We start from the raw sequence: 71,392 nt of genomic DNA on the forward strand, positions 1-71,392 counted from the left end.
TGTGGTATCTTGATTTTTGAACCATTTGGTTGAATTGCGTGTGTACTTATTACTGCTTGTGAAGACTATATTTTTTCTGTTTTGTTAAAACCAAACATTGCTTCTTGAACTTATATCACCACATCTTACACATATTGTCGTTTAGATAGAGATGAATATGTCCTAGTGAGCTTTTGCTTGATGAGTCCTGGCTGTTTACTTTTGCTTATTTTTCTTTGTAACATCCTCCAAGATTTTAAATTAGTTGTGAAGTTGGGTAGACATGTTTAGTGTTTTTCTTCCCAATAATTTTAGATACAGTTAGTTCCCTTTATGTGATGCTCAAAACATATAAGCATAGGTGTGGTGCAGTGAGAATGAAATTATAGAGAATAAATCAATTATTCTTTGCCCTGTGATTAGCTTGTACCTTTAGGTGTGATTCTTTGGTGTTTGGTTTTATAAAGTTTTTTGATTATGATTAATGAACCATTTTTTAATTTTTTTTTTTGAAACAGCCATTCATACTTTAACAAGAAGCACTGAAGCAGAACAAAAATGTCAACAAGCAGAACAACTGAAGAAGAAACTAGAAGGACAACGATCCAACCTCAGCCTCAGGTATATTATTTCTGAACTCTTATGTGTATGTGTTTTGTGTAATTGAATACTTGTGTAATTGTGTTGAGTGTTCTTTGTTGATTTTGGGTTTAACTGTTTAAGGGCTTTGGTTTTAAGGGTTGTGGACCTGTGGTCTGTGGACTGTTAGGGGTACCTAATATACCATTTACATCAAATTCAAAAAATATTAGTTTAATTGCTTAATTGCTTAATTGTTTAAGGGCTTTGCTTAACTGTTTAAGGGCTTTGCTTAATTGCTTTGCCTTTCATTATGAAAAAAAATATTAGTTTACTAATGATTAGGGATACAAAACTTTTTACATCAAATTCATAAAAAAGAGATTTGTTAGGGGTACCTAATATACCATTTATAAATTATTTACAAACTTCTTGGAAATTTACCATATTAATTTCATAATCTAGATGGATGCACCAGCACCTGCACCTGCACCTACATCATCAGTAGCTGCTTCTTGTTATCCATCTCCTCCTGTTGATAATTCAATAGATATTGAAGAAAGCATTGATGTTGATGATGATTCTGATGAGTTGGGGACGGATGCCCAAGATATTAGAAGTGCTGGTGGTGGTGGACGACCACCACTCCCTAGGAACAAAAGAAGAAGAAATGTTAGGAAAACATCTGTAGTATGGAATCATTTTACTAGGGATCCAAATTGTCCTCAAGATAAACCTGTGGCACATTGTAATTATTGTGGGCTTGAGTATAAATGTCATGGAAAGAACAATGGCACCTCTAACATGTTGTACCATGTCAAAGCATGCCAACAGTACAAGAACATACTAGCTAATCAAGATATATCTCAATCTAAGTTCACTTTTGAGTGTGTGCAAAATCAGGGTGATAGTGGTAGTTGTAAGAATCTAATGATTACGAAGTACTCTGAAAAAATCATTAGGGAGACTCTTTGTGAGATGATTATTGTGGATGAAATGCCATTTTCAACTGTGGATAGGATGGGGTTTAAGAAATTGTGCAAGGTTCTTGAGCCTCGATTTAAGCTTCCTTCTCGCTATACATTGATGAAGGACTGTGTCAAGTTGTATATGCAGACTAAGGACACAATGAAGATCAAGTTTTCGAAAACTGGTCAAAGGGTTTGTTTGACCACTGACACATGGACTTCGGTTCAAAATATGAATTACATGTGCATCACTGGACACTTCATTGATCCTAGTTGGAAATATCAAAAAAGAATATTGGCATTTCGCCAAGTGTCAGATCACAAGGGGCTAACGATTGCAAGGGAATTGGAGCAATGCTTGGAGGAATGGGGTATTAGAGGGATATTGACAATATCACTTGACAATGCAAGTGCTAATGAGACTGCAGTTGATTGTTTCAAAAAGCGAACTATGGCCAATAAAGATGTTATTTGTCGCAATCAATTTATTCATGTAAGGTGTTGTGCACATATTATCAATCTAATTGTGCATGAGGGATTGAAGGATGTAGATGATTCAATCGTAAGGGTTCGGAATATGGTGAAATATATAAAGGGGTCCCCTCAAAGATTGGCCATCTTTAAGTCTTGTGCGGAAAGGAAAACAAGTGGGTATCATGCTTCATTGACTCTTGATGTTCCCACTCGATGGAATTCTACTTATATGATGTTGGATGTGGCGGAGAAATATGAAATGGCATTTGAACTAATGTTAGATGAAGATTTGAATTTTGCAAACTACTTGTGTGAGGATGGTGGAGGGAGAAAGGGGTTGGGGCCTCCGCTTGAAGATGATTGGAAAAATATTAGAAACTTTTCTAAATTTCTGCAAGTGTTTTATGAGGTGACAGTTGAGATATCGGGTTCATTATACTCGACTTCTAACATTTATTTCAACATACTCCAAAAAGTTTATAATTGTTTGATGGAGTATTGTGATAGTGATGATTATTTGTTGAGCTCCATGGCGATCAAGATGAAAATAAAATATGACAAGTATTGGGGAGACTTTGAAAAAATTAACCCCCTGTTGTTTGTTGCTTCTGTGCTTGATCCACGTTACAAGATGGTCATTTTAGAATTTTGGTTCACGAGTAATGTAGGTGAAGAAAAAGCAAAGAAGATTACCACCAAATTGAAGAATGCCTTGGAGCAGTTGTATGATCACTATGATAAAAATGTTGGAGTAGGAGGAAGTAGAGACGGGTTGTCAAATGAAGAGCAGAGTTGTGGAAGTTCAGCCTCAATGCCACTGGATGCAGCCCGTGCGGCCCATGCGAGTAGAAATAGGAAAGATGCTTTAAAAGACTTCCATTCATTTCGGGCGTCCAAAAATTTGTTGTTGTGTCAAACAGAGATAGAACGATATTTTGCAGAAGATGTTGAGCCACCTTGTGATACTTTTGATGCTTTGATGTGGTGGAAGATAAATTCAGGAAAGTTTCCGGTTCTATCTGAGGTAGCACGAGATGTCTTGGCAATTCCGATTACCACTGTTGCTTCTAAGTCAGCATTTAGCACTGGAGGTCGCGTCATTGATCCTTTTCGGAGTTCTTTAGCTCCGAAAATAGTGGAGGCTCTTATATGCACTCAAAATTGGTTGAGATCTTCTTGGGTCAGTGAGCATGATGAGTTACATCAAACTACTCTTGAAGATGAAGATAGCTACAAGCTTGACTTAGGTAATGTTAATCATATTTGTTCATTGTTCCAATTATTTGATTCAATTGATTTTTTACTAATTCTTTTAAAATTTCATTGTTTAGAAATTATGTCTGACTCCATCACATTTGACAATTGACAATGATTAAGGCTTGAGGGAAGTACTTTATTGCGTTGAAACTTGAAAGTAAGTGGTAGGGTTTTTCATCAATTCATCTTAATAATCTTATTATTTTCTAATTTTCCTTACTTGACATATGCTCATTTACTTGTTTGTGGTCTTTTACTCTTTTTTATTGATCAATTTATAACTTGTGTTTTTTGATTTTATCATTGAAAATTTGAAGCCTTGAAGGAAGCAAATTGAAGGTCGTCCCACGTACGAAAGAATCAATTCTGGCCGATATAAAATGGGAAGTCTTGGCTAAAGGGCATTTCAATAGCCTTGATGTAATGTGTTTTGTGTTGCTGTTTTTAAGTTGTTGAGTATTTGAGTTGCTGTTTGCAGTAGGTGTTGAGTGTTCTAGTGCTTTGTTTTTCTGCAGAGACTTGGGCTCTTGGTTGTGTGTTGGTTTTTGGCCTGTTTGGCTTTGTTTTTGGCTCCTTTTTATAGGTTGCAGTTTGTTTGTTGGTGACTTGGTGTTTAGGCTTGTAACTTGTTTCAGTGTTTGTGGCCTAAGGACTGGACTGACTGGTTGGTGTGTTTGATTCACAGATTCAGTTGTGGACTTGTGGTTATGTTTCATTTAGGTGTAGTTTTTGGCTCCTTTTTATAGGTTGCAGTTTGTTTGTTGGTGACTTGGTGTTTAGGCTTGTAACTTGTTTGTGGCCTAAGGACTGGACTGACTGGTTGGTGTGTTTGATTCACAGATTCAGTTGTGGACTTGTGGTTATGTTTCATTTAGGTGTAGCCGTGTAGTTTCTTTTATTATTTTTTATATTTTTCTTTTATTATTTGTTATTTGCTAATTGGTAGTTGCTACTGAGTACTGGCCTACTGCAGTACTGCCAGCAATCACAGGCTTCACAGCATGGTCTCAAGGATTTTTTACATAGCAATTATGATGGGTCTTTGCTGCAGTATATTTCTTTCCCTCTTAGTGCTTTCGTGAGCATCAAGGTTGGGCAATTCAGGCTTGAACAATGTTTTCCTTTCCTAAAATTATCCACAAATATTTTGCACATGATATTTTGCACATGATATCATTTTGCCAAATGATATGGATACATCAAGGAACACTATTTTGTTATTGGTATCCTACAGGAACACTATTTTTATTTTTTTATTTTTTTATTTTTTTTTATTGTTATTGGTATCCTACAGGCTACAATCAATTGAAATTTTTTTATTTTCATACACTATTTTGCACATGGCAGCAATGCTGGAAGCCTGGAACCTACTGATTTTTTTATTTTTTTTATTTTTTTTATTGTTATTGGTATCCTACAGGCTACAATCAATTGAAATTAACATCAAATTTGCTATTGTGATAGAGATCTAATTATCTCATTTAAAAAATTAAATATTTAAATGTATGAAAATTCGATTAAAGATTGTAAATAATAAATATGTAAAAAAGAGAATAATCAAATATTATTCTTTATAATTGATTTATTTGATTTGAATGGGCCAATGACTTGTGGTGGTGTTGGGCCTGTTGGCAAAATGCAAATGTTGAAAAATAAGACCAATTGTTATTGAAAGTATTTAATTTTACCAATTTAAAAAATTAGGCCCAAATTATGAAGGCCCAAGTCGCCCTGGCCCGCCCAATCTGGCAATCCATTTGAAGAGTGTTATTGTTAACCGAATTAACCGACCATTTACTGACCGCTTTAACCGAACCGCCTTTCGACCGCCTACCGACCGCCTTAACCGCCTATGCCGACTTAACCGAAGTTTTCGAAATTTTTTTTAGTCGGTTAGATGTCGGTGAATTAACCGACTTAACCGACCCGGTCGGTTAACCGAACCGACTTAACCGACTTAACCGCCTACCGAACCGCTGCCCACCCCTAGTGGAGTCAACACCCAACGCATTACTGGTTGCGCACTTGTTTTTTATTTTTTATTTTTTATTTTAGATTATCCCGATTAACATTTCAGATAGGAAAATATTTAAAATCAGCCCATATGATTTTTTTGGGTTAAATACTATACTTAAATAGTATCTCCATCCATTTGCTATCAAGAAAACTAACAAAATTTCATGTCAAACTAATCAAATCTTGACATGTGTCATGTATCATATTAAAAATAATAATAAAACTTAAATGTAAAAATCAATAAAAAATAAAAATAAAAATTCAAATGGGTGGCTCGAGCAACCCCATGGTCCATCTTGGAGGTGGCCAAGCCACCCTCGTTGGTCTTGGGAATAGTTTCAATCATCCCTAGCCACTTTCCAATGGGCCAAATCCCTACCTTTTTTTTTAATATTTTTTTTTAAAAAAATAGTTATTTTTTATTTTATTTTTAAATTTAAGTTTTTAAATTTTAAATTGTTTTAATAAGGTATATGACACGTGTCAATTTTGATTGGTTTGACGTGAAATTTTATTAGTTTTCTTAATGGCAAATTGATAGAGGTACTACTTAGATATATATGCCCACAAGCGAGGTACCCAAGAACGGAGCCAAAAGCTTTTATGAGCAGGGGCCAGTTGCCAAAAAATAAAATTTGGTAGAGGCCGGTATGCTAAATTTTTATTTTTTACCTTTTTTTTATTTTTTTTCCAACCTTTTAAATTTTTTTAAAGATATTGGGAGGGGGCATGGCCCTGCTAGCCCCCTCCCTAAAGGTACCATATGTGATCGAAAGTGAAATCAATGGGAAAAAATAAAGTTGTTAAAATCCAGAATGCAAAAAAGTATTTAACTTTTTCCTTTTTTTTCTGTTTTGGTTTTTTTAGATTTAGGTTTTTTTTTTTTCAAATTTATAAAGATATTTTTGTCTTATTAAAATTTTTATAAGTTATTTTTATCTTTTTACTTGACACTGAGGCCTGAGAGATATTGTCAATTTTTATTATTTTTTTTTAAGTAATAGATAGTCTAACAAACTATTGGCAATGAAATAATAGTTTAAGTGAAGCGTATATAATTTTTCTTAAAAAATAATAAAAATATAGTTGCCAAGTATAAGAAAAAGCGAAAATCCAACTCCATGACACACACGTGCTCAGAGAAGAAGAGTAACAGAAGATTGATTATTCAGACACATGTTTCATGAAATTTGTGTACCTCTAAGAAATGTCAAAACGTGTAATCATCACCAAGCAGACAGCTGATAGCCGATTCTCCATCATCATCCAATAAAAGAAAGAAAACAGCTATGTGGCGTTGCTGCGGATATCAGTTGAACTTCCAATCACAGCAAGCCACGGAAATATTTAAACCGTCCAACGGTCCAAGCACCACCCAAAGGGGTCCCACAAAGGGTACACACGTTCTCACAGTAAAACGAGCAACACAGAATTCGGAATCGGGCCTCGCCAGCCAGCAGAATCTTGGATTGCATCGCATCTTGAGCAGCTCATCATCCTCCTCAGTAGCTCCGTTCATAAATGTCGCCGCTTCGGTAGGCCAACCAACAACGACTCACAATGCGCTTCGCTGCGTTACAACCAAAGTTTTCCTTTCCATCAACTAAAGCAGTTGTGTTTGTATAAATAAAACCCCTCTCACTTTGATCTCAGAATTCCTAATTCCTTTTGAATTTCGCGATGGCTCATCCTCCTATCAAATTGAAGCAATCTGCGTCGAGCTCAGCGGCGCAGACTCTAACGTCGTCGTCGTCCGCCCAGGATGCCCGACTCCTCGTCCGCGAAACGCTGCGTATCAGCGCCAATCTCGCTGATTCGGCGGCTCAGCCGCTTTCTTCTTCTTCTCCTTTGTCTGCTGCTTTGGTTGATTCGTCGGAGTTCGTGAATTCCAGCTTGAGGTTGATCTGCTCCGAGGAAATCGACGGCCGGAGATGGAGCTACGTGGCGGAGAAGGACGCCTCCGGAAGGTTCAAGAAGGGCTCTTCCATTCGCGCCCTTAGTTCCCACAATCCTCATACTCCTCCCATTGAGGTCCAATTTTATAAATTTTCTTTTTTTAATATGTTCATTTGTATATTTTTTGCTCAATTTGGTATTCGTATATTTCTATATTTTTCAATCTTTTGCTGTTTATGGCACTTAGAGTTGACCTCTGCCTACAAACTTTACATAATCAATCTAAAACCTACAAACTTTCATTGTTGAGAACAGCCTGACCAATTATTTGAATTTATTAATACTCATTGACTACTTAATTTGCAACTTTGATTAAACATAAATTCGCATGCCTTTTACTGATGCAAAGTGAATGAAGCGACGCTTGGAATAACGCTACACTTATTATCTGCATCCAAGCAAAAAATTTGTTCTGTAATGTTGAATAATGGCGTTGAATTGGAAGTTGAGGATTTGGTGATTATATTATTGAATTGTTGGTGCAGGAGGTGATGTCATTTGTGAGATCTTATGTACTTCCGGAAGGTTTCCCCGATAGCGTTACTTCTTCATACGTCCCGTATATGACATGGAGAGCTTTGAAGGTAGTTATCTTACTTTTTTCTCTGAACCACTGCTAAGAAGGTGGGTTTTAAGGGAAATGGGTACACTGTCAATGAATGAAAGGAGTGAATTGGGATTGAATACTTTTGGCACTTTAAAACGCTGTATTTAATTATTACCTTATTTGTTGTAGCACTTCTTCGGTGGAGCAATGGGTGTTTTCACGACTCAAACACTTTTGAGTTCAGTTGGAGTCTCTAAGAACAGAGTGGCTCCAGGAGCTGTCGCTATTAACTGGATTCTCAAGGTGAGGATGCCTCTTATATGTTTCATGGTATATGTATTGCAAATTGAATTATAGTTGCAAGTTTTTTCAGTATACTAGTTTCTTAAGGTGGTATACATGACTAGTACTGAAGTTCACTTGAGAATGAAGTGGTTCAAACTATCTTAAATGGCATGTTACCATTTCACGTATTCCTGCCATGACATCTGATTTGTGCTCTGTTTACCAAGAGTTCCATTCATTGAAGTGACACATGAATCCGAGACATTGGAAAATCTGTGTTGTTTCCATTTTAGATATGGTCATCTGAACTTCACATCTCACCCTCCCATTGAACTATTTAACTAGTTCTAGGAACATGTATCTAGTGGGTGGTTTGCCCATGTATAATGAAGACCTGTTCCTGCATGGGTGTTAAAGTGTTCTTTTATTGAAGGTATGGAAAGGAGAATAAGAAGGCCAGTGAGGAGAGATATGATCCTAAGGATTTGGAGGATATACATGGCTCCAAATACAGCTAATGCCAGTAAAGCCTCTTGGTGGCCAACTCCAAACATTTCAAATCAAGCCTTTGTTTAGTTGAGTAGCCAACCTCACACTAACGCCATGCCTGTGTTATTTGTCATATGGCAAGGAATTGAAACGCTACCTCTCCAATTGAACAAAATTATTATATTAGAATGTCTTTAAGAGAACAATCGGGACGTGTTTTGTTTTAAATGATTAGACACGGTTCTCTTAACGTGACATTTTATATCGACATCTGGAATATTGGGTGTTTATTTAATTTCTGAGGTATAGGGTAATGTTTGCAGACACTATATTTCTGAATAGAGAGAACAAAGAAGTTGAATGGGTGCCTCAATGGATTTCTAGGAATGAGGAACTGCTGCTTCGTATGGTTTTCAGTTAGGTTCTTAAAAGGTGATCTCATCTCTATTGTGCTTTGCACACTGAGCTGTAGGTCTCCACCTAAATGGTGTGTAATGCTTAGGGATGGTTACTGACCCGAAGGGGCCGGAATTTCACTATTTCTGAATTCCGACCCCGAGCCAAATTTCGTCATTACCGGTAGTGTCATTTCGGGTCACTTGGGTCGGGTATTTCGTTGGAAATTCTGAGAACTTGAAATATTCAAATCTTGACTAAAAAATGAATATTATTAAAGAAAAAAAATTGATTTGCATAAAAGCAAATGAACGTAACAAAATTTACTAATAAACAGCCACAAGAAAATTGAAGGAGCCACCAGATACTGATACGGAATGAGCACCACCATCTCCTTGAATATACCCAATACGAAAATAAAAGAAGAAAAGAAAAGGAGCAGATCTAACATAAGGAGGCTCTAACACAACCAACAATTCATACAGAGGGAGAAAACCAAGCCCTCACTGCCGGATTGGCGCATAACATAGCAGAGAAAACCCATAAATAGAGAGGAAAGCTTATCTCGATGAACAGCTGTGGATCGACAGTGGTTGGGCTATTCAACAATGGCAGAGAGAGCGCAAAGGGAACGGCTGGGGGAGTGAGCGGGAAAAGAGGGTTTCTGATTTCTCAGGAAAAAAAAACGTATACATATCACCCCTATTTTGTATGCCTACAGGTTTCTGTTAAATTGTATGCCTACAGGTTTCTCTAATTTTGACTATGTTTATTTTTCCTTAGTTTCTGTGCCCTACTACCAGTATAGAGAACCGTAAGAAAAGGAAAAACAGAAATTATATGGCTGTGGGCAGTATTGCTCACTAGTTTCTCATTTGAGTGCTATCCTGTTACCATTCTTAAAAATAATTTACGTATCAACTTGGGGATTATGCACCTCTGCACTTTAATAAGATTGATTCATTTATTTAAATCCTTATGCTCAAGATTATGAGTGATTTACTCTATTGCTGACATCCAATTGGAGCTTAGTGGATTTTTCTTGGCAGTACCAGAAAGGGTTCTCTTTTGACTGCAATTTAGTTCCTTCTTTTGTTTTAGTTTATTGCTTTTCATGCCTTCTCATTGAGTTTGAATGTGGTCTTAATTTTTTTTTTAGAAAAAGGTGAGCTGATTTGCTGATTTTCACAACGTTACATTTATGTTATGTAGGATGGTGCTGGTCGTGTTGGAAAAATGATTTTTGCCCGCCAAGGAAAGAAGTTTGATTATGACTTAAAACAGGTAAAATTAATTGCTGTTCTGCTCAGTTTTTATGGTTGCATTTCAACTAGACATCTCCCAGCTTTAGTACCGTCTGTCTGAAAATTATTATGTGTTGCAGCTACGGTTTGCAGGTGATCTTCTTATGGAGGTGGGTGCTGCTGTGGAGTTGGCAACTTCAGCTGTGCCACATCTTTTTCTTCCTTTGGCTTGTGCTGCTAATGTAGCAAAGGTGTGATAGTTTTTCCATAACACAATCTATCATGTTCATGTCAGTTTTGCATATCTTATTCTTTATTCTTTGCTTCTAGAATGTTGCTGCTGTAACATCAACATCAACTCGTACACCAATTTACAAAGCCTTTGCTAAAGGAGAGAATATCGGGGATGTCACTGCTAAAGGAGAATGTGTTGGGAATATTGCAGATCTGGTACGCTTATGAAACTTGCCTTTCTATTTTTGCAGAGTGATATCTGTAGGAAAGGGACTGTCAGACCGCTCTATCTAATAAAATCAATTGTGATATGGGTTGCCGAAACACTGTCTTGACGCTAGTATATCTAACATAAATACTTGCTGAAATGGGTCTGAGCTTGTAACGGTTGCTCTGTCACTCTCTCTACAGATTTATTTTTCCCTCTACATGGTCTCTTTCTGGTTTGGTGAAGCATTTATTGTTGGAGGCTATAGCCCTTTTATCAATTCACGCGTGTCAAAAGATCGGAAAAGGAGTTAGAAATATTAAATCATTAGCTAGAACAAAACAAAAATTGTGTAGGACAAACAATTGTAATTGGATTGCCTTTTAGCAAAAAGGAGCTTATATCTGTTGGGTCTATTTAAAGTTTTCCTTTTTCTTGTGGGGGAAGATGGGGGGAGGGAGCTCCTGTTTCTATTGATGGGCTCAAGCTGGGGCAAATCGAGTCTGAAGTCCAGTTTAGTCCTTGGCATATATCTACATAGAGCCAGGTTCAAGTTACCTATGGTGAACTCAATAGTTAGCGGATATATGCCCTTAACACATGCTAAATTTTGTGTCAATTGGATGTTATTCATTATCCAATTCTTAATATTGATCTAATTTGTATATTTCAAAATGTAAAAAAATTATAATTTTGAACAATCTATAGATAAGACAGTCCTGATCTTTGATCATCTTGGTATATAGCAAGCCTGGAGGATATGTGGGGAACATGTAATCCATGATTGGTTTGTCAGACTACTAATCTAATAACAACTTATTAAGTTGCTAACATTTATAGAAGTTATACCAAATATAACTTGAATCTTACCGATTCTGTCTCAGATTATGGTGGACATATGGACTGAATAAAGCCCATATCTGACTCTATTCCCGTTGTATGAAAAAAATCGTATCAATAATACTCTTTTCATCTCAATTTAAATGTCTTACTTTCCTTTTTACGATGCTTCAAAATACTGGTCTATTTTCTAACCTGCTATCGTTTTCTGTTGTGATTGATGTAACTGAACCTTTTGTCTTTTGAAGCTAGGAACTGGGCTGAGCATAATGATCTCAAGAAGAAACCCCTCCTTGGTTACTACATTTGCCTTCCTTTCATGTGGATATGTCCTCAGCTCTTACCGAGAGGTTAGATTGTGTGTAAAGATTACATATTTTTGTTAGCATTCTACCATGTCCCTTTTGTTTGCAGAGGTTGATATAGTCATGCTAATTTCATTTATGTTTTCCTTCAGGTTAAATCTGTAGTGTTGCACACATTGAACCGGGCAAGATTCACTGTGGCAGTAGATTCCTTCCTTAAGACAGGTCCTTACTCACCATAAGTGGTCTACTGTAGATGCGCAATGTTTCCTCCCCTTTAGTTTTGAATGCATCTGATGTTCATTTCATGTTATTCTCAATGGATCACGTCAGTTCCCTACATAAGCACAAGACGTATGTTTTATGATGCATAATGGCTGAATCATACTTTCTTTCCATTTGCAGGACGAGTCCCCTCATTGCAGGAGGGGAACATGAACGAGAACATATTCAGTTTTCCATGGTTGAAAGAGAAGCCTGTTGTTCTTGGTATGTGTAAGAAATTGTTATTGCAAGATTTTACACCTGGTTATGGCCCTCTTTTTCCTGGTGGTTCAATCTGAGTTTGTTCAACTGTTTGGCAGGATCGAGATTTAGGGATGCATTCCAAGACCCAGGTGCATATCTTGCCATAGAGCCTCTCTTTGAGGTATGCCACTTTTTGTGAAGAAACAAATTTTAAGCAAATCCCACTCATGGATTCAGTAATATCTTTTTCTTGATTACTTTCTGTATCTCGAGTGTATTCATTATGTCCTTCTTGATCGGTGACAGAAAGAGAGATATATTGTGACATATAATCCTTCAAAGGGTAAAATATATGCACTGCTCAAAGATCAGGCAAAGTCAGACGACATTCTGAAAGCTGCCTTCCATGTGAGATACATGACTTCTCTGTTTGTACTTGTTGCACCAATCATTATCATTTTTTCTTCATATATTTAATGCTTAAGATGTAATTCACCTTCTATAACAGGCTCATGTGCTTCTGCATTTTATGCAATCATCAAATGAGAGTCGATCTTCTGCTCGGAAGCAGAGGGAGTATGACTATCCGGATATTGTGTCCACAGCTACTGATCTCGAGGCTCGTATTGCCGAGTCATGTAAGATGGTCTCAACCTCATATGGGATTTTCAAGAGCAAAGCTGCAGAGCAGGTAGGTGGAGATAAACTTATCTTATTTTTTCCTGAGAGGGTTCCATATTGTTAGTTTAAGCTGTCTGTGCATCTTGTTGGCTCACACCTGAGGAGCTTTTGAAGTGTTTAGCTTATCAGTTTGATGACATCTTCAAAAGTGAGAAATTTATTGCTCGTACCCTGAAAGTAATGCTGACTGGCAAAAAAACTCTTGTGCATTTTTTTGAAAACTGAAAAGCATTAGGGAGTTTAACTGGCCTGCTTCTAAACATATATATCAAACTAAACATGCTAATGTGTAATGAAATATGGAGGGGGACTTACCGAAAAGAACAAAGGGGTTTGATCTCCCGACATCGTGACATATACACTGGAAGGGCTTGGGCTCCTGATCAAAGTGCTCAGGAGGTTCCATGATGCCCTGATGAAGTTTAACTACCAAATTGGTTGCCCTCATTTTAGTTCACTGCTGCTATTTACTTGTTGATCCGAAATGTTTGTTTTGCGCTTGGTTGATCATAGTGCAAGTGGTTTAGGTCGAGAGTAAATTGCAGAGGCTATGATGAAATAATTTGGTTTAAATTACATTTTGAAACAACATATAGGTGGGCTTTTTTTCTTTTTCTTTTTCTATTTTTTTTTTTCTGTAAAAGTACTTTTCAAGAATATTTCATACATTGTCATACTTATATGTGGTACAGTACTGTGTGAACTTGCCTTATATATCTCATATGGAATGATAAAATAAAATAAAAAAACAAAATCAAAAATCAAAGCAAATTATAGCACGTAGGATTGCACACAATATTGCATGGAAAGTGGTTCCAGTGGATATCAATCCTATACAGCATAATTCTAACAAGATGCAATTGTATACAAAATTCCAAATGGACGAAAATGGCCTGAGGCAACGCCAATCTACCCTTTTATGTTGATACTGAAAATGGCTTTAACAAAATGAATGTCTTCAGTGCCTCTTACAGGCTATTGGATGCTATTCCAGTAATTATCTTCCAAGTTGTCCAAAAGCACCTGAAGGAACTTTGAACTGGATTTACGAGGTTGTCTGAGGTGTGGAAAGGATTTTGCCTTTCAACTTTTGAAAAAAAGGCCAGCTCTGAATTCTTTCTTACATTTGAAAGGCATGGTGGGCAAAAATCTTGACGAACAGAACTAAGCACTAGTAAAAAAGAAGTCAACTGCATAAGGCTTATGGCTATATGGACTTATGTTTAATCCTGAATGAGTTGTATCTATAATGATGGTTCACAGATTATTGGATGTGATTAACTGATTATTGGATGTGCTACATACCTCATTCTAAAAAACGTTTTTTTTTTCTTCGCTAGGGGTGGAAGATGTCAGAATCACTTCTTAATCCTGGCCGAGCTCGGCTCCATGGGAGTGATAAATTGCGATGAAATGCTCACATTTCTGCATTGGTACGCAAAGCTGGGCTTTGACTCTAGTAAGGTGCTTGGCAAATGCTTCTACTGCCTCAGACACACACAAAAGTTGATCAGCAGACGAAGAGAGCCCATATGACAAAGAGGGCTGGTGGCACTATACCTATGGGGGACCATGGAAACCATGGACTCTCATTAAGGTGCAAAAGTATGATGCTGCGTGCGCCCTCTGCTTGATGAAACATAAACATACCCAAAGATGGCATGGTGCAGTATTGAGTTATAAAGGGATGTTTTGTTAGCTTGGAGTTGCATAGTAGTTGCACATAGATACGTATAGTTTTTCTGTTTCTCCTTTTGGTCGGGGGTTCCTTTTTGCTTTGGGGTGTGGAGGTTTTTTGTTTTCATTTTTATAGTCTTCTTAGTGTCGCCATGTTATGTTTACGCTGAATACCTTGGATTCTTTCTTTAAATCAATAAAACTTTACTTGAGAATAGGGTGAAGGCTTGGTTTGGAGCATAGAGATTCCAAAGAAATGAAGAATCACAGAGACAGGTACACACTGTTCTTTTTTCGCCTAATGTAAATGTAAAAAAATAGGAAAGAAATTGAAACTCGTATCAGCATGCTCGAGTCATGTATTCAGTGGCTCTGTGGCAAAGGCACCAGCCTCTTGGCATAGGGCATCACTTTATTGACTTCCGTCACATCTACTATGAGTTGTCCTTCCTGACTTCGGTCACGTCTACTGAGTTGTCTTGTAAAGTGGTTGTATGTACCGAAACCATAAAGTAAAGCTTTAAATTATATATACCCACTATGTTCGGAACAATGCGTGCACCACTATGCTGCACTGATTTTAAGAACAGAAAGCATCAATTCGTTTGTAGTAGTTGTTCATCTCTGCGAAGTAAGATGCATACCTCTTCAAATTTTGAATTTTTTTTATATTAATGTGCCAATCGCTCCATCTTTTTGGCTGTCTTATTGTTAGCTATATCTTTCTGTTTTTCACGTGCTTTCTATATTGTTTTATGTGAATTGTCAAATCATGTAAATTGCATGATTAGTATTTAGGTTCACATCTATCGTCATTCTTTCCCATGGATTGAGATCCCCCTATAATTCTTATGGTATTACAGGGCCTGCAATGAGAGGCCGAGGTCTTATTCATTCCCTAAAAGTTAAAACCTCCATAGACCATAGTCTACAAGCGAACCCAAAACACCACAACCACCAACTCTCTCAACCAACAATAATCTTAGGGCAGAAAATACATACAAAATTTCCACATTCATAAGAAAACTTTTCAGAGATAAAAACAACTCAATTTTTGTTGTGGTCTCTTTAGTAGCTGTCACGAATCTACTTCAAATTGGACATAAAATGTCTTATCATTGAAAGCTAACCAAGGAGAGCTCTGGGTGATTTCCTAAACCCACTATGACCAACATCCTCTTTCTTAGTGGAGCCGCTCCCCCTCCTCTGATTTGGGGAGAATGGTAATGATGGTGAAAATGGACTGGTTGGGTGATTCAATGGTTAGTGGTCAACCGTGAGTGCGAGTGACAGTTGAGAACGAGGGGAACCAAAAAAAAAAGGGGAAAGAAGAGCAGTGAAAGAAAAGAAAAAATGGAATCTAAATTTGGGGGTTTGGACTGCACTGAATTTTTTTTAGAAGGCCATCATAAAAATAAAAATAAAAATAAAATAAAATAAAATTTTAAAAAAATCCGATTTTTTTTTTTTTTGAAGTTATTTTTTTTTCAACAACTTTTAGGGGAGGACGAAACGGATAGAGATCCCAAATAGCTAGTAATTTGAGCAGCAAATGTAAGAGAATTTTTATTGGACTCACATGTCCGAACAGGTCTCGAACTGCCCACTCTCTAGCAATTTGTTGTCCGAATTGTTAGTTCCAGTTATTTGTTGTACGAATTGCTAAGATCTAAATTCGGACTAAACGGGATAAAATCCGTTGGTATTTTTTTTTCTAGATTTTTTTTACGTTTATTTTAGGATTTTTAGTGGATTGATGACGGGGGTATAAAACCTTGGAGCTTTCAGTGTAGATAAATGGTTGATATATAACGAATTGTAGACCAACATGCAATACTCCACCTATAGGCCATAGCCAATGACAAGAAGCTAGCGAAGCTGGCCTTTGGAGAGATGTAGGCGGGTGGCATAAATAAAGCCATCCTCTATTGTTTAACTCTGAACAGGCTCTTTTGATAACGATAAGTTAGACACATGGGGAAAGGTTCAAGGTCTGTTCTTGGACTCTAAAGCCAAATTAGGACTCATTTTCTTTGCCCAAATCTTTGAAGCTTGTGGTGTATATATTTTTGGGTTCATATTTAGGATAGGCCACTTCGACAAATCTTCTGGAGAGGGATGCTTTCGTAGGAATAGGTTTGCTCCATTTTATACACATCTCTATCTCTATGACCTACAACTTCTTTTCCAGATTTTCTCTAGCCAAATCTTTAGCAATTTTGTTGTTTGAATTGCTAGTAATTAAGATAGAAAATACGAGAAAGTTCTTGTGGAAATCACCTACCTGAGTGAATCTTGGATAACTCACTCCTCTATTCGGTTGTGAATCCTATAAGAACTCTCTTATATTTACTGTTACAGAAAATTATTGAGAATTCGAATCCAATAGAATCGTTGCAAGGCAATAAGCCCCGGCCTCCACGCCTGTGCGAATTGTAAGGATCCCGATGCATAACGGCACGGTAAAATTAACAAGAATGACAATATATAGGAAATTATAAATAAAAGTGTGTAAATTAAATCATATTATCCATGGTCTTGTGTATAGGTTTCCTGTTGATGATAAGATGGAAGAGGGCGTATATGTCATTTCAATGCATGGCAGCAACGGCACATTAAATATTAGGTCAAGCATATTAAATATGGGTCGGAAGATGATGATTCCAATTAAATAGGCCTCTGAAATGTGGTGGTGAATTGTCACTCTTGAGTCTTACTATCCAAAGTCAGACAAACCTTCTTTTGGGGGGAAGCAATGCAAAAAGGGTGAGAAAACAAAACTTCAGCATAACAAATGGGGGGTTGGTTTTGGGGTCCCCCTCTCCTCTGCAGCTTTTAGAGGGGGTGGGGGAGGGGATTAGCAGATGGGCGCTGGAAATGTCATTGCCAATAGTTAAGATGGTCACGGGACTAGTCATTTTCATGGCAATGAAACAATTTTGACAACCTAAAGGTGGAGAGCATCTCCTCATTCTCATTGTAACATTCAAGGGAAATGCATGACTAAAATGTTGAGCGTTTAACTAGCCGTTGTTAAAGTTTATGGGCTCGATCAATTCACTCTTAAAAGACGCCTTGGAAAATGATGGGACATCATAACTTATAAAGAGGCTAGGTGAATGTAAACTAACCATTGTATAACACTTAATTAAGACGCCCCCTCACGTGTGGCACTATTGGCCAAACACGTTAACAGAACGGAAGCAAAGCCCAACGGGGGAAGGGATCGGAGAAATCCCAACAATTAAAAAGAACTAGCTCTGATATCAAGTTAAAGTTCATGAACTCAATTCACTCTCAAAAGACGCCTTGAGAGATAAGGGGACACCATGACTTATAAAGATCGAGACCAAGTAAATGTAAATTAACCATTGTGAAACACTTTAAGAGCCGTGGATGCGATCGGGTGCAATGAGACCGATTAGATTGTCCATTGCATTCACATGTCCGAGCTCCTACTCGAATACGGCAAGGCTCAAACATTCTCTCCCGTGAGACTACACATTGTACATTCAATGGACAGCCTCATTACACCCGTTCAAAAATATATTCATGATATGCCTAAGGCACGTAGTTAGGTTGAATCTACCACAAGAAAATAAGACAAAAAAAGAAAAATGGTAGTACAATGAAAATGTGTCTTTTCAAGGGACCTACGTATAAACATACGAAAAAATTACAAATTGAATGGATTTGTGTGTTTTAATTGGAGGCACAAGAATGCATGTGAAGAAATGCAGATGGAGAAGCTAGTAATAAGCTTCATACAGTTAGGCAGGGTCTTTAATCACGTATATTAAATGACACGTGATCTGGACCAGATATTGTTTGCTGGGGATCGAGTGTTGAGATATATATTGAGTAATATCCACATTTTTGCCTGGGGTTATCATATTTTAAATTTTAATTAAATATTTTTTTATTGTTTTTACTGTTTTAAATGAGGGACAAATTAATGATCAGTATATATATAATATAAGGTCGTGTTTGGAGTATATAGTGCCTTTTTGCATGTGGACTTTCTTTCCTTGCTTTTTGCTAAAATAAACTTCCTGCATAAAAAAACGTGCATCCAAATTCCAAACTCAAAAGTGACCTTCTTTTTCTTTTTAATTATTATTTTTTTAAAAAAAAAAAAATTACTTGTTTTCACTTTTTGTTTAGAGAAGGGGATGGGGGCCATGGGGCGTTAAATATTAGGAAAAAAAAAAATCAAATTTAGTCAATGTTTTCGTGGGATTTTAATTTAATCTCACAATTTTTAATTTCAACACACAATTAGGTCTTAGTTTTTCTTAGGTTTTCGCTCACAGGAGAGCGGCCTTCCTCACCAATTGTGAGTGATTGTCCAACTCTCTCTCTCTCTTTTTAATTTTATAATTGTAATTTAAAATAATTATACAACTATAATTAATACATGATGTGTCAAATGAGAATCACATTGCATTAATTGATTGGTCTGATCAAATGGTATACCGTTACTTAATTAGACATGGATTAATGGAGTGACATAATTGGAACAGGAGAAAATCTTGGAGACCTAATTGTTAAAATTAAAAACTCAATAACTAAATTGAAATTAAAATTTTAGTGACTAAAAAAATTTGATTTTTCCCTACATATTATGCCAAAACATAATTAACAGCACGACCTATGGATTAAACAATGATAATTTCTAATTTTAGGTCATGAATACATTGAGCAGTAATATGCATAACAATTAAGGAACACAGGTTTAATCGGGAGTTTAGGAGCCTCATCCCATGCAGAATATAATTTCGTATTGTTGTATTTAACAGTGTAGATGATCGATGGTACGTTATAAATATATTGACATGTCATTCAAAAAAATTTAAATTATTCATACCGTTAGATACAACAACATGCATTAACTCTTGACCATAAAATAACCCGTCTCAAGAAATGGAGAGAAAATCCTTGTCCCTGGCATATATACCCACAGATAGAACCCAAACAGATGCTATAAACATAAATGTAATAAATGGCTTCCTCTTTGCAGTAGTGATCATGATCAGAAAGGTCCCTCCTCCTACAACAAGTACACAAACTAGGAATAGAATCCAAAGTTTTATGAGAGGACAAATTAGATCCAAGGCATGGTTTGGTTAGGGAAAGAGTAATATTGTTGTAGGTAGAATGGATGCTTTTAGGGTCCTACAATTTTTATTATAAATTCTTTGCAAATTGAGAATTTGAGAATTGGTAAAATGATTAGGTAAAAAAAGTTTATTTATTAATTTAATTATAATGAAAAATATAATATTCCAAGCATTTTCAATTATAAAGTCCTCATGCAATTAAGTGACTTAATTTTGATGTAAGTTGAAATGCTCTCTTGTCAAAATACAGAAATAATTCAGGTGATCATCATCCAGGAAACAATATTACAACTCAATTTTCATGTTGATTTCTGGATAATTAATTTCAATATTTTTTGTTGGTTGTTTCCCCCTTAATGGGCAAGATTAATTATTCTTTATTTTCTTTGTTTTTAGAAGCAAAAAACAAATATTATTTTCAAAGGAAAGAAAAAGTACTAAAAATTGCTTAACATTAATAGCATTCTTCCCTGATTTCAAACGTACTACAAGCTAGTTTGCATAATTCACTCGGCTGCATTAATTTGTTACAGCATATATATAGGAATGTTTTTCAAAAACATTTTTTCTCATTTTTCAATATTTGGTACAAACAGAAAATATATAATTTTCGATCAATAACAAGTTTGTCACTATGAGTTTTGGTGGGGTTTTTTTTTTTTTTTTTTTTTTTTTTTTTTTTAGCAAAAGTGGGTAGGGGCTGGCAATTTTGAGTAGTTTTCAGTTAAAGGAGGAAAAAAAAAAAAATCGAACCAACCAAAACAATAAACAACATTTTAGATATTATTTTCAGGATCTCAACCAAATAATAAAAAATTATTTATTTTCTCTAAAAATATTCTCAACTAAAAATTATTTATCAAAATCATTTTATGTTGAAATTGAAACATATATATATGCATTTTCTCTATAAATAAGCTTTTTCGTTTTCACGTACACTCTGAACGTATAACTTAATACAAAAGCTTATATTAAAAACTAAAAGATAACAGAAAGAATATTAGTTAATTAAGAAAAGCTCTTCTCCTAACATTGAAGATTAATTAATACATTGGCGTATCTCAGTCTGAATAACTCAACTCAATCCTGCACTGAACATTGAACAAGAACATCAACCACAACTCAAACACTACCAAACCCAATTTGCCTAAGCTACATTACATATCATATATAACCACTATTATTACAAACAGTAAGAGACCTCAAGTAACGTACTCAAAAGAGAAGAAAATGATTAAAAAGATAGGGTGTAAAGAAAATAAGAGAAACAGATTCATTCAGCTGAGATCATGTGGAGTTAAAAGCACAAACTAAAAATATGGTTAACTTAAATCTGTGGAGTGATTTTTCTTGGCTAGATTGTGCTTGTTGTTGTGCATCCAAACCTTGAGGACTCTTCTCTTGACTCCAATCTCTTGGCAGAACTGTTGCACCACAGCCTCTTCTTGCTTCTGGATTTTCCACCCAACTTTCTCTGCAAAGTTGAGCATTTTCTCCTTCTGTTCTTGTGTGAACTTGGTCCTGAACCTTTTCTTCACAAGCTGTGGAGCATGCCTGGCCATTAGTGCACCCCCACCATCTTCCTGCTCATCAGACTCCGAAGGGAGGGAGCCCATGTTATAGGGCATTATAATTTGGTGGGGTGCTGCTGGTCTTGAAGATATGAAGGTACCTGTAGCTGTAGGGTACCCCAAGGCCTCAGGGGTAAGTATATTTTTATGATGGCCAAGCATGAATTTCCTCCCAACCCTGTTGAGATGTGGGCTATTATGGTGGCAGTCACATGATGAGGGCTCACCTTCAACTTCTTTTCTGTGGAAGTTTCTGTGACAATTGCAGGCAGAGCAATTGAGTGCTTCTATTGTACCCTCTTCACCATTGGGCATGAATTCACCACAGCCATCAGTGGCATTCCCTCCCATTGCTGCTGCATGGTTCTTGAGGCATTCTCTGTACCTCACCACTTTCTTGTAAGGCACATGATCCTCTAGGCCATTGGAGGGGATTTGGGTTGCTGATGAAGGGATGATGTGGTTGTGGGGTGCAGGATCATGATGGATCAAGTGCCCATGCCCCACACCATATGTACTGTTTATTGGGATTGGGATTGGGATTGAGATTGGGATTTCTCCTTCTTGACTTGAAAGTTCCATCCCTTGTTTTCTCTCTGCTGCTTCTCTGGCTATTATATTATTTTGTGTCTTGTTGTTGGTGTGGTGACAGGAAGAGAAAGAACAAGACAGGATATAATTAGGAGGCCTAAATCATTAATATTAAAAGTGGTTGCTTTCTTATATACTCCTGGGACCTTTCTTGACAATTGTCCACTCTTTTAGAACCAACACAAACTAGAAAACCTTACTATTCTCGCAGACAGAAAAGATAGGGAAAAATATCCACAAACTCTTGTTTTAGGTGACTAAATTGCAGTTGCTTTGAGAGAGAGAGAAGGTGTTGAAATGATAGGGGAGATCTGCTGGCTCTAAGAGAGATATCACAAGTTTAATGATCAGGAGAGCAAAGCAACAAAAGGGTACCCCAACCGCATAGACTTTGAGTATCCACCTTATTTTCTCTCGAGAGGTCAACTTAGAAGGAAAAAAGAAAAAAGAAAAGACAAACAAATTCAGTGACACTGTGGCCAGGAGCTAGCATCGATAAGAGACCAATTTCTATTTCTCGAAAGTGAGAGAGAGAGAGATATAGAGAAAGGGGGTCAAACAATCTCTGAGAAAGAAAATGATGGAGCAAGCTGGGAGACGACTGTAGTAAGCCTTCTTTGTTCTTCTTTCGACTCGTAATGGAAACGGAAAGAAAGGAGAAAGAAACTGGATTACCTACATCAATTTCTCTTGTGTCCAAATCTTGAGCTTTAAGCACCTTCCATACTGAAAGGAGAGGTTCTAAGATAGAATAGAAGTTTTGGCTTACAAGGTAGACTTAGAGTGAGGAGGATTTGAATTATAAGACTAAGCAAGTGTGTGTTTTTGTGTGTGAGAGAGAGAGGGAGGGAGAGAGAGGGCTGAGTTTTTTTTTTTTGAGGTGGGTTTTGCTAGCGAAGCACTAAACAAGGGCTTATAGAAATAGTGAGGAGGCAAAAAAAGAGAGTCGATAGAAAGAAAAGAAAGCAGGTTTTTTTTACAGACAAAGAGGAAAACACAGTGAGTTTAGGGAGAGCAGAAAAGGTGGGGTGCTTGCTTTGCTTGCACTATCAGGCACCGAGTTTACTCCATATGGAGAGCAGTGTGTCAGAGAGTGGAGAGGACAAAGGAAGAAGAGAGAGAGAGAGAGAGAGAGAGAGAGAATTATGAAAAGAAATGTTCTTCAAAAGAAATTAGCAAAATGGCCTTTTTCTTTAAGTTGGACTTGGAGCCTTCAAAAGGTTTTTGGATGGACATATTTGCCCATAATTAGATGACTCTCTCATACCAGTATTGTGTAGGTACGTTTGTGCATGCGTGTTGGGGAGGGGTTGCATCACTTGCATGTGTAAATTTGCTAATAGAGATTCTTAAGTTTAGACTGGTTCTCTAATATTTCTTTTTGATATGACAGTGAAAATCGTCATTAAATCCAAATTTAGTGGTGATTTATCTAAAATTTAATAATAATTTTGACTGCCACATTAGAGAATAAGCATTTAAGAATGTAAACTTGAGAGTTTGTATAGCATTTTTCTTGTTAATAATTAATTGTGTTATTTGATGCAATGCTTCATAGCAAGATTTTCTTTCTAATATATATACTTTCTTGGTTTGCAAGATTGGTTACTTTCACTGCCTCAATGCAACCACACCGCCCTTTGTATCCTTGAGTTGCAGTTAAAAGGGTGTCATGCTACTCATGTGAAATGATTAGTTTTGATTCTTTTGAACATAAAATATGGGAAATCTTATGAACACAGCAGTAGTTTTGAAGTATGGTCAAAGAGGGCAAGAGTGATAAGTAGGTCTTTGGCAGAAGTAGCAAGCTTTATTAGTGGATTCTTCCTTCAAGCGCCAGATTTACTGTTGAGGGAATACAAATTAAACCCCAATTCTTTAACAAGAGGCCATCAATTATTTGCAACAGATCATGAATATACCCTTTTCTTATGTGCATTAATTTCTTTGTGGTGTTGTATTATCAGAAAGGATTACTCAATATGACAATGATGTCCCCTTGGAATACAAAGGACAATGCCATTCCAATTCATTCACACCCATCACATGAAAGGTTGGAGAGAGAGAGAGAGAGTAACAGTTGAGACCTGAGAATAGTTCAACTTTCTAATCCAACAGTGATGTATAGCATAATGAGTATCAATTACGATATATATTTTTTAATATAATCACTTATTATAGGTTTGACAGAATGAATCTTAGTTTTTAGATATAAAAAAACACTATTATATCTTGTCAAGCCAAAGGTTTATCATTTGTATATTTGTTGGCTAAAAGCTTCACTTCAACCCAATATCTCAACTCATATATATATATCCATGATACTATTGGTGTTTTACTGATATATAATATTATTACCAGATAATTTCATGATTTTAGCTGTTCTTTGGACTTATGATCGATCATGTACATGCAGGTAATTAAGATGCATGGGTACTAATTATATAATATAAACAATGCCACAAATGATTAACGAAATTCCTTAAAGACTAACTAACATGGTCATTATGTCGTAATTAATTCTGAAAGTGTTACTGAAAATCTATAGATATAGGAAGATGAAAGTAGATTAACCTTTTTAGGTAGAATTATAGAATATAACCTCGATCGTAAAGAAACTATGAAGCTGTTCAGATTTTTAGTTAAGCTATTGTTGTTTTGGTAAATTTTCCTTTTCACATTCTACATGGAGGGAAAAAAGAGTTAGTTCCTTTATTAAATTATCCAAATCACTTTATTCTTTATTATCTTTGCCTTTATTCCGCACCCCCACATTTAAAAGCTTTATCCCTCTTTACATTTTTTGTTTTTATCTACGTTGTCTCTTCTTCTAGTAATTCTAGGACTACTACTTTTCCTTTGTTGCTTTTCTCCCTTTTTTTTCTTTTTCAAGTTTCACGTAACTATATATCTTTTTGTTTAATTATACGACAAAAAAATATATTACCATGTATATAATATATAGCTTGAAAATCAGAAACTTCTTTTTTTTTTTGGCGATTTTTAGATTTTAATCTAATATATAATTGAAGTACTTCTAAGGATAGATTTTACAAAGTGCCCTAAAATAAACTGATTTTACAGCATACTTTTTCCTGCATAAATTTATATTTTTTAAAAGGATTATTGTAAAAACAGTTCATGCATGAATTAAAATTAATTTATCCTTTTAGCAGGTAATGATAATATCTTTAGTCTCTGAAATTGAGAGAGAGAGAGAGAGAGAGAGAGAGAGATAATTATGGTACTGTGGACTGTGGTGAAGGGGCCACAAGAATAAATGGTGTTGATGACACATGACACACCATTGATCACAATTTTCAAGATGTTTCAGAGCTCAAAATTTTCTTCCATCCTTTAGCTAAAGCACACAAGCATCCATCCGTCCATCCATCCCAATCACTGCAAAATCCAACCCCATTTTTCTTTATTTCTTGGACTCACAGAAAGTACTTCAGAGTTGTATGAAAAAATTAAGGTGTAATGCGGATAAATAGGGGCACCATTGTCCCACTTTGTAATAAAATGGCATGATATATACATTATTTAGGGCTTTAAATGCTAATTACCTACTTATATTTCCGATTTTTTTTATTATTTTTGTGCAATAGCTTAATTATTCTGTCATAAATCACTATCACAAAATCAGGCCGGATCGTGTGTAATATTAGCTTCAGCTTCATATTGTATGTAATACAGACAGTTAATGTAAGAGAGTAAACAAGCCCTGCACCAGTCGAGCGGGCAGATAATTGCACCATATTCAAATCTCACAAGAAAACCGAATTTTAAAGTACGTTTATTAAATACAAGCAGTCATGTAATTATAATTAAGATGCATTAATCATTTAATTGCATAGTTAAGCCGGGAGTTGCATGTACGTGCATTCCTTATTAAGAGAAACAACATTCAAACAAGAGACATGAAAAATCATCCTCTAAGTCTAGGAGCAGCCATTGGCCTCATCATCATTGTCTTCACTCAAAATTTGGCCTGCGATCGAGCTAGGTTGGAGTATAAACTAGTCCTTCTAGCTAGGCCGACAGTACTTGTTAACGTCAACAACAATTGAACGTACATATAGCCTCCAACCTTGTTGAATCAGAAATATATATATATATAATTTTATTTATAGCACCAACCCTCTCCTAGGAGGATCACATATTGTTTAATTTGTACTTTTAACTTTTAATTAACCCAAGAAAAACAAAAAAAAAAAAACAAACAAACAAACAAACCCTCCTCAAATCATAAACCGTTGTTTGATAACACTATTTCTTTCTCCCTTTTGTTTTCTATTCTTTTAGCGAACTACGTTCAAATACACAAATTAAAATATTAAAAGTTATTTTTATTTTTATATCACGTCATAATATTTTTTCAAACAAAAAATAAAAGACACTAACAAATTAAACGGAGCCAAAGATGAAGCTGCGCAAATCTAGAAACAATTAATTACAAAAAAAAGCTTGATATATATATAAAAAAAAATTAAGTTTGTGATGAGTTTAGGAAAAGTAATAGGTAGGAATAACACAGGTGACTAGGTGAGCATGTGATTGAAGACATTATTTAACTTCCTTTTCCTCTCCCTTTTTATCAACCAAGCAAAGAGATCGACGAAGAGATATATATCATATCATAAAGATTCATTGATTCTAATATTCGCTAACATTTTTCTCTCAAGAGCAGTCGACCTTTCGCTGTACTAAAAGCAAATTATATTCTTGGTCAACTAAATTTTTATCCTCAAAATAATCAACAAGCTGTCCCAAGCTTACATTTTGCTTTTGAAGACACCAACTTTCTTCTAATAATCACCAACCTCTTTCTTATAGGTGCCTTGTCTTAGGAAACCGACCATAACTTCCTTTGATCAGATTCCAATCATTCTCCATTTACAATAAAATACGTAGTTCAATCAACTTTTTGCACTCCCTTTCGATTCTATATATCTTAGAGTTGCTCCTCATGATCAAGACAACAAAAGAGTATAATTACTATTTTTCCACTACTTATAATTAATAAACATGCACATAAGATAATAATTAAGCTTTCTTTTTTGATAATAGCAGCTACTTAAAACAAAAGAAGCTTTGGCTTTTGTTAGAGATGGAGGCACTCAATGATCAACATATATGTTGTACATTATGCAGTGGAAATGAAATGAAACAGTAACAGCTAGCAAAGGGTGACCACCACCAATTACGATTTTGTATCATTCTTGCTAAATTCATACTCATGTTGGAATGTTGCCACCTTTTCTCCCACTGTCCCTCTCTCTTATGCCCTCTTTTTACTTTTTATAAGGCAGAGAGGATCATTTTTTTTTTCTTCTAAAAGTGTGTAGCAGCTCTTGATCATCAAGGTTTTTGGTTCCTTGAGCTTCAAATGTTCTGAATATAGCCATTTCTTTTCTTACAATTTTGGGATCTGAAACTGGCACACCATCCCACATGCTGCATTCCCATTTCCCACTCATGATGTTTAGATGATTAATTTGCTTGTTTCTTTCTTCTTCTTCTTCTTTTTCTTTTCCTTATATATATAAAGTCTTGTTTTCTCAAAATTCATACAAATAATTATGCATATTTTTAGTGCTTCTGTGAATAATATGTAATGCACATAAAAATATTTACATGCAGCAATTAATGCTTTAATTAATATGGTCATATATACCCTCAACATTTTGGCCATCGACAAACATAAATGAACAACAACGAAACAAAAGTAATGTTACTCTTCATGTTGATTTTATACCGGTTAACGTAACGTATATTAAGTTGCTTCGATCCTTTTTGTTTTTTTAAAGTAAATGACATAAAGAGCCACTTAAAATACATGACGTCAACCAGTATGATATATGTGTACGTAAAGAATAATATTATTCACGAAACAAGTGATAATATATATATATATATATATATATATATATATATATATATATATATATATATATATATATATATTTGAGGTTTCTTAATTGTGGCATATATATTTTGTAGGGTACGTTTGGGCATGGGTGTTTGGGGTGGAATATTAATGCAGTGATTTGGACATGCATTAGATGGGGGAAGTGCTTTCTGTCTTTGGGCCCCTCCCCTGCTTTAAATTTTGAAAATGCAAAGCAAATGGGTAGCCGTTGGGAACATTCCATCACTTTTAAAATTTTGTCTGGAGTTAGAACATAGAACATTATAAGGTTAGGAACCCAACATTCTCTCCTTGGGCATGGCATGGCATAAGATTAAAGCAAGGGAAGTGAGAAAAAGAAAAGACTGCCTTTCCTTTTACACAATCCGTTAGTATCCATTGCCTCCCCCTCCCCTACCCCACCACCACCACCACCACCTTCCTTCTAATGTATGATCCATAATATTGTGATAAGAAAATTTCGATAAAGGAGAAAAAAGCAATTTGCTTTCAATTCCTGACATTCTTCTTCACGCCTACTTTATTTTGTCGTATGAATATTCTTTTCTTATGTTTAAGATTTCCTTATTGTATTAATATATATCAGATTGTTTTACCCTTTTATTTTTATTTTATTTATTCTCTCTCTCTCTCTCTTCTTGGTTTTTTTTTTTTCATTCGATTAGGAAAAAATGAGATATGTAGGGTCCTTCCGACTCTTGATCGATCCAAATGGAAGAGATCGAGAACGTGAGGCCAATTAAAGATGTTTCCAAACATAAGGTGAGAAGCAGCTCACTTACCTAACAAATGTGCTCTAAAGTTAGCACTATTTCAAACTTTCAAATCTTTCCGGCCAACTTAATTTGAAGAAAACGAAAATAAAAAATGTAAATCAGAGATTATATATGCTAAAGAAGTTCCAATCAGAAGAAGAAAAAAAGGATTGGGGATGTTGATGGCTAGAATGATAATAAGAGCATCTCCTTCAATTAAAAAGGAATTACATCCACAAGAAGCAGCAAGCAGTACTGCTGCGTGGGCTTCACCAATTAATGGAGGCATCTCAAGTAGGAAAGACGCCCGTTGACACAGCTTCGATCAATAATATTGCCATGATCAGCATCACTGAGCATGTACAGTAACTGCTACAGCAAATTCAGGTCTAAATGTGGCTACATCAAAGTTAGCCTTTAGAGTGCTAGCAGGCTAGGGGGGGACGGATGGAAGAATTTGGAGAAGAACTTTATATATCATGCCCACAAGTGAGCTCTAGATCTATATAGGAAAAGTGAAATGAATTAAGAATTGCCACTCTAGATATAATCATCCAGGAAAAATATATACTAATAACATTTGTGTTATTCCCTCTAAAATGGCTAGCTAAATATATAATACTTAATTGAAACTCTCTTTAGAATCGCTTATAAAACTCAGTCTCACCTAGCTATTAAGAACAAATACGAGACTTTCACATTCATAAGCTCATATCGGTGTACTTTTCATATTTCATTTTCCAGCAAATATCATATGATCATTTGGATTTTTTGCATATTCAATCTGCATTCTTTTTCTCTCCTTTTCTTTTCTGAGGAATTGAAATAGAATTCAAGAATCTGCATTCACAGTAACACGACGATTGCATTTTCTTATCTAAATAAATTGACAAGCAAGGATCACGTATGAGAGAGAGAGAAGTTGGCCAATTGTTTGGGTTGGGAACATTGACTGTGTTGATATAATAGGGGGACCATACAGCTCATAACCCAATGCTTTAATAATCTCATCTTCATCGATATATATCCAATCCAATAAATTAAATAAATATGACAAGTGTGATGATATATATGAGCTCATTAATTAATAAAAGATTTATCTTTTATCTTTTCCTTCAAAAAATAAATAAATAAATAAATATTGAAGTGGGGAATATTACTTTGCTTCTCTTTTTTTTTCTTAATTAACCATTTGTTTAGATTTATAATTTCAATACGTTCGATTTAAAAATAGCAAAATCTTAAAACGTACGATTTTTAAAACCGCGATTTTTAAATTAAACTTAATTAAGCATTTGAAAAAATTGCAGTTTAACCTTTAAAATCGTACGTTTTTAACGACGCACTCTTACCTACGATTTGAAAACGCTAATTTTTCTACGTTTTCAAATTACAATTTTTAAAAATTACTCTCAAATGATACATAATCTACGATTTAGTTTAGAATCGTACTTGTGGTCTGCAAAATCGCAGTCCAAACGCACACTTAATGTCTCAAGTCACATCTCCCTCGCCTCCAACACGCCCATAGTAAAAGAGAAATGGGATAATAGTGCAAAACTGTTCGGTTCGATGTTACATTGTTCTCCTCATGTTCGATCTAGTCCTTTTCAATTACAATTCAAAGAAATGATGTTTGATTTCGATTATCCGAAAAGATTGATCTCATATGTGTTGTGAAATATGGGATCACAACTTTTCCTTTGGGTATATTATAATCTTAATTCTGTTAATTAACCAAGAAATTAAATGGCATTACTATTAATGTTGTTCATTTTGTTATTGTTATTGTGATTATTATTAATTTTGACAAATAACACCAACATATAGACAGAAAAAACTAACCATTTGGTGACAAATCACACCAAGATATATAAATTTGCACCCTTATTATTCAATGGTGTTTTGGAACATGGAATATATGTTTGCCTTTAATTGCATGACAATTGACATGTGTCTTTCTTTGTGTCTGTTTGTTTCCGTACGTGTTCGGGTGAGTGTGTGTATATTTGGTTGTTGCTAGTGGCTGCCGACGCAAAATGCAATATATGATGCATGACTGATCAAGCTAGTTATGATGATTAAAGAGGTAGGGAGAAGATAGTATAGATTGAGGATATTAATTGCATGTGCTTGATCCAAGAGTTAGACAAAAGACACTAAGGTCGCATGCTTATTGCTTAAACCCCCACATAAACAGTCCAAAAGCGAAGGGCTTGTTTGAGAACGCATTTTTGGGCGTATGTTTTACTTTTTACGGTCCCAAAAGGCAAAATACACTTGTGTTTGCTAATGTTTCTCTATTCTTTTACTTTTACCTATACATATCTTTTCACTCAAGTTTTCAGAAGATGTACGTTGACAATGGCACGTAAAATTCTTGTGGAAAGAGAAATAAACATAGGTATACATTGATGCCTCGAAAAGAAAGAAAGTGGGGAGCCATTTTTTTCATTGGGTATGTGGCTACAAACCTAAGTTTTTAGGTATTGCAAGTCAAAGAACACTAAAAACCCAAATTCAAATTGAGAAACAAAAAATTTCACGAAAGACGCATTTTCGAACAAGTCCATTCTCATCTTTTGTTGGTGGAGTCATCCCCTAATTCTCCGTTTTGCTTTTCTTTTTACAGTTCTCCACATCTCACTATTTTGTCTCACACTCTAATTCCAATTTTATTTCTTATTTCCATTCAAGTTATGATGTAAAATACCACATTTTTATTTTACAATTATTTCCCAATGATCCAATCAACCATTGGACCTTATTTATTTTTTAACAAAGACTAATCCAAACATTGGTTAAGACTGTCACGTCAATATTGTTAAACAATTATGAGATAAAAAAAAAGTGATTTATAACATTACTTTTTCCCTTCTTTTACAAATGTAGGTTCCGAATTACATGTATATGTCTCTTTTTCGATAATCGATCTTTGCAATCGTATTGCACCATAAGTTTTGTGAGTGCACTTATGAGGTTTGTATCTCACATTAATTGGTAAAGTATAAAGAAAATATGTAATTAATATACATATTAATTACTGTCCTAATTAATATGTATATTAACTTATTGACTCCCTTGTTCCTAACAATAAGTGTACACATACACATTTGTCTTTATGGTTTAACATTTTTTTCTCTCAACTCGATAGGCTAGATTTGCACATCATCCCTAGAACATTAAATTCCTAAATTTGTGTTCAAAACCCAAGCCAAAAATGAAAAAAAAAAAAAAAAAAAAAAAAAAAAAAAAAAAAGAGAGAGAGAAAGAAAGAAATTAAAACAAGAAACAATTATATATATATAAAATAAAATAAAAAGAATTGGTGGTTGTTTATTTGGGAAGAAGGACATCAGCCATGGCAGTGTTGCAGGGGGGAGATCGAGGGATCGGATTACTACCCCTTGTAAATATATGCATCTTTTCCTCATGTGGGTAAGCTCCTACGACCTCTGCCATTGAAGAAGGGAAAGTACACGGACGCGCCAAAAAGGCCTTTATGGGCCAATCATATTGCGCGTGGGCTAGCTTGTCGGCCAGGTGTAAATCCCAATATTGCATGACAACGATGTTACCATGTCCATCATATTATAATATGGGTGGATTTTTTTATTTTGCATTTGTTTTGGGGTAAAGTTGTTAATTGGAATAGATGTGGGGTGTAATAAGAAAACCCTGAAAGAAATGAACAAGTGGCCTGTCTTCACTGTTCACCCACATGATCAGCGATGGAATTTAGGTTTTCAAGGTAGAGGAAACTGACCTTTCTGAACCCATCCACAGCCTAAACACTGCTCTCGATCTCTGCAACGTACACCGCCCCCCTGATAACTTTGCACACACTTGTTGTTTCTGTTGAAGTTGGGCATTAAGATTGAAAAGTTATCCAGAATGAATAGATTCAACGTCCAGAGCCTGCACACACACAAATTCAAATTCCAATGTGTGGAACTGGAAGGCTTCAGAAACCATCAAAATCACCACCATTTAAATCACTACGAAACTCAATTTCTTTATAAAATAAAATAAAAATAAAAATAAATTAAATACTCTCTCATAAAATTTGTTTACATATATATAATGGGACGTTGAAATGAATTACCATAAATGCAATGCAGGGAAAATGAAGATATAAATGGTCTGGTCTCACCGCTCACGTGTACCAAATGCCAAATGCCAAATGCCAAATGCCAATGGGGCCTGCCTATATGGTGACGTGTTGTGAGGCTCAGAAAATCTTTAAGGTTGTTGATTAGGATTTGTCATGGGCCCAAATGGCACTACGCCCTTGCTATGCTATGCTATCTCCATCTCTTTTCACTCTACTTGAGGGAGAGGCTCACTATGAATTAGAAATCTGGCTGCTGCCCGCCATTAAAAGAACAGCAGATGATTCCTTGTCCCTTGTTGGCACAACAACCCAACTCAATTAGACACTTCAGGTGAATTGGTAACATCAACCTATCTAGTTTGCCCTTAAGAGAGAAGGCTGCTAATTAAGGATAGAGATCCCCGGCAGTTTTACTCTCCAAATCGATAAAATTTGAACAATAAATGTGAGAAAGCTTTTAAAAAACTCACCTGCCGCAAACAAGTTTCAAACAATCCACCTACCTGTTAGTGCAAGTAAGCCTTATAAAGACTCACATTTTCTAATCGAATTACTAGCAATTCGGATAAAAAATTGTTGAAGAAACGGATCCGGTTGTAGAACCCACGTACTTCAAGTAGCTTAGAGTGTCGAACCACCTACCCAGAACAGAACAGATACGCCCGCAACGAGAGCTCGGATCTAGTAACTTGCCCAATGAAAATAAATTCAGCCCTATTATTATCCTTTGTTGGGTCAGTTAATAGTTTTACAACCCCCCCTCCCCCCCCTCCCCCCCCACCCCTTTTTATGGGTTATTGGACTTGTTCCAGTTTGGCTGATAAGAATCCCATCTTTTCCTTAATGTCTGAAGCTTTTTACTCTAGTTGAAGGTTCCTTCAAGAACTTTGTTCCCGTAGCCTTGGACGGGGGCCGGAACAACACTTTCAGCACTTGCTAGTACAATTTAGCGACTGCATAAAGTAGAAAAATTGTTAACAAAGCAAAACCTGTGAAATTCCAAACCACATTTTTGCTCTGTTATGTATACAGAATTGTCATTCACCCAGAACAGAACATTAGTTTTTCATAAACATTTTTCTGAACTCATCATTGGACTTCGGCTTTTCATCTCCCTCCTCAGTCTTGGGTTTATTTGCAGTCCAACCAAGTGCTCTAACATTTCTGGGCACTGCAAATGTGTTCTTCCCCTTAATCTGAACATCGTCACCTCCACGCTTACGAGCAGCAGATTGTGAAGCATGAGTTGGCCCCTTGGAGGTTTCAACAGATTCATTAGAGGCAGATCCCCCACCAGCAGCATGCACTGCCAATTTAACTTCAGAAGTGTGAAAAAGATTACACAAAGGAGCAGGACCAATTGCATAGAAGGGAAAAACATCAGGACCCCTAAATACAGTACACCAACGAGGATTGAAAGCTTTAATGAAAAGCAGAACAATAATCAGAACATGAAAACAACTTGGAAAAAAAAGAAGATAAAAAGTCCAGTGAAATTCAGAGATGCAAACATATTCACTAAACATTTGGTATGTGCAATAAGCCACACGTAACAATTATTTATGTAAGTTGACAGAAGTGAAACTGTTTTTAAGAATTGGAACCTGAGTTTGACATCAAACAACAAAAGCAAAAACGAATAACTATAGCATATCAAAGCAAAAATACATGCATGCAATACACAAAACGTTTTTTAATTGTTTTGAGACTTGGGAGGTACTTATGCCTACTGTTTCTTGGTGGAAAACAGTGTGGTTTTCTAAAGCTATTCCTAGACACTCATTCATCCTTTGGCTTGCTTTTCGGGATGTTCTCCCAACTAAGGCAAGAATGAGTATGTGGGGTTATGGGGAAAATGTTCTCTGCCCTTTCTGCTATGGTTGCATAGAAAGCAGGGACCACTTAATTTTTCTCTTGTAGTTTCAGTCGTAGAATTTGGAAGATATTGCTGTCTGCCTGTCTTATTAGTGATCCAAGGCAGGAGTGGGATGATGTAGTTGAGTGGGGCTCTGCTGCTCTCAAGGGAAAAAGTCTCTGGACCACCTTATGCAGACTTTGTTTTGCAGCTGCTGTCTACCACATCTGGAGGCAGAAAAACGATTTACTTCATGGGAATATTCCTAGGACTGAGGAGCAATTTTTTTTTTTTTTTTTTAATAAGAGGACCGAGGAGCAAATTGTAGCTCACATTCGTTGGGAAGTGAAGACTAAGATCATGGCTAGTTGCAGAATCTTGGATATGGCTTCTAATCAGAGGCTAATTCAGGAGTGGAATTTCTGAATGTTGTAGTGTGCTTTGTTTAGATGTATCTGTTTCTGGTTTATTTGGTTTATATTTGTTTTGTTTCCTGCTGGTTAGGCAGGTCTTCCCCTTGTAAGGGGTTTGTATCCAGTTTTTTACTGGAGGGATTGTTTTGAGATGAGTTTGGTATAAAAAGGCTTTAGTTCATCCAAAAAAACACAAAACGTTTTGTACTGAAGAACAACAAACTGCGTGACTACAAAAATTGGCAGAAAGGCATGCAAGCACTGCCATACACTAGACATTTTTAAACTATGATAAGGGAAAATTAATTCCGCAACCGCAACTAAAGAAATTGGCACAAAGTATTTCAAGCATTACCACACACTCAGGTGCGCGCACACAAGCATGCTTGCCCTGATGTGTGCACACAGTAAATAAACAATATAAATGCATCAACCTACCATGTTCCATTTGGTTATCACGGCCAGAAGAATCTTTTCTGCTTTTGTTTGGATTTGACCGAGCAATGCTCAACTTCTTTCCAAGTAACATCTGTTTGCTCTTTGCTACAGCTAAAGCAAGGTGTGCATCATCTGAGAAATCCACATATGCTAGTCCCTTCACAAGTCAATTTATGGAAAAATTTAAACATCACAATGCAATGTTGTCGACACAAGTCAAAACCAAAGCATGTTAAAAGAGCAACCACCATTAGAGAGACCTTTACCCAATCTTCTTATACAAGTATATTAAGCTTAATATTCTGCATGGACGATTAGCTTGATTTCAATTACCACAAATTTAAATGGCAATATAGTTTTAATAGTATTCATCTAAAAAAATGTGTGTGTATATATATATATATATATATATAAAATTTTAATAGGGCACTTCACTTTTTTGTCATATGGAAATGTTCAATAAATCTTGACCATCTGGTTCCAACCCTCAGCTATGTTACCCATTAAAACTGAACCAAACACAGTGTCTCACTACGGATACCCAGTCAAAGTTTAATTCCAATAAAGCATGATTTGTCGTATTATTTACAACACTACTAAGAATCATCAACCCTAGGTGCAGTGCAGAGATCACACTATTATAGATACACAAAGGAGCATAGATAAGAGAAACTACTGTAAATGGCCCAAAAACCACACCAAAAACTTAGGACAACATGAGTTTCATGAAGCTTGATAGCATGGCAAGCCATCTGTGTAAAATGCATTTGAATGAGATGAATGCCATTAGTCAGTCTCTCTATTGAACATATTACTACTTCTATCCACGTTATTTTAAGTGTCTCTCAACCTCTTTTCACTCTATCAACCTAAATAGATTACTCTTTCTCACCAATACATTAACGGGTCCCCATTGCACATGGCCAAACAATTTTAAATGGTTCTCCCACATCTTTTCCTCAACATGAATCACTTCTATCTTTGAATGGCTTACTTTATTCCTTATCTTATCTTCCTAGTATTCACATTCAACCATCTTAACATTATCATTTGAACATATTGCTTCTTTACTTTCAAATATTCCCATATCCTAGCGCATAGCTGATCTTATTGTAGTCAAATAAAACTTTCCCTTTAATCAGTATTATAAGATCAATAATACCCGACTTACTGCTCCACTTATCCACCCTACTCTTATTTCCAGAGTTACATCCTCCTCAATCTTTCTATCCTTACAAATTATTAGTCAAAGAGGGTGAAAATGATGACTCCTTGGTACCTCTTTTGACCATCAAGTTTTACCATCTGTCTCATCTAAGATTGTATTTTTACTATATTTGCACTCCATATACCAAGTTTTAATCATTCTTAGTGTAAAACCTTTAGAATATAAAGTATCCCTCCAAACTTTCAACTTAGGGTCAAGTCCCGCTTCAGTCTCATCAACTAATAAGCATCATTCTCTGTAGCATATGCAATGGGAACCTCATTCTCTATTGATTGAGTAGGGCAAATCATAACCAATGCAAAGGGATAAAAACTTAATGCTAATCCTAGATGTAAAACTACTATGATAGGAAACTTGCTTGTGATACCTCTGCAACCAAAAGCACTAGAATGAAGTGTGTATTTGAAGGTTAAAGCACATAACGTAATCAAAGGAAACAAAGATAGAAGGATGAGGAACAGAGACCCTTGATTTTCCAGTAAACTTGTCAAGTAGTATTCGAATATCCTGTACTCCACCCACATCACTGAAGAAATTACGTATGTCTTCATAATTTGCCTGCAAATTTGTAACATCAATATAATAAATTCAAGAGTCTACTCCAAGATGAGAAGAAACAGAGGGGAGAAACGTTTCTACTTGCCTTAAGGTTCAGGTTTGATATAAATGCAGTGCACTGGTCCTTGTATACTTTAGTTTTCGCAGTGGTAGTATCTTTCATCTGTTGTTCCTTTCTTCTATTTTCTTTATCAACATTTGCATTGATCTCTTCCCCTTTGTTTGGCACAACTAAGTTTGACTCTTGGGGTTTATCTTTCCCATATACTTTCTTTGGATTTTTAGCGTTATCTTTTTGGCGCTTTGCCATAGACTGTTCTTGATTTAAGTCTGAAACTGGCTTTCTCTTTTCACGAGGATTCTTCTTAAAGGGATTTTCCCTCTCGTCTGTTGATTTAGATTCCTGCTGTAACCTAAAGAACTGTAGCTCTTCCAGGCGAGGGGCAACCTAAGCAAGCAAAAGAGAGAAAATTGTAAGCAAGAAGAGTGTAGAGATAAATATACAATCAACATCAATAACGGATTAATATATTGATTCACTGCTTCAGTTTGAGTGAAACAGATTTCTGAATTATCAAGAAGATCAACAGGATTCCATTTGCTTTTGGTACTTGGTCAAGTCCATTTGAGATATTGCCCAACTTCAAAGGAACCTACACACAAAACTGGATCCATTTTGCAAAACATGCCTGTCCAAAAGAAGAAAATATAACCAAGGGAATAGAGAAACCTCACGATGCAACCAGCAGAGGTCAAAAAGGTTTTGTTTGATGATGAAAGGATCAAAAAGTTATGGTTTATTAAAGATAACCTCGACATCCATGATTGAAAACTGCAGCACATTATTCTACATATTTGGATTTCACTAAACCATTCATATGTATCACTTACAAAATACAAACATGGTGCTAATTTTGTATATAAACAATCAAATTGAAACTGCAGAAGAAAGGAATTTACCTTTTGTACAGCATGGTCAAAATCTTCCAGACTACCGAACTCCCTCTCAAAGCGTAACCAAGAATGGCATATGTCCTGAATCATTCTGTTTTTTAGGAAGGGAAGATATCATCTAGTCCAAAATATATTACATGGCAAGTGAACTAAACCTCTATAGAGCTCATAAGAAAGGAAACAGTATTGACTTATTAAAGTAGTGAGACCATTCATGGAAATTTAAGTTGGAACAAATACAATGAATGATGAAAGCAAAGCAAATCAAGCTAAAAAAGGCGGGTATGAAAGCAACAATATTGCCTTATCAAAGTGGTAAGACCATTCATGGAATTTTGAGTCAGAATAAATAGAGAGTTGGCAAAAAACTGCAGTGGAAGATGAAAACAAGCCAGTCAAGCTAAAGGCAGATATGAAAGGAACCAACCACCTCCATCAAGTTAAAAACCTAACTCATACACAAGTTATAGGAAGAAAAAAAAAGATCGCCTTGGGTACAACCCCCCAAAAGCAAAGTTTTACTTTAAAATTTCTTCTAACCCTTTAGGATATTTTATTAAATCACCACTTATCCTAAAAACTTAAGCTGATAGAAAGATGTAAATTTAATCATTTAATCAATATTTTATCAATCCCCCTCACGTGTGGACTCAAAACTCTTTTTTAATAGATGAAGCCCAACACGTGAAATATTTAATTGAAATGGGAAGTAAATGAAGGAGACAGGATTTGAACTTAAGACCTCTGCTCTGATACCAAGTATAAAAGAGAGAACGATAGAGGGAAGAAGAAATTTTTATTTAGTTATTTTGTCTCATACGATTACATAGGTTTAAATAGAAGAAACCTACAGAAAATATGGAAAGAAATAAAGACTATTACAATCAGAATAACTTAAGGAGAATAAAATCATAGTATGTAGGTAGTTTCCATCTTCAACAGTAAGGCATTTATTTTTTTTTATTTTTTATTCTGTTCTTTTGCTCACTATTCCACTTAATGGGAGAGACTATGGGCTCGTTTGAGTGTGATTTTTTTGAAAAATATTCAAAATTGAGAATACCAAGAGAATTTGTTTTTTGAAATTATGTTTGAATGGTTTAGAAAACCTGAGATAAAATTTGAAAAAGTTTAATAAAATCTGAGTAGAATTTGAATTCTAAAATACAGTATTTGAAAAGTACTTGTCACCCAAACATGCCCTATAATTCCACTACTAGGTTAAAATTATTTGACTCAATCTTGTCCCTAGACCTTGTTGTAGAAAACAATCCATTGTCTAACTTTGCACCTCACCCCAGCCTAGTTTCCATCAATTAATATACTTTTCAACAAATAAAAAACACCCATAGATTACTTGTGTGTCACCATTAAACAAATGAATATGGTATGTTAAACACCTGTGACTGCTATACATGCAGATCCCTATTCAAATAGAGGAACTAGAAAACAAACTACTAAATAAAAGGTGATGCAAAAGGTTTCATAAAAGAAATAGAAAATCAGTTATACCTCTGAACCAATCCCAGGGAATCTTTTACTGTAGCATCTCTTATAGATGGACCTAGCTTCATTTATATGGCCCAATTCAATTTCCATTGCTATATAACTTTGCCAGGCTTCCAACATTGAACCACTGTGAAAACAAGCAGCAAGTTGATGGCAAATTTTGAGAAGTGACAGAAAGTAAAACAACAAAGGTTCTCATGTTCTATATATGGCAGGAAAAAGATATAGTCAAACCAGATCTTAAGCAAACTCTCCCAAACTCCACGAGCTGCAACCAAATCTTTTCCCAGATTTATCTCTAAACGGGCCCAATAACTATGTAAACGCACCAAACCCTCTGTATTCTTCAAGTGCTGCGACAAGTAATCCGACGCGCTCTGCAAGTAATAAAATTAGAAGAATTGAAGGCAGTGTCAATAAAAGAATCAACATACATTTTTACTTTCCAAAATAACAAAAAAAACATAAACACACAAAAAAAAAAAAAAAGATAAACATAACTAAAGATTTCAGTTCTCAAAGTATCCAAGTGTATGTCAAAGTTTTATAAAGTTCAAAACAGCCAAACTTTTGTCACTTAACCCACAGAACCCAATGAGGACCAAAAGCCCAAACGAGCAGATGCACAAACAAGTATTCCCCAAAATCAATTTGGTGACCACCTCCTAATCATAAATCATATACATCAGGTAGTATCTATTAGATGAAGATCCTTAAGTGCATCCCCCCTCATATGTGGTGGCAAGTAAATAAATTACACAAACATAAAATGAAAAAAGAAGAGAAAATTAGTGTACAAGTACTGAAAAAAAAAATTATTGTACAAGTAATCCTAGTGGCTCTCTGAGTGAAAACATAAAATCTAAAGGAGAGGAAAAAAAAATTGAAAGAAAGAAAGAAAAAGAATTAAGAGAAGAAAAGAGACTTCTTCATAATCATTTAAAATGAAAAGATCAGAAAAAAACTATTTGGTTCATTAACTAGTAACTTAATGCTTAGTTATCCGGGGTTACACGTTTGGTCATAACATATGCCTCCGGTTTGGAAAAAATAATTTTTTTGTTTTTTTATAAGTAAATGCAAGTTATTAAAAAGTGCAAAAAGCACAACCCAAGAAACATGAACGCTAGAAATATTAAATTCAAAGGCAACTGTCCATAAGTGAAGAGTCTTGAAGGAAAAATCCTTTAGTTCCACCATCATGTGTTTACAATCTTCAAACACCGATTATTTTTTTCCCTCCAAAGACACCACAGAAGGCATGACGGAACCATCTCCCACATAGCAACATTCCAAAGCGGCAAAGCCTACCAAATTGCTCTTTCCAGCAAACAAAAAAGCCTACTACTCGACTAGGCATAACCCAAGCCAATTATACAAGGTTGAAAATGGTATTCTAAAGGGCACTAGCCATCTCACAACGTAGTAAAAGGTAGTCCATTGACTCCCCGCTCTTTTTAGACATACAACACCAATCAACCAGAATGATATGCCGCTTTCTAAGATTAACTATTGTTAGAATCTTTCCCTGAGGCAACCAACTATGCAAAGAACACCACTCTCAAAGGGGCCTTATTTTATATTTTATTTTTGGAGAAAATAAAATAAAATAGAATAATAGATTAAGTCAACTTTTGCAACTTCTTCAATTAATTAGCACGAATTATCTCTAAAAAATCAAATCAATTATGCACAAATAAAGATATCCATAATTTAATTCAGATAGTTTACTTAAGTTGAGGCATACAAATTGATTCAGACACACACACGCACACGCACATAGATTTGAATTCGAACAACACCCTACTTCATTATGCCCAGCCCCAACTCAATAGACCAAGAGAAACCAACTGGGTCACAAAAGGCAAGTAGAACTCACAACCTTCCTTTACTTATAAATCTTATCTTATTCATAACAGATAGCAAATAATTTCATCTCCCTTAAAAATTTAATAAATATACTTGAAATTTAGATCTGCCCAGCTACATTAATGATGAAAGAAGAAAAGACATTTAAGGAAGCCAAGCACTGCAGAAATTTTTTAATATATAATTGATGCATAAGGCATGCTTCATATCTATTCAGGAAGCTTCAAAGTAATACTTAACCAGAGGTAAAAAGAATTTAAGGGCCAAAAAAAAAAACCTGAAAGGTTTCCCTTATTATTGAATAATTCAAGACATCCTCTGCTTCACCAGTAAGTGAGAATCTTCGTCTTAAGCCATCTCCTCGAGTGAGGAATAAATCCAGGTACTGAAATAACAAGGTCCAGTAATCAAAGGTAGTCCACACAGATGTATGCATGTATGTATGTGTTTACGTACAAATCCAAGCACAACAAATTACAAGAAAATGTTGAAATTAACCCATAAAAAGTAATTAAGAGATTATGCACACCTCCTCAACGGTTGAAAAGGTGCATTGCAGCGACTTTTCAAAGACCTGAAATCAATGAGCAAATGAACTAAGACTTTCTTATCCCCAATAAACAAAATCACCTGAATAACTTGGAAGTAAGACGTGGAAACTCTACATTGGTTAGGGGGCATAATGAACTTTGGGTACTGCAATTTTTAAAACCTCCTGATTAAGAAAAAAAATGCCTTCCATAATATTTATGCCATTAGACAATATTTCTTTTCATAAAATGGCTAACGTAATTCAGGCTTGGAAAGACAAATGCAACTTTGCACATAAAGTTGCAGTTGTCTCTTAATCAGCAGTGGCATATTTTTCTTACTAACCATGTTATGAAACAAAGTTTGACTACACTACTTGTTAATCATTAAACTTCAAAAAAATAAAATGAACTCCAATCAAAGAACAATTGCTCCAATGAAAATGTACCAACTGAAACATACAGCAGATAGTTCTTTCTCAGAAGCACGGCCACGTTCTAAGCAGAGCAAATATCGAACCCAAAGATCCCCAACCCAGGGACAATTCTTCGTGGCCCTTGAATAAACCTCTCTAACAATATTTCCTACCTGAAGAAAAAGAAATACATGAGGACTTGGACTGCAAATAACTGTCCTCTGGAAAGCATATGATATTAACAAAGTTAGAGGGAAAACCTTCAAGGTTTTGTCCAAATAACGAGTATAATCAAGCCAAAGGTCACTTGCTATAGGAAAGTCAGCAATAGCACGTTCATACAGAATTTGTACCCGGGCTGGATCTCCAGAAGACTGTTCAAATTTCAAGTAGATCTGCAAAATCGTGTTTTTAGAACTCCTGGAGTCATGGAGGGGGGGGAAAAAATCAGATGAACAAATGATACTTCACCACCCAAAAAAAAAAAAGTTTTAAAAAGATATTTTTTAAGGGTACTTAAAGCAATGGAAAGACTGCAGAGAAAAGATTCAGTAAAATATAATTTCTACACTAAATAGTACTTTATTACAAGTACTATTTAGTTTTGAATGCTGGTTTTGAATGCTATATACCTTGAATTGTTGGAGTCTCTCTGCCTCAGATATATCCTGCCTTGAAATCTGTTCTTCAAGATTAACTCGAGCATTATACCCCTCCAAGGCTCTCTGGTAAGCTGAGGCAACTTGAGAAGAAATGCCATCCAGATCACCAGATTCAACGTCAAGAACATTTCCTTGTTCCATCTCCCAAGCCTTATAAGCCTTAAGTGTTGACCTCATGTTAACAAGAGGCACAGACAACTGACGGTGGAATATAGTTCGTACGCGTTGAATCTGCTTTTCTTTTGCCTGCAACATAAGAAAAGTCTCTTACACAAAGATCTTGCAGGGAAAAAAAATGTAATTCCTTGCAATACAGCAGATTTTCATCCAACGTCATAGAATTTCCTGATCAAATAATAAAACAACTAGGAAGTGATAAGTACATCTATCGAATGATAATAGTCTTTTTTTTTTTTTTTTTTAAAAAAAAAAAAAAAAAAAAAAAAGACTATTATCATTTAAGCAATAAGCTCGAATCAGTCAAAATCTTCTTAATGTACAATTCTTTTTTCTTTCTTTTTTTTTTCTTTTTTTTTTTGGATGATGAGGAATCCCTTCAAGGTTAAGTCACTTTGTGTACCCACCCCTGTCGATAAAACCTCGGACCCGTGCACAACGCCCCCTCCACACGGATTGGGTAATACTCCGGCGTCGCCGGTAGGGCCAGCCCCAAGGAATTATTTGCACCCAAGGAGATTCAAACCTTAAACCTAATGAGAATGCCACCAAGACCAAGGCCCTTAGCACTTGAGCCAATCCCTTGGGGTTACAATTCTCCGAAAATATTGCAACAACTCAAGTAAATGGAGTAGGAACATAAAAGCACAGCCACTTATGTAAACCAAGAAAGTGACATAACTTAGATACTGGAGATAACACAGGATTCATTTCCAACAAGAAAGAGCAACTCATTTATAGTATGAAATACACCTACTGTCCCATGTATTCAACCGCTTGAGGCAGGAAGACATGGTTCCAATAGAAACCATTCTTTTCAAAAGAAACCAGAACTAGAAAAACTTTGTGTGTTTGTGATGGAGCTAGTTTAAAGTCTATGGAAAATGTCAGGTTTAAGTCATTGTATATAGTTGTGGGGAGCCCACGCGATCCTTTCCACCCAAGATTGTCCTGAATCCTCATGTGCCTTCAAAAATAGGTGTCGTCTACCAGCAACACTAATTAAAATCCTGACTATATCAAATCTCCAAAAGTGGTTAGTTTTACAATAGTGCAAGATGTACAAAGAGTGATGGCCAAGAGGAAAACATTTCACAACTTGGCATCTTTAAGGTTTTTTTTTTTCATTAAAAGAAAAATAAATAAATAAATAAAAAATTGTATGGTCAGATTGAATGTAAGGGTCCATGATAAGCAAGGTGCGTGATAGAGAACAAAGGAAACATGATGCAGGATACACCATGAAGCCCCACAATAATCCATTCTATCACCCCTTGATAACCACTCTATTTGCCTCAATACTACTGACGCAGTCACAAAATTTAGATTCCCTGCAATAAATCCTCCTCCAAATTATTCTAAAGTCCTTCAAAGTTTATTATTCTAAAACTTGTCAACTGATAAACATCAATTCCTGCTTCTAATTTCTATTTATTTCATAAGAAAATGAAAGGTCCTAGTTTTTAAAATCAAAATAAGCATATTGTGATCACCAATTTCTCCTTCAAAGATCATAGCAACTTATCAATAGACTGTAATGCCCTTGAAACTCTCAATATACTTGATCAAATCCTATTAGTAGCCTAGAACCAAAGTTCTATAATGACGCATAAAATTGGTTCAGAATTTAATGTTTGGCTTCCAAAGAAGGTATTTCTTCTTCAGCTATGTAATGGCTGTGGCATCAGCAAATAGCATCAGGTTTTTTCTCCCCTTTCTATAAGCAAGGATAGCACTTAAAACACAAATTGTACAATGAGCACATGAGCAGAAAGGCTAGAGACATTGCCACTTAGATATTGAACAGCATAATTAAGACATTCATGGAGAATTTTGTATTTGAATAAGAATATAAAGCAACAACATAAGACAGGTTTCTGAACAAGTTCTGACCTGAGTGTCAGACTGATCAATATTTTGAAATATAGTTTGCTCAAATTCCCTGTATGCTTCCCATAGTTTAATGCCTTCAGCAACATGCAAACCAGCTGCTGTAAGAGCACGCTCAAATAGATTTCTTGCCTTTGAAACACCATCATGCAAACATTCACGTACCATTTGATCATGCTCGAGTACAAAATTCAAGTAGTCACACCATAGAGGGACAGACTGTGTCAGAAAACATGATAGTCAATTGACTCACTCCTTTAAGCAATACCTTGATGTCATGGGTACAAAATATGAGGTTAATAATTCTCCCAGGATTTCACCTTCAGCATCTTGGGGAACTGGCAAAGCATTACAAGAATTTGACTGCCACAAGAGAATCATTCCTCTAAATGTTCACATATAAATTTTCGATTTAATTTCTCTACATTAAGAATTGGAAGAGACTAGAATGTTATTCGAATTTATTTAGTTCAAACACTGATGTGCTAAAATCCTAAAACAAGGATAGGAAAATTTCACCTTCAAAATGGCACACAACTACATGGCCACGAGCAAGTTAAAGGAATCAAACTACAAACATAGATTGATATTATAATGTGAACCTCGCTATCATGTTCTTGTCACTTCAGCTAATCATTTTTTTGTTCTTTTTTACACTCCTTTCATAGAAATGTGAACAAGTTTTCAAATCATATGGTTCAGGAATAAGAATACAAGAGTTTTGAGAAAGACAATTAACTCTCCACAAAACAATTTTCAAGCCGTCAAAGCAACATCAAAACGTGCTATTTGTCCCGGGGGGGGGGGGGGGGGGGGGGGGGAGGTGAATTATTGCCATATGTCCTGATATAATGCCTCACAGTAAAAGAAAGAAAATAGACGGCAACTCTTGTGATTCAATTTTTAAACATTGCATGTCCTTATCAGAAATGAGGCCAGTATGCTCTTAACCTATGAATCGTGAAGAACCAACGAAAAAAAAACCCAAATTCTGTTAGTAAGATCCAGAACAAACCAGATAATCGAATACTCCTCGCTCATAAAGCTTCTCAATTGCAGGAACAGCCTCAGGCCTGCAAATTCATGGTGAAAAATAGCAACAAATTAAACCAATAATCACAAAAGATAACAAAAGGCTTATGAGACTGCCAATAAGAAGGAAACTCAATTTTATCCAAATTCTTAATTGCCGTTCACCTAAGACCATATGTGATTGTAAAAAATACATATAGCCCAAAACACAAAATACACAGAAAACTTAAAACCCAGTGTTTGATACTCCATTTGGTTATATTTTCCTCACTTCTTCCCATAAGAGCAAAACCATGGACCAAGCGAAAATGTAATTCCCGAAAGCAAAAGTAGTTCCCAAAGGAAAATAGAAATGAAAAGGATGATACCCGGTGCCAAGAGAAGCTTCATCTTTGGCCCATTCCTGCCACATGGCAGGTGTCAGTGGAAAGAGCTCACTCATAGCTTCCCTTGCCTGTCTCAGTTTCTCTATGTCGCCCATTTTCCGCAGAAGCCTCACGTACTGAGGAAAAACAAAAAGACCATAATTATGAGACTACATATACATCATTTTATTTTCTTGGGATTTCTTAGCAAGCAAACAGAGTGAATACCTGGACATGAGTGTCATAGTTGGAAGGGTTGGACGAAAGCTCCGCCTCCAAGGTCTGCAACTGGAGGTTCTGCTGAGCTTCGTCTTCGGAGTCGGACTCGGGATCGGAATCGGAGCCATCAGAACCGGGAGAGCTAGGAGGGTTTTGGGCAGCGTCCGGCATGTATTGGTCTCCGTTGTCAACGTTTTCTTCTTCTTCAGAAGTTGATGGCTTTGATTTGGGTTGTTCTTCTAGGGTTGGGGTTTCCTCCATCGGAACTACGCCACAGTCTCTCTCTCTCGCTCTCTCTTCGCTCTGCTTCGCTTGGAATTGGAATAAAGAAAGAGATCAGACGTTTTCGCGGAAGACCCATGTGCATCTTCTAGGGGTAGTCTGGGTTTTTCACCTGCTCTTTTGGGATAATAAAGAAATGCACTTATGTTCCGTTTGTTTCTGCGTAAAATAATTTCGGCATTTTCCTGTGTTTGGTAGGAGCGAAATAATAGTCAACCGGAAAATGATTTCTGTTTGACCAAAAATGCTTAGTAAATTTCGGAAAGTGAAAAGCGTAAATCGTTTTCCGAAGACGCTAGACGCGGTCGATCTATTTTAAACGGCACAGTCGACCTTGACGTTCAAGCAGCCAACCACCATTGAAATATTGCCTATATCGGAATCCGACAACATCCGGTTAATGTCGCCGGAATCTGGCGACGGAATCCGGCCACCTTCGCCGGAATCCGGTCAGCCAGATTCCGGCGACTAATCTGACCGGAATCCGGCCACTTTCGCCTGAATCCGGCTATCCCAGATTCCGACGAAACTGTCCGGATTCCGGCCTTTATCTCGAATTCTGGCTGTATTAGCCGGAATCAAGTAAAATTATTAGAATCTTGTCAGTCAGGGACCGAATCTCGTCATCGATGATTTTTATATTATTTTATATTAATATTTATATGTTTTGAATAAAAATTAATTTTTATAGGTTAATATGATTGAATGAAAATATGAAAAATATTTGTGATATTCTGTACGCGCCAAACACTGAAAAATGATTTCGACGAAAAATATTTTTCCAGAAAAATGACTTCCCTGAAACCATTTTACGTCGAAACAAACGGATAATTGAATTTAATCCAGTCGAGCCGAATTGAATTTAAAAACTTTAAGACTGGCTCGTTTATGAGTCGAGCTTAAATAGTCGAGTTTGAATTCGAGCAGAGCTATAAAATGCGTGTTCGAGTTTGACTTGTTTAAAACTCAGACGAGCTCGAATACATTGAGAATAGGCTTAACAATTTTTGACACGACATGGGAATCCGGCACAAACATGACACGAAAAAATAGGGTTTGGCTTTATCGGGTTCAGATCTAATCGAGTCGATTATGACCCAATTTTTATTCCTTTTTTTTTTAACGTCACTTTTGCCAATCTTTTGGTCCAAGGCAAAACCCTACCCGCGTAACCCGCATCACTTTACTTTTTAATGTTTTCACTTCACCATCTTCACGCCGCATGCCTCCCCTCCTTGGCTCCTTTCACACTTTCAGTCTTCCACCATCACTTTTCTCTTCACTTCACTGTCTTTACTCTTCACAAGCATAGCCGCACAGCTGCATAGCTTCACCTTCGGATCGGACGTACTCACGGCTTCACGCGCCCTTCACTTCCGAGTTCATTATTCACACTCACGGCTTCACGCCGTCTGAGGTTCAGTGGCTCAGTGCTATGTCTTTTCGAGTTTTCGGTTTGCGAACTTGGGAGCCCTAGATTTGGCGCTTGTTGGTTGTGAACACAGTTTCCTGTGTGATATGGGTTTGCAAACCATGGCTGGATTGTGTTGTTTGGGTCTTTTCTTTTCTCCTGTGATTGCAGTGCGGATTGAGGTTGTGGGGTGGGCATGGGTTTATTGGGTTCGTATCGTGTTCAGGTTACAAGTTTTGACCCAATTATTAATTGGGTTGGATTCGTGTTGAACCCGATTGTGTAATCGGGTCAGTCGAGTCGACACGAACCCGACCCGTATACCCGAATTGCCAAGCCTAGTTGAGAATGACATTTGAGCCAAGTCAAGCCAGATTACTCAACAAGCTAGACTCAACTAGAGCTCAAGGTAAGCTTTAAATTTTTTTAATATTTGATCAAAACGGAATTCAAGCCCGAGTTTATGAGCAATCTCCATATTAACTATTAATAGCTTAATATGTTAGTTTAACATATTAAATACTATGGGTAATTAAATTTTCCCTCCATCAACTATCAATCATTGTCAATATGTTCCCATGAACAAACATTTCGATCAAAAAAGAGTATCTAACTACCATCTTCACATACTTTGGCCCCTTCCGTCAGGGAATCCCGTTAACTTTGATAGAATATGCCATTTTTTAGCGTTAATTTTAATTTAAAGACCAAAATGCCATCCATAGTAATTAATAAAAAAATAAAAAATAAAAATAAACCTACCAGCAGCCACCCTCTTGGGTGGAGGGGGTGGCGCGCAAACCACCCGTAGAGGTGGCCGGAGCCACCTTTAGGGGTTGCTCGCAAGCCACCCGGCCACCTCAGAGGGTGGCGGCACTTTAGTGTTTTTTTTATTTTTTTATTTTTTTGTTTAAGATGAGAGCATTTAGGTCATTTTTTAAATTAAATTAGGGCATTTAAGTATTTGCATGAATTAGACTAACGGAATGGGCCAAAATATATAAAGATGGTAGTTGAATACTTTATTTTGATCGAGGTGTCAGTTCATATGAGTATATTGACAATAACTGGTAATTGATGGGGGCAAAAGGTAATTACCCCTAAATACTATTATCAAAGTATTATTATTAATATGTAATACAATATTTACTTTGCTAGTTAGTATATGTTAATAAACTAGATAATATGTTAGTTTATGAACTAACTAGTTAGTATGTTAACTAATAAACATACAAATAAATATTAAGCAACATATATAACATATATTACTTAATTACTATTATACGTATTTAAATTTATATAACTCATTTTTAGTAATATATAAGAGATATGAACGGCTAACGAGTCGAACGAGCAATCCGGTCGAACTTTAAATGAGCTGAGCTTGCGAGTCCCTATCAAGTTTTGTCGAGCGAGTCGGGTATGTATTATTTACTAATTGAACGGGTTTCTACAATAATGAGCGAGTTTCTACAATATCAAGCTCGAATTCGAATCAAGCTAAATCAAACGAACTGATTTATTTACATCCATAAATGCAATTATCAAACCATGCTACTATCTCTATGAGGCAACGAAATCAAGTCTGGATGCTAAATTTGTTTTGGGCTTTGGAGTGGAGTTTGAATGTAGGGTGAATTTGGGATTTAATGTTGAATTTTGTATATAATGGTGATTTTGACTGATATATTTAGAATTATATACTTGAGAGAATGTGAATGAGAGTGTTAGCAGCATTTTTGTTTTCTACGTAACGGAACTCTAAATTTGCATATGAATTTATATTGAAAACAAAAACAAATTTACTTCTTGTTGATACTTCGTTTTTGTTTTTTAAATATATATAATGTCCAAAAAACACATGTAACACTAACTTGGTAGTTTTAGACTTCACAGCTAGGGCCGGCTCTATATGGAAAAAAATAAAAATAAAAAATTAGGCGATCTCCTAAGGCCCTCCAATTAATGAATATTAATAAAGAAATATTTATGAAAAAATATTTGAAGGCTTAATTATAGTTAACATTTTTTAATTAAGGCCATAATTATAGTAATAAGTAATTAAAAAGGCATTAATATCATCTAATTCTTCAACATTTCATTGTTGAAATAAGTTATAAAAAAATCGGTAGTATTAAATAAGAGGGATCCGGCTTCCATGCGGTAGTTTAAAACTACCGCATGGGTGCTGTAGTGGAAAACGGTACTGTTTTCCACTTAAAAAAATTTGCAAATTTTTTAATAAATTTGCAAATTATAAAAATAATAATAATTAAAAACAAAAAATATTAAAATCAAAAAAACACTTAAGGGGTGGCCGGCCACCCCCTTGGGCAACGCCGGCCACCATATTATTGGCCAAGGGGGTGGCCGGACCACCCCCTTGGCCGATCTGGGGTGGACGAACCACCCCAGTCGGCTTTGGGGGTGGTCCGGCCACCCCCAAAAAGCTAAAAAAACAAAACAAAAAAAAAGTTAGGGGTTTGGGGGGTGGGGGGTGGCCGGACCACCCCCTAAGGGCCTGGGGGTGATTTGGCCACCGGCCACCCCCAAAACCCAATTTTTTATTTTTATTTTTATTTTTATTTTTTTATTTTTTGTTTCTAGGCCTTTTAGGGGTGGCCGGACCACCCCCAAGGGCCTAGGGGTGGTTTCGACCGCCCCATACAGCCGATCTGGGGGTGGCCGAGCCACACCCAAGGCCTTTGGGGGTGGTCTGGCCACCCCAAACCCCTAAGCTTTTTTTTGTTTTGTTTTTTAGCCTTTTGGGGGTGGCCGGACCACCCCCTTGGCCAAAAATGGGGTGGCCGGCGTTGCCCAAGGAGGTGGCCGGCCACCCCTTAAGTTTTGTTTTTTGTTTTAATATTTTTTGTTTTTAATTATTATTATTTTTAAAATTTTAAAATTTATTAAAAAATTTGCAAATTTTTTTAAGTCACTTCAGCACCCATGCGGTAGTTTTAAACTACCGCATGGAAGCCGGATCCAAATAAGAGAATCAAATGATATTAAAGACATTCTTAAATAAAATCAATTTTTCAACTTTAAACGTTATATTATTATAAATAATGGAGATAATAAAAATAATAATAATAATATTCAATTATATTGTGGGTAGAGATTTTTTGGGCCTTGTGATGAGCATTGAACAACCAAAATTTCAATCAGAATTTAAAAAGAATACAATTTTGCATCCCAAAAAGTGATAAAATTAATTTATATATATATATATATATATATATATATATATATATATATATATATATATATATATATATATATATATATATAAAACCTCACTTAACCTTGTCGTCTTAGGCCTCAAAACATATCAAGTCGGGCTTGATCACAGCTTATTTGATGCTAGGCTTGGTATTCCTCCAACCTAAAAATGTAAAGACAAAGTTGGAAGAAATTTTATTAAAAATGCGTGTGTTCTTCCCAACTTTGTTCTTGCAATAATTTTTCATTTATTATTAATATTATTTTTTAAAAAAAGCATGTGCTTCTCACATACAAAATAACACGTAACATTTTTATTTGTATAGATTTGGTTGGAGGAATTTTCTCTAATCTAGTTTAGAAGAAATATTCTTTGTTTGTCGAAAAAATAGGTACATTGTGGGAAATTCAGTCCTCTAGATTTCTTTTTTTAAAAAAAAAAAAAAAAATCTATTAAAATGTTAATTGTTATATTTATTTATTAATATCTTGTTATAAAAAAAAAGAAAAGAGAGAGAGAGAGATGGTAAATGTTGAGATAACAAATTATATAAATCATTTAATTAAAAATAATGGTTGAAGTGTTAACAAGTCTTCCTCTTGAATACAATCAATAAAATGTAAATAGGTGAATGATTTTTACACAGGATATTAAATACTATTTTATATATAAATAGTTTAGACTTTGTCAAGGCCGGCTCGATATATTTTGAGGTCTTAGGCGAGAAGTTTAAGTGATGCATTTTATTTAAAATTAAATATTATTTTATTTAAAATTATAGCTTTATTTAAAATTCGTTATTCTCGCTTTTTGGGAAGCAAAATAATTTATTAAGTTTTTATATTAAAGTTTTTTTAATATTTCATTTTCAATTGATAATATAGCTAATCCATTTAATATTTCCTGTGACATAGTTGATCTTAGGCATGATTTTATTAATTTTAATTTTGAAAAACTTATTTCTGCAGAAGCAACTGTAACAGGTATTGTCAATAAAATTCTATAAACGATACTTGCATTAGAGCATTGGTAGCGCGCCAAGCGGCTACGTGGATTTTAAATTTATAAGTTTACCACTCACAATAGTACGTATCGATTGTACTATAGTAAGAGTGATCGAACCACAGAGATTATTGGTTGTTTTGCGTAACGGAATATTAAAGAGCGTATTTAACTTAACTTAAAGATAAAAATAAAAGTAAAGGTTGTAGAATTGAAGCTACAACAATAAAGTGAAGGAATGAAAGCAGAAAATGAAAACATACTAAGAGAAAACTTAGGGTATTGATCTTGTCCAATCCTCAACCAATGAAATGCTTAAAGTCTATATGGATCTTCCTAACATACATGATATGAGCGCGTAATTGGCGTTAACCATTACGACGAACTCGACATGAAAACACTTTTGTTAATACGTAGTTATAAAGCACCTAGTTTTACATAAATCAATTCCATGTAAAGATTAGTCTATAATTGAAAAACGTTTACACTACGAAAGGTGTGGAGTGATTAATGCTCCTTAACTTACTACTCTACAACACATCCTAATAAGCATACACAATATATGAAAACCCTAGTTAGGCTACAATGATAAGGTATCTAGTTTTACACCGAACGCATCACGTAAAAGTTACACTATAATTGAAAAACGGTTTAAACTATCAAATATGTGAAACGACCGGTATTCCCTAGTATACCCTATAAGGTGACTCTAATGAGAAAACACATATTATGTCAAAAAACATCATTGCACAAGACATCATTCTCTTTAAAAAATGTTGATTTTACTCATGAATCCAAGAAAACTCATAGACAATCATAACTCTTTTTCATGAATAAATGGATGGAAATATTGAAAACAAAACCTTTTAGCATGAGTTTTGCAATCTTTTAGCCTTACACAATCATCAAACATATTAAGAAAATCTCAAGAACATCAAGAACACTTCATGGTTTTTAGAGAGGATTTTAATCAAACCGTAAGAACTAATTTAGCTAGACATGAAGTAAACTAATTTAAGCATAAAAATAATAAAGAAACACGATCAAAATAAACTAAAAACAATATATTGAAAGTATGGAATTCGGATTACACAAAAGAAATGAAAACATTAAAATTAACTAAGAAGATACACCTGAGAAAATGGAAGTCCCAAGAAGATGTATGCCTATTATTCTCACCCATGCCTCATATATATAAAGGAAGAGATTTACAAAATAAAATTTAAAGAAGAGATAAGATAAGAGATAAGATAAGATAAGATATGATAGGATAATATAGGATATGATAGGATAGGATATGATAAGATAAGATAAGATAAGATAGGATAGGATAGGATAAGATAGGATATGATATGATAGGATAAGAGATATTTGGAAATATCTAAGATATTTTGGAAATATCTAAGATATTTTGGAAATATCTAAAAGTATCTAAAAAAATATCTAAAAAATATCTAGAAAATATCTAAGATATTTAAAATATCAAGGAAGAGTGACATGTCAACATTGTTCTAGATTGTTCCGAAAATATCCAAATTCGATCGATCAATTATAAAGTCGATTGATCTCATTTCGCTCGATCGCATTCGTGGTTGCCCTGTCTCGATCGATCGCATCTCGCACGATCGATTTTTCTTCGACTGATGATTCGATCGATCGATTATAAAGTCGATCGATCTATTTGCCTTAGCCGATTCTTCACTTGGCATGAGCAACTTTGAACTCTGGAAATGACCAAATTGCCCTTGATATATTTGCAGGTCTAATTCAAGTGTTTTGAACTAGGTTTCAACTAAGACCTGAAAATAAGACAAAACACAAAACTACAACAAAACGTTACATTTACAACACAAAACTAGGCAGAACAAATGTAAATTAAGGGGTCTTAAATAGAATAATTCAAGACTTATCAAGCATTCATTGTAGCCTCATCAAATTTTACTCACCAAAGTAGCTAAAAATCACTTTTCTATATTATGGTGAACTACTTTTTTAAAATTCTCCAACAACCTCACAATTTTAACTATTTATTATCACTATTCCATTTAAATAATATTTTTTCATATTTCTTTATTATTTTTCTATTTAATCTTTTTACAAAGAATCCTTCATGTCCATGAAATAAAGACATTATCGTGTGAGAGAGATGTGAGATGGGAAAAAAAAATGAGAGAAAAAAGGAAAAAAGTGTGCTGATCATGTGAGAGATAAATGTGAAAGAAAATTGGTGAGTTAGTTGATAAGTGAATATTACTCATCAGAATTGGTGAGTAATTTCACTCATCAAAACTTTTTGGTTAAAATGGTGAGGCTGCTGGGAGTAGTTTTTTAGTGTTTTCATCAAATTGGCTCACAAAAATAATTAAAAAGCTATTTTGATATGGCTACTATGAATGCTCTTAGGAAAAGAATCAAGCCTTTTTTTTTTTTTTTTATATAATTTAATGTGTCAATTGGAGCCATTTCTTCTATTTGTACAATTTCTGTTAAAACCTTTAATTCTAAAAATAAATCAAGGCCATCAATATCATTATAAATATCATGTTTTAGAAAACCTTCAAGATTAAGACCTGATTTGTCAAAGGTCGAATTCTCTTTAATCTTTATGATAAGGTTATCTAAGACTTCTTATTTTTGGAAAATTATACTTCATTTTTTGAACGTTTGTTTTGGAAATAAATCTCGCATTTATTTATTTATTTATTTTTCATTCTATTTTGATTCTAGCTTGAACGGTTGAACGTTGGATTTAATTACGTGTCCTAACTCGTAAGGCCTTTAAAGTTTTTGAATGTTGGATCTGGACGGTTGGATTTTCTATTTTTGGAACGTTGGACTTAATTTTTTGAGGCCTTCAATTAATTATTTTTTTTAAAAAAATAGATCTCTATTAATATTTTGTAATTGGGGCATCCATTATACTAATGCTTTTTTAATTTTATTTTTACCATAATTTGGGGCCTTATTAATGTGTATTAATGGTAATTAAAGCTTTCTTTTTTCTTTTTTAGAAATAAATCTTTATTAATATTTTTAAATTAGGAACCCTATTAAATTTACCATTTTTAGGAGATCGATTTAATGGTAAAATATGAAATGTAGATAGAGGAGGATCGGAGGACAATGTCAGAGGAAAACGAGGACCAATGAAATTCGAACCATTCCTTAAATAGGGATGCCTGGTCATTTATATATATATATATATATATATATATATATAAGAGAAATCAATGGGTCACGGTAAAGAAACCAACCGACCGACCGAGAAACTTGGAGGAGCATTGTCGCATTGAAGAAGATGAAGGTATACGGTCAAAAGTTGATGTTCGTGGCCTTTGCCCTTGCCCTTGCCCTTGTGGTAGCCACTTTTCCGACGGAGGCCAGAAAGCTTGATACGGCAGATGTAAAACACGTTGCCTTCACCCCGCCCAAGCCATTGCATTACGGGATGCTACCCAAAGGTGTACCGGTTCCTCCGTCTGGGCCCAGCGGAAAATCCTCATCTTCTCCACCTCCTCATCGCCTTCGCTTTGGGACCGTATACCATGGTCTCCAAAAGGGTCCCGTTCCTCCGTCTGCGCCCAATGCGTATTAGGACCGAAAATAACCTCTTATCATTCAACAAATTAAAACGACAGCAATTAATAAATAAATTGCATTGTGCTTTGTGAGGCAAATGTACTAAGCCTCTATAGGGTTTTTGGCCTATCATTTTCTCGCATTAAAAGTTGTGACCGATGGAGAATCACATTGCTTATTTATAGATAGGCTAATATTTTTATACATGATCAAATAATCAACGGTTGTTTCCTTCCATCAAGGAAAACAACATCTAGGCTTTTGTTCTTATATGTTGTCATGTGGCTTTTAAATTTATCATTTAATTAAAATTTAATTATAATCATATTAAATTTAATGTTGATTTTAAGGAAGACTCTTCCTTATAACATTACTCGGATTAAGAAATCCAAAGGATTTGAAATCAAATCCAAATCCTTAGATTTACTACAGTCTACAGCATAGGTGCTGTAGTAAAAAAATTTACAGCACCTAGGCCATATCCACATTACTCATGCTTATGAAAAATAAATGCCATATGCCGCACGTTTATTCTATTTTTATTTTATTATTATTTGATGTGTCATGGTGTAGCGGCTCTTGTTAAAAATAAAATATAAATAAATAATAACTACTAGACTCTACCACATCATCATAATAAGATTAAAAAAAAATAAAAGAATGTGGTGTATGGCATAATTCTTCATGAAATGACATATTTACACATGGGTAGTGTTATAAATTACATTTTAATCTCCAACTGTTTCACAATGTGTGTTATGGGTAAAAATCCAGTTACGGTTACTAGTTATTAGCTAAAATCGGGAATCGTAGCTAGTTAGCCAAATCTCCAACCGGCTCCAATAACTAAGTAAATGATTAAGAGCATCTCCAACAAAAGCTTTAAAAAATGCTCAAAAATTGTCAAATTTGACTATTTTGAGCTCCCTTTTTTTTTTTAGAAACATGAACAGTGAATAGGCACATCTGCTTATTCACTATTCACATATCTACTATTTTTTTTTCTCTCCCCTCTTTCTCTCACTCCTCTCTCTCGCCCATCGAAAAAGACGAGAACAAGATCTGCCTCCTATCTCGGCGGTCTCATTTCTCTGCGCCGACGCCGAGGTCCAATTGAGCCTCCCAAAGTTCTGGCATCGAATGAGGCCGTCCTTGACGACCCAGATGTTGATGCCGTCTACGTGCCCCTACCCACTGGCCTCCACGTACGCTGTGCCATTCTCGCTGCCTAGAAGAAGCAGCACCTGCTGCTCAAGAAGCCACCATCGATCGCATCGGTTCTGGGTCTTGGGTGTGGGTGGGCAATGTTGGTTTGGTTGGGGATGGGGACGGAAGAAGGAGAGAAAGAAAAAAAAAAAAAAAAGAGATTAAAAAATAATATTTAAAGAAAAGAAATAGTAGAATAAAGAATATTGTTGGAATGTTTTTAAGAAAATGAGTAGTTAAAGTATATATTGACACTTTTTTAGTAGCTATTTTAACTACAACTGTTGGAGATGCTCCAACTAGTTGTTTAATAACCAGTGGTTACTGGTTGGTACCCGATTATCCGCACCAATATCTGAATTTTTAAAAAATTTGGCATATTTTAGGCATTGGACTTGCCTTTTGGGCTTAATTTATATGTTTTTAACACTTTTTTTTTAAAAAAATTTCAGGTTTTTTTGGTCCAATATGATAGGCTTTGTTGTGATTGTTAAAAAAAGAAAAGAAAAGAAAGAAAACCAGAAAAGTAAAACCCTGTTCGCTAGAGTTTTACTATTTTAATTTTTTAAATAAATAAATAAATACATTTAACTACATATTATATATATATATATATATATATATATATATACCCGGTTACCGGTTATAATCGATTTAAATATTTTGTAAACCAATAACTGTTCTGGTAGGGCCGGTTACAGGTTGGTACCTGACCCGTTATAAACAGCCTGCTATACGTCCCTAACGCGTGCTAGTCTCAACTAACTTTTGATTTTCTTTTTGACAATCACTAATTCAAGATTTGGTTTAAATTGTCACGTCAACACATTGCTGAATAGTTGTAAGATAAAAATGTAGTTTAAAATATTTACACATATATCACATTGATTTAGCATCAACATTCCATTAAATTATAGCCTCAAATCTCTCTTTATAATGCTGAATTTATTCAACCGGGTCAACCTTAACAAAAGACAAATTAAACTAGAAATCCACTCGTGTGAGGGGGTGAGTGTACACATAGTGTGCAACTTGTGTGTTTCTAACACATCCCTATTTAAAATACCTTCCACCGATGCTACGTCATAAATAAAAGATTCCACATGAGCTCCCGTTTTCCGGCACGGTAGCATGACCGATAGGGGATTCACAATTTTTTTTTTTTTTTTTTTTTCTAAAAAATGATGTCTTTAAATTAGGCTGACGCACAACCTTCTATTAATGGAAAACATGTTTGAATCGGGGTTTATGAAAAGAAAAAAGTTTTTCATGATTTTTTCTAATTTAATCTATTGAAGTGGTATATATTCTCAATGTATATGATTTGCACATGCAGGGATGGAACAGAAGTTCTTATGGGCAAGGGCCAATGGTCAAATTTTTTTTTTTTGATAGGAGCCAAATAAGCTAAATTTTTATTTTTACTTATATCTTTTAAATTTTTAGGAAAAAAAAAAATTTCTACCTAAATTTTTTTTTCTTTTTTTTTAGGAAATTGTCGGGAAGGGGGGCCATGGCCCCTGTCAGCCCCCCTCCCTCCGTCCCTGTGCACATGTATTTTAAAAAGTATACGTGAAAATCACATTTTTTACTAAATGACGAGCATTTTAAAGTTTAAATACACGTCTATTTAATAAATTGGGTTGAATTAAATTTTTTCAGTATAATTTGAAATAAAACTTTGTCTTCTGAAAATTGGTTCTTTAAAATCAATTCCTAAAAATGGTTTGAAACCGAAACATATTTGAGATGTTTTTAAAACTTAAAAACTGGTTTTATTTGAAAATACAATAAACCGGTCGGTACCAACTACCAACTGTTTGGGTTTTGTCCATTTTCTGTTATTGAGTCGGGTCGGGTTCGATCGTCCCGGCCTAATGCATGCTCAGTTGCAGCCCAACAAAAACGGTGCTAACCCTAGCCCAAGCTCGCCACCACTACAAAAGGCCAACGCATATCAGCGCTCTAGGGTTTTCTCTCAGCATCAAAGAGGTACGCTCGGTCGGATCGTCATCACCATGGTACTCTCTCTCTCTCTCACTCTCACTCTCTCGTATTTTTCCAAATCTTGACGGGTATTTGATATGTTTTTGGCATAATATAGGTGAATATATGCGTGTATTATGTGTTCCTTCTAGCTGAAAGTTATCTGCGATTTGGGTTCTCTAGTATAGGGTCTTGTCTCAATTTATTGGCTGCTGCACCATGTAAAGCGGTTCAAGGTGATATACATACATACATGCATACATGTCTATGTATGTGTATATCTGTATATGTAGACTTTTAGCTGGGTATTATGTATCGCGTGTGGTTTGGAATGCACGGTAAAAGGGGTTGATAGGTTATTTGTTCACATCTTATTTTGTTGTTTGAGTACTTCTAGTGTTTTAATTTGATCTCCTTAGTTTAGACTTTACTAGAATTTTTGTCTAGGTGTCTCCAAGTCCAAGACATTGATTTTGAGGTAAGGGAAATGGAAATAATGATTCCCATATATGATACTTGGCCCTCTTATAATTAGATTTTGATTGTAATAGTAGTAGATGCCGAGGGTAGGATCATGAATTTGTTTTATGATGGTGTAGATAAGCTTCAAGTTTCAAAGTTTGGAGTAATTGGTATTTGATTAGTGTGTGCGAAAGAAATAGAGAGAGAGTTATGATTCTGCTTCAAGAGTTTGAGTAAATTTTCTGAGGTGGAGGTATGCCTTTTGTAGTGTTTTTTTTTTAGTTTCCAATGTTTGCCAATTGAAATAAAAAGCCAAGTCTTATTGACCACTTCCGGTTATAGTGCATCAAGTAGAACATGACTTGGTGAACGGCGTACTTTCTCCAGCTAAGGGACTTGTACAAATAGTAAGTTTCAAATGAGTTGGTGTTCATGTGGGTGGCGGCAGTAAGAGTTGCAAGAATGTATTTTAGAATATGAATGTTGGCATTGTCCTTGAGGTATCAACCATCAAACTTAACGTAAAATTTTGGTTCTGTGAACTGTTGATGCATTGAATGCGGGATTTTTTTTTTAAATTTTTCGAAAAGAAAGGGAAAGCACAGAGAAGATTACACAGTGCTAGTGGGATGTGTTGGATTGATAGACATGTTGGAAAGAGTTTCAAAATTGATTCGATGATTATTTTAGTCTTCAGTGATTGGTTTTGTTTCTAAGATTGCAATTTTTTTAACACATTATCCACATTGACAGAGATGATTGTAGGGGTGTTTAATTTTTAACTATAGTTAAGTTACTAATATTATTTTGCAAGTTTGGTCTTTTTTTCATTTTCTGGTGTGATTTTACTATTTGTTAGTTGATTACTAGTATTCCCCGGAGGCCAGCACTTTCACCAACCCCCCCCCCCCCCCCCAAAAAAAAAACGCATAGAAAGTGTGGTGTTGGATGATGTGAAGGGTTCAAGACGTGAGGTTTTTGAAGCATTAAAAAAAAAAAGAGAAAAAAGAAGCAAAAACGAAAAAAGCAAAAGTGTAGTTAGGTGTTATATTTCCTTTTTGCTTTTATCTGATTGCATAATTTATTCAACACCCCTTTTTTTTTCTATAATTTTAATTACGTGCTTAGTAAAATTATCTGCTGTATATGCTTTTTACCACAGGTGAACGTTCCTAAGACCAAGAAAACATACTGTAAGAACAAGGAGTGCAAGAAGCACACCTTGCATAAGGTCACGCAGTACAAGAAAGGCAAGGATAGCCTTGCTGCTCAAGGAAAGCGCCGTTACGATCGCAAGCAATCAGGTTATGGTGGGCAGACAAAGCCTGTTTTCCACAAAAAGGTGTAGATTCTTCGTCTTCCCTCCTATTTTCCATTGCCTGTATACTAATGGTAGCATGAAAAGAAACTGAATCATATGTTAAAGAATTATTCACATTCCTTCAAAAGATGCATTCACGTGGTTTGGTTTGTTTTTTTAATACTTTATAAAGGTTGACGTGAAATGTTGACGGTTTTTCTGTGCAGGCCAAGACGACAAAAAAAATTGTCTTGAGGCTACAATGCCAGAGTTGCAAACATGTGTCCCAGCACGCAATTAAGGTTGATTTGGAAAATTATATTGAATTCTTAGCGTTTACACCATTGCATATCTGTTTTAACTTCTTTGTTCTTGCCTATTGCTAATGCCTTGCCACTTGTTTTTGCAGAGGTGCAAACACTTTGAGATTGGCGGAGACAAAAAAGGAAAGGGGACTTCTCTCTTCTGAATGCATTGTATTGTTCTTATTTTTATATTTGCTTTACTTCCAATTATGTTGGACTTTGAGAACAAACATGCGATAGTCGCTCTGTTCCTTTTTATGTTGGTTTAGGATAACATCAAAGTGATTTGGAAACACTATTTATGACATCAGTTCTCTATTATCGATCCTCGAAGTTGTGATTTATTTGGTTACATCCGAAAACATACATCTTACCAAAGTGACACCGCTTCACAAAAGCAGATAAACAAAGCATTATATTGTACTTTACTTGTGACCATTTCAGCTGGTAGCCTTGGTGGCCTTGATGTCTACCCCGGAGGATCCCTCCTCAGCAATGTTTATGACCTTAGGCTGCCGCTTCTTCTCCTCAGCAAACTTTGGCACTGTGATCCTCAAAACACCATCCTCAAGATGTGCTTTGACGCGATCCAAGTCTGCATTCCCTGGCACCCTAAACTGCCTCCAGAACTTGCCATTAGTCCTCTCAGCCCTGTGCCACCTTTCACCCTCGACTTCCTCATCCTCGCCCTTCCTCTCCCCACTGATCCTCAGCACCCTGTTCTCCTCCACCTCTATCTTTATATCGTCCTTCATCATCCCGGGGACGTCCAGCGATATCACATGCGTCGTGGGGGTCTCTTTCCAGTCTGCGCGTGCAAAAGCAAGGTTCTCGACCCCTTTGGGGATGGTTAGTGGGGTTTGCTCAAGGACTCTGAACGGGTCCTCCGAATATGGGAGCATCATGTCCCACAAGGAGGACCTCGTGTATGGAACGAAGGCGTTTGCCTGTGCGGCCATGAGGCCTAGTACTACCGTTGCTGCTGCTACTACCACAAGCATAGACACGTTTACGCCGGGCTTGCCCATTTGGGGCCCTCTTCTTAGCTGCTTGGAATAGTATAAGAAAGTCGGAGAAGAGTGTAGGAATATTTGGTGGATTTGCTCAACTTTTGAGCTGCTTGTTGTGGTTTGTTGTTGAAGAACGGAGATTGGTGAGGTTGGGTTTTTATAGGAGATGGGGGGGTTTTCTGGATTGTTGTGATTTTTCCAGAGAAAAAAGGGAGAAATCTAGGGCGTTCTAGAGAGACCATTGGTTGCGTGACGTGGACATAGAAAGGGTGGTACTTGTTTAGAATGTTCGGGAGAGTGAGATTAATAAATTTTTTGTTTTTTTGGGGGGGGGGGGGGGGGGGGGGGCGATTGAGATTATGATCTAAAATTGGTGAAAGACACGTGGTGCTTCCAACTAAAAGAATTGACACTGGCTAGTGGCTTCCGTTTAACGGTTCTTCAGCTGAATTACCCATACCCATTGAACGTTCATCGGAGGAGTATAGTGCTGCTGTTGGGCAAATTTACGTAGAGAAAAGAATAGTAGGTTATTAATTTTAAAATTAGTAAAAAGTGATGTGTTATAAAGTAATAAAAAATTTGTATAGAAAAATAATTTTTTTTTGTATTGTAGTGAATTTTTTTATTTGAATAGTAATAAAAAAATTATTGATGTGATATAAAAAGTAAAAATAATGAAAATGTTTTGATGTTGATTATTATTAAAAAATATGAACCAAAAAAAAAGAAAGTACATGAACGGTAGAAAATATTATTCTGTTCATGTTCTTGCCAAACAATACCGTTTAGACCGAATTTTACATGATGTAAAAAAATAACTATATCCTTAATTTTTTCACTAAATAGAGAATGGAGAGAATCCTTGCCTGTTTAGATCTCCACTCAAAATATCACTCAATATACAATGTCTTTTAATTGATTTAATGTGCCCTCTTTTTGTTCCTAATAAGACAAAAATATTCCTAAAATATAATAATAACAAAAAACAAAAACAAAGAGGCCAAAAAATTATAGAATTAAAAATATATATATATATTGAGCCGTGGGTCACCATGACCCATGGGCCATGGCCACACTGAATCAATGATAGTCCACGGCGTGGGATTTTTGGATTTGAGGGGCATTTGTCTTTTTGAGAATTTTATCGAGTATTTTTGTATTTTTATAGAAAGGAAGATATTTAAAAGGCTGAGAGAGACGTTGGAAAATGAGGTGATCGATTGAAAAGAGTAAGCATCTTTTCCTATATATTTGATACGTCGCTTACTTGCAGTCCCACAGTCAGCCTTCAGAAAAAGGACACATTGGATGAAGTGAAGGCTGATTAACGAAGCACCGAACTCTAGCCATTTGACATGCTATTTTTCAATCAATACACACAACTTGAAGTTCTGCATTTCAGAAAAGGGAAAATAGACATTGAAATCAAAGAGATGTTCCTCCAAAAAGGATCATGAGAATTGATCAGTTCCTCATTTCCAATTGTTATTGAGTTTTACTGCTACATAACCGTAGCGAGGTTCATCTAACAAGTTCATTGCAGCGTTTCAAATGAGAGTAGAGAGGCCAAGTGCAGAGAAAGCATATATATATTTATAAAAATCGCTTTTCACCCTACAGCAGTGAAACTGACGAGACTTGTCGACTACTTCAGCCAATCAGACAATGAAGATTGACTGGTACATTTTTCATATGGACAACTGAAAATCTGTGTTGAGGCTCAACTTGAGCTCTATAACTGAAAATAAACCTCAATTGAAGCTGACTCAAAAGGAAGAAAGCTCGAATTGAGTTTTTTTTTTGGAATTGACAATGAGATTGGTTTACTTCACAACACCCAAGTTGTGAAAACAATGAAATCAGATAGAATTTGACAGTATTAAAGCAACTCAGGTACTGATGATATCTTTGAATTTAACAATGCAATCTAATGCCCGTTCGAATTCACTTTCCTCTAAAGCAAACGCGAACCGGCAGTAGCCAGGAATTCCGGTCCACGAGCTGCTGTTGATGCATAAACCGGTGGCCTTGAGAATGGCTTCCCTAATATTTATGTCATCAAGCTTCACTTCATGAGTCGCATCATCTTCAGGTGAATGCTTGAGCTTAACAGTCTTGTTAAGGTAGGCAGAGGGCTTGGCCACCAAGGAAACACCAGCGCAGGATTCAAGCACATCCCACCCACACTTCTCTAGTGTCTACAGCAAATACACGGTGAGAAAGGAAATTAAGATAAGAGTGGGGTGAAACAGTAGGGAAAGGAAAACCTTCAGCAGAAAACATAATTACCTCTTTCAAGCGTTTAGATCTACATCTCAAATTCTTTATCTGTTCAGCAACAGCATCCACTAGGTTGCCTGACTTCTGCTCTCTCAAACCCAACAGCTTCTTTATAGCATACTTAGCAGTGATATGAGGTTTGCATAATCCAGGAAAGCTATAAAATGCATCAACCAAGTGAGATTGATTTAGAACCAGGAACCCAAATTTGGGTGCTCCACTCAGCATCTTGAGAGACAGTCCTCCAAGCAGAGAGACACCAAAAGATGGGTTTCCAGAATAACTGAGCTTCGACAAGCTCCCTTCCAAATCCCAGCCACCCCAACTATTTGAGTCAAATTCCAAACCCGAAAATGAAGTATCAATCACAACTCTAGCCCCAAATTTAGCACAAGTAGATAAAATATTTTCTATCTCTTTGTTGCTGTAAAGCAAACCAGTTGGGTTAATTGTTGGACCAGAAATATATACCCACGGCTTATTTACAGGCTCCAGTACTTCAGAAAGTATCTTCTCTGTCAGCTTAAAACCTTCTTCAGACTTGGTAGGGATATTTAAAATGTTCGCTTTTAAAAATTTGGCAGCAGAAATATATGTCCCATTTGAGCCTACCGGGAAGCACAAAGTTCCACCTTCTTGGATGCAACAGAGGACAACCTTATTAAACAGAGCCAGTGAGCTATCAGCATATATAAATTCTGTGCTTCTATCAGTTGGAAACCCATAATTGCTCTTGATGAAATGTTTGATGCTAGAGGTGACATCAATTTCTGATTCGGCCAAGTTCTGTCTTGCAAAACCTTCGAAGATGGCAGCCTTTACAGAAGATGGTACAGGCAAAAAGCTTTGATCAACATCCATGTGAATCAGGGATGTGTTCTCTTCCTCATTAATTGACAACTCTGAGTTATTTAGGACTGAGATGGCTGAACTGGCAAAGCCAATCATCTCGACTGAGTTGTCTTTTTGACTTTCCCTCTACAGGACATGTATCAAACATTGATAAGATGAGCAAAACTGCATCTAGTAAAATAATGGACATCTAAAGATAATTTCAAGTAACTACTTGAGACAACCAACACGCAACAAACTACAACTTGATATTCATAGCACTTTTTTTTTAATAAGTAAAAAGGTGAAATGCAGTACAAAGACTTCCCAGGGTGTTATCCCTATTACTACTCTTCCCAAGCATGCTTAACTGCAGAACATTCAAAGCACAATAAAAGAGTCCATTTAAAATATTGAAGCAACCAGCCTAAAAGGGGGAAGAATTATTCCCTTTCTAGTTGTGAATCTCGGGTCTCCAGAGGATGTCATGTTCAAGGCTCCCAAGTAGTCCAGAAATAAGGTGAGGTCTAAAAGAAATCATGGTGCCCTTAGACCATGGCATGATGCGCAGGAATTCAGAAGAAAAACTCTGGAGTGGGGAGAAAGAATTGTTGCACCACTGCTAAAATATTGAATCAACCATTGATTGCTTTCTTATCATTAAAAGAAGTCTTCCAATTTTACCAGTTAAACTTATTACATGTAACATTACTGATTAAAATTCCAGACAAACTATAGTGTTACAAATGGAAGAGTTAATTTATCAAAGAATGAATGCTTTCACAAAATTCAACATCAAATGCATTTGGTGATAAATAGATTAAGAAATAATGCAATGACTGAAACCTCAGCACGTGGACGTCGGTCAGCAAGTTGAAAAGCTAGAAGCTCATGGAAAAGGCAACCGTAGTAATACTGACTCATTGGTGCAGTAATCCCCTGGAGTACTTCTACAGTCTTGGACAATGCCTTGAAGATGGCCTCTTCTTCTGAAATGATGAAAGCTACTTCCATATCTGAATAAACCTGAAAAAGTGACTTGGCTACCATTAATCAAGAGAAGTTGTATTACAACTACAAATAAACTGATCAGATTGAATCTGAAAGTTCAATAGACTGGTTCCATAGCTTGATTAGGTTACTTTATACCTTCCTTTAGGAAAGCTAGACTAAAAGATAATCAGTTGATTAAATGAAAAAGAAACAAATACCTGATTTTTTACTAAGCCGCATATAATTGCTGCATGCGAGGGCAGCTGAGTTCTTGCAAGATACTTTAGGACCCCACTGGAACCTGGGAGGCTGGATAGCTCAAAATGATCAGATATGTCTAAGAAAAGACGAGATCCAATTTCTCTTGTAACACCTAAAAGGTGCTCAAAAGCTGCACTGGTAACAGCCTCAAAATGAGCCATCCCAGTCACCACCACCTGTGGCTTTAACTTCTTAATCAGCTCTATCATCAGATCTGACTGACGTGGTGCTTCAATGACTGTAAGTATATCCTCCGATGGTTTATCACTTCCTGTACTCTACCATAAACAAGATATATATAGTTATTAACATGCTTCGTACAAATTTAAGAGCTAAATACATAGCAACAAGCGGTATTTTGACAACCATAGACAGAAAATTGTCTGTTAGATTTCCCAAGCATTTGGAGGAAAAAGTCATTGCAGAACCAGAAATGGCATCATCGACAAAAGTGGAGCAACCAATTCATAAAGCAATTTCTTTTGGTCTTGAAATCTAAAAAATATCCGAATGAAGTGTATCAAACTAATTCATTTGAGGTCATAAAACAAAATGTGTATTTCTGAGTAAAGTAATATACACAAGGAATTAATAACTTCATACAATTTAGATGTCTCTTCTCCACCACTGAGAATATGCCGGCAATATCTCTACCCACATGCATATACAAAAGAAGATATTTGACAAAGACCGAACTGATGATAATTATTTCAAATATAACATGGTGAAAAAACAGAGACTTAGAATAGGTTCACATGATTATTCAAGTTCATTGTCTGGAATATAATTCAAGATATTAAACAAGAATTACAAGATTAAAAAGACAAGACCAGGAATGATGATAACAATGCATAGCTCCATGTAAACACAATTCCAAGAAAACATAAATCAGTGAATTTTTAGAACAAAGACAAAGAGGTTTATATGATTACCTCACCGAGTATGTGTTTTTCATACTAATAATAGTAATCCATATATGACAAAGATGATGACGTGAACAACAAGAACGATAAAGGTGACTGTACATAGATTTCTTTTCATTAAAGAGAGTAAATTTGAGTACATCTGACAGATGTCATCTATCTTGGACTAGATCAGAGTCATAAAGCTATAAAAATCCTTGCAATGCAAGGCTACTAAATTGAAGCAATGGCTAAATCATAAATCATTATTCTCTTAATTGGCCACAAATGGAATTAACATACCCCCCCCAAACTAAAAAAAAAAAAAAAGTAGCTGATATGGCTCTCTCAAAAAAAAAAAAAAAAAAAAAGAAGAGAAAAGGAAAACACACTTGGATTTGAGTATTTGAGATTCTAATGCATAAGATTGGCATAAGCTACATATTTAAGTATGACACATTATCAATCAGAAAAAAAGAAAAACCAATTATGTTTAATTGCTTTTTTCCCTCCCCTTTTAAAACCAATCTATATGATGATTAAAAACATTGATACCATCACCTCTGAGGAATTGGTAGCAAGCTCTTAGATGTATTTTACATTGATTGGAGACTGTATCTGTGCATGTGTGAGGGTGGCAAAATCCAATTATATGAGTGCATAATATTTCTAAAAATTAGCTAAGCTATGACATTTTAGACAAATTTGACACTTGAAGTAGCAACAGCATCACAAAGTGCCAATGAGCTCAAGCTCAAGTAGTACTTCTTCCCCCAATAAAAAAGGGATGGAAAGTGAGTCATGGGTTTATAAACCATGAGGTGCGTATTTAACTTACCAATAAAGAAACTTAAAAAAAAAAATAATAATAAAAAAAAAAAACCAGCATCACAAACTAGCATACCTCAATTACCAAAGATGTTAGCCATTGCCTAGGTAGGTGTCGGGTCAGATGTTCATCAACAATTGCAAGACGAGGTGAGAACAACCGAAGAGCATTCTCAATTGCCACGGCCCTAGAAGGAAAGACAACAACATTCTGTGCGAGAATTGAGATGAAAAGAGTTACAAAGTACTTCACATTGAGTAATACTAGCATCAAGAAAAACAGACCAACCCCCATGAGCTAATTAGTAGCTAACATAAGGAGAGAACTATTATAAGCAGCAGTTTTTTTTGCCTGAAAGGAGCAGCATGACTAAATAAAAAAAAAAATCATGATTGTTTTTCCACTTGGGGTGCCCTCTGGTTCTTAATGAATATCGTTTACTTCTCAAACAAAAGAAAATAATAACAGATGCAATTAAAATTTTCTTACGTCAGCATTCAGTGGAATATGGTGATATGTTTTCATAAAGCCTGCAATGAGATTACGGAATCGTTTGTTTCCAGCTGGTGGCTCGTAGGGGAAAAAGGAACTCTCTTTCAAGACAGAAGCAAGATAAGCTAGGATTGGAATCTTCTCATCAGCAACAGAATCATCTTCAAACGATAAATCTAATGAACTGCTGATCTCGTGGTAGCCATTTTTAAGAAACTCGAAAATTGTCTTGACCTGTCAAATTTATTCAAACCATTGTTCTTATGATTGCCCTTCCCCATATGGTGCAATGAACTTCCACTTGTTAAATACAAACATAACTAAAGTGAGCACCTGATTTGGTTGACGAAGCTGACAACTGTAAACTGATAAAGCATGAGAAATTCTACCTCCAGCCTTCCCATAGGCCCATGCTGTTCGAGCACAAATAGGCTGATCTCCAGAAAGCCCCATGAAGAACTCAAAACGGTGTGGACTGTTCTTCTCAATTTCAACCAAGGCTGAAATATCTGTATCAGCAGCCTGCAGCAGGACATTTCAAGAGGAGTGCATTTTGGATTAAAAATAATTTCCAGTGGGAAAGGGTTTACTTGCCTGAAGAACTTTAGTCTGCCAAATCTTGTTAACGTGGAAACCACGACGCTCAAACAAGCGTTTACAAACGGCTTGTCCCGGACGGCCTCCCATATTGAAGATCATAATCCCCATAGGTTTGATGACAGATATTCCTTCCTCGACTGCCCTTGCAATTAGACCTAAGCCAAACTGGTCCTCAACAAAGCCCTACATGGAAAATAACAAACTAAATTATAAAGGTAAAAAGGGGCTTTGTTTGTTAATGTGTTTTGGGAGTTGTTTTTTGTTTTTGGTTTGAAAAAGTATTCTAATGTGACATAAAGGTGAAAACTGTTTTTGTGTTTCTAGAAGTGTTTTGTGTTTGAGTTGTTTGTTAATGTTTTTGTTTTGAGAAGAGAACAAATTTTTAGCAAACGGAAGTAGGCTAACTTGGAAACATAATCATAGTTTTTAAGTTTTTTGATCATCAAACAATGACTTTAAACATCAATTAGACATACAATGCAGCACACAAGCTAACTTGGAAAAAAATTTCAAATGGACATCAACACTAAAATTATCAAAGATGGCTTGCAACCTGAAGTGCACAATAATTACTCAACGAATGGAGAAATTCCTCGCTTGCATTTTCTGTAATCATTTTAGACATTGCATCGGGATTCGGGTTGAGAATCTGCAAGAAGAAGAACACAAGCAGGGCAACCAAGCAGTCAAAACAATGATTACAATGGGAAAATTGACATTCGAAAATGCTAGACAATACCTGAGGTATGCATCCAACAATCCGTTCAAGCTGAATGCCATGCTCTCTACAGTAAGAGAGGAGATCGGATTCATGAAACTCCACCCTGTCCAGCAAAGTCTTCTTCTCTTCATCATAAATGGGTTGACCTTTCTCATCCAAAGCATTCAAGTACAAGTTTATCCAGGAAACCTTCACTGCTCTAGGATTGATATCAAGCCCATACACCTGCAAAAAGGTTGTTTACAAAGAAGCACACGCTTAGAGAACCCAACGGGCCGATATTTGCAGATATGAAGACGAAATACCTAAAAAGCATCAAAAGAAGAAGAAACCTTCGAAGGCATCCACTTCTCAGCAATGGCAATGGAAATCCATCCATTCCCACATCCAAGCTCAGAAACTGTCCTGTCCTTGAAGATAGAGTCTTGGTGTCTATTCAGTCCTTCATAGAAAGTGAAGGACCAGTCTTCGGGAACAAAAATGCTTGGGATCACCATCGTAGTCAATTTCTTCCTCCCCTGGTACCCTGCCCACAAAACAGAGCAGTTCTTGTTATCATAAAAAATCAAAACCAATCAGGAAATAACAAAAGAAACCCGAAAATCGCACTCGCAAACTTACGCGATTCAACAAGATTGCCTATAACTATGTTCACAATAGACATATATACCTTGGTACTGGTCGAGGAAGATGTCGTCGATCCGGAAATGGTAAGTGTGGAAGCAATGGTCGGCGGAGGCAGAGTCGTGGGAGAAGCGTTTCTGGAGCTCGGAGAGGAAGATCCTTGCCTCGACGCGAGTGGTGGGATCCTCCAGGCGCTCCAGCACCGACCTGAGGGCACCGTAGGCGGCGTCGCCGGACTTCTCGCAGTCCTTCAAGAACTCGTCCACAGTGGGCCCCATTACTCGGT

General features: G+C 35.8%; 6 protein-coding genes across 8 annotated transcripts in view; 2 read left to right on the forward strand and 4 right to left on the reverse strand.

The window, feature by feature from the left end:
* The first annotated feature begins 6,649 nt into the window (after positions 1–6,649).
* Positions 6,650–14,820, forward strand: LOC133882404 (protein root UVB sensitive 6). Its single transcript, XM_062321562.1, has 13 exons — positions 6,650–7,304; positions 7,715–7,813; positions 7,966–8,079; positions 10,159–10,230; positions 10,331–10,441; positions 10,521–10,640; positions 11,721–11,822; positions 11,930–12,002; positions 12,183–12,266; positions 12,362–12,426; positions 12,552–12,653; positions 12,754–12,936; positions 14,267–14,820. Exons 1-13 carry the CDS (start codon positions 6,954–6,956, stop codon positions 14,336–14,338), a joined length of 1,548 nt encoding a protein of 515 aa, XP_062177546.1. The 5' UTR covers positions 6,650–6,953; the 3' UTR covers positions 14,339–14,820.
* A 5,907-nt stretch (positions 14,821–20,727) lies between these two features.
* On the reverse strand, positions 20,728–22,950 carry LOC133882399 (zinc-finger homeodomain protein 4-like). Its single transcript, XM_062321555.1, has one exon. It carries the CDS (start codon positions 21,874–21,876, stop codon positions 21,046–21,048), a length of 831 nt encoding a protein of 276 aa, XP_062177539.1. The 5' UTR covers positions 21,877–22,950; the 3' UTR covers positions 20,728–21,045.
* A 10,573-nt stretch (positions 22,951–33,523) lies between these two features.
* Positions 33,524–47,158, reverse strand: LOC133881712 (uncharacterized). 3 transcript variants are annotated; one of them, XM_062320719.1, is made up of 16 exons: positions 46,814–47,158; positions 46,589–46,722; positions 46,204–46,261; positions 45,192–45,407; positions 43,092–43,367; positions 42,720–42,854; positions 42,507–42,632; positions 42,043–42,087; positions 41,791–41,898; positions 39,879–40,021; positions 39,648–39,771; positions 38,142–38,216; positions 37,267–37,629; positions 37,089–37,181; positions 35,396–35,552; positions 33,524–34,078 (listed from the first exon to the last, which is right to left on the reverse strand). In XM_062320719.1, the coding sequence occupies exons 1-16, from the start codon at positions 47,063–47,065 to the stop codon at positions 33,756–33,758; spliced, it is 2,628 nt and encodes an 875-aa protein (XP_062176703.1). In that variant the 5' UTR covers positions 47,066–47,158; the 3' UTR covers positions 33,524–33,755. The 3 variants fall into 3 exon arrangements, with proteins under 3 accessions (XP_062176703.1, XP_062176704.1, XP_062176705.1); XM_062320720.1 differs by having other exon boundaries at positions 33,524–34,007; positions 46,814–47,157; XM_062320721.1 differs by having other exon boundaries at positions 33,524–33,995; positions 46,814–47,156.
* A 12,211-nt stretch (positions 47,159–59,369) lies between these two features.
* Positions 59,370–61,887, forward strand: LOC133882673 (large ribosomal subunit protein eL42-like). Its single transcript, XM_062321878.1, has 4 exons — positions 59,370–59,528; positions 61,118–61,297; positions 61,483–61,557; positions 61,665–61,887. The coding sequence occupies exons 1-4, from the start codon at positions 59,385–59,387 to the stop codon at positions 61,722–61,724; spliced, it is 459 nt and encodes a 152-aa protein (XP_062177862.1). The 5' UTR covers positions 59,370–59,384; the 3' UTR covers positions 61,725–61,887.
* On the reverse strand, positions 61,859–62,742 carry LOC133882672 (22.7 kDa class IV heat shock protein-like). The gene has a single exon (XM_062321877.1). It carries the CDS (start codon positions 62,586–62,588, stop codon positions 62,001–62,003), a length of 588 nt encoding a protein of 195 aa, XP_062177861.1. The 5' UTR covers positions 62,589–62,742; the 3' UTR covers positions 61,859–62,000.
* A 1,402-nt stretch (positions 62,743–64,144) lies between these two features.
* LOC133881815 (methionine S-methyltransferase) overlaps positions 64,145–71,392 on the reverse strand; it is a 7,304-nt gene continuing 56 nt past the window's right edge. The window contains exons 1-12 of the mRNA XM_062320856.1: positions 71,153–71,392; positions 70,815–71,008; positions 70,501–70,707; positions 70,315–70,410; positions 69,756–69,944; positions 69,495–69,683; positions 69,159–69,395; positions 68,745–68,879; positions 66,896–67,216; positions 66,531–66,710; positions 64,863–65,831; positions 64,145–64,771 (exon numbers count right to left, since the gene is read on the reverse strand). The exon at positions 71,153–71,392 is cut by the window's right edge and continues 56 nt beyond it. Of these exons, the coding sequence (XP_062176840.1) occupies positions 64,463–64,771; positions 64,863–65,831; positions 66,531–66,710; positions 66,896–67,216; positions 68,745–68,879; positions 69,159–69,395; positions 69,495–69,683; positions 69,756–69,944; positions 70,315–70,410; positions 70,501–70,707; positions 70,815–71,008; positions 71,153–71,384 (3,258 nt within the window). The 5' untranslated portion in view covers positions 71,385–71,392 and the 3' untranslated portion in view covers positions 64,145–64,462. The remainder of the gene's footprint in view (positions 64,772–64,862; positions 65,832–66,530; positions 66,711–66,895; positions 67,217–68,744; positions 68,880–69,158; positions 69,396–69,494; positions 69,684–69,755; positions 69,945–70,314; positions 70,411–70,500; positions 70,708–70,814; positions 71,009–71,152) is intronic.

This window comes from Alnus glutinosa, chromosome 11 (assembly GCF_958979055.1).
Source record: "Alnus glutinosa chromosome 11, dhAlnGlut1.1, whole genome shotgun sequence".
Classification (NCBI taxonomy): Eukaryota; Viridiplantae; Streptophyta; class Magnoliopsida; order Fagales; family Betulaceae; genus Alnus; species Alnus glutinosa.

Coding starts and splice junctions, on each gene's coding strand:
- LOC133882404 (XM_062321562.1), top strand. CDS start 6,954: ATGGCTCATCCTCCTATCAAATTGAAGCAATCTGCGTCGAGCTCAGCG. Junction 10,231..10,330: donor TTGATTATGACTTAAAACAG/GTAAAATTAATT, acceptor TATGTGTTGCAG/CTACGGTTTGCAGGTGATCT. Junction 10,641..11,720: donor TTGGGAATATTGCAGATCTG/GTACGCTTATGA, acceptor TGTCTTTTGAAG/CTAGGAACTGGGCTGAGCAT.
- LOC133882399 (XM_062321555.1), bottom strand. CDS start 21,876: ATGGAACTTTCAAGTCAAGAAGGAGAAATCCCAATCTCAATCCCAATC.
- LOC133881712 (XM_062320719.1), bottom strand. CDS start 47,065: ATGGAGGAAACCCCAACCCTAGAAGAACAACCCAAATCAAAGCCATCA. Junction 42,633..42,719: donor ATTTGGACAAAACCTTGAAG/GTTTTCCCTCTA, acceptor CTTTTTCTTCAG/GTAGGAAATATTGTTAGAGA. Junction 34,079..35,395: donor TGATAACCAAATGGAACATG/GTAGGTTGATGC, acceptor TACTGTATTTAG/GGGTCCTGATGTTTTTCCCT.
- LOC133882673 (XM_062321878.1), top strand. CDS start 59,385: ATGCATGCTCAGTTGCAGCCCAACAAAAACGGTGCTAACCCTAGCCCA. Junction 59,529..61,117: donor GTCGGATCGTCATCACCATG/GTACTCTCTCTC, acceptor TTTTTACCACAG/GTGAACGTTCCTAAGACCAA. Junction 61,298..61,482: donor AGCCTGTTTTCCACAAAAAG/GTGTAGATTCTT, acceptor TTTTCTGTGCAG/GCCAAGACGACAAAAAAAAT.
- LOC133882672 (XM_062321877.1), bottom strand. CDS start 62,588: ATGGGCAAGCCCGGCGTAAACGTGTCTATGCTTGTGGTAGTAGCAGCA.